The sequence below is a fragment of the Carettochelys insculpta genome, chromosome 4 (genome assembly GCF_033958435.1).
Source record: "Carettochelys insculpta isolate YL-2023 chromosome 4, ASM3395843v1, whole genome shotgun sequence".
Lineage (NCBI taxonomy): Eukaryota > Metazoa > Chordata > Testudines > Carettochelyidae > Carettochelys > Carettochelys insculpta.
Genome location: NC_134140.1, coordinates 80,437,166 through 80,508,552, shown reverse-complemented (window position 1 = coordinate 80,508,552; position 71,387 = coordinate 80,437,166). Strand labels below are relative to the sequence as shown.

The following is a 71,387-nucleotide window of genomic DNA, read 5'->3' as shown; positions in this document are numbered from 1 at the left end:
AAAACTTGCCATGAGTTAATTTAGGATTTTGCACATTTGTAAGTTAGGTTGGTCATTGACATAAAGTCATGTAGATCAAAATAAATGGAGGTAGCAGTGGCTTTTGTTTGCATGGTAAGGATAGGTCTACACAACACAGTTATTTCAAAATAACAGCCATTATTTCGAAATAACTATGCTAGTGTCTACACAATGCAACTGCATTTCGAAATAATTTCAGAGTAGTGTTTGACATTTCAAAATTGGTAAACGTCGTTTCACGAGGAATAGTACCTATTTGGAAATAGCTATTTCAAGATAGGGGCTGTTAAGTCAAGGAACAGAGCCTATTTTGAAATAAACCACAGTGCATCCAATGGCTGTATTTTAAAATAGGCTGTATGGCTGTGGCCACACTTGGCCAAAACTTTGAAATGGCCATGCAAATGGCCATTTTGAAGATTACTGATGAGTCACTGAATTGAATATTCAGTGCCTCATTAGCATTAGGATGCTTCCAGCCGCAGCACTTTGAAAGTGCCACTTTCGAACGCACGTGCTTCAGCTACACTGAGAGGAATAAGGGGATTTTGAAATGTGTGGGGTCCTTTCAGAAAGGACCCCCGTGTAGCCACACCAAGCTGCGCGTGCTCGAAAGTGGCGCTTTTGAAGTGCGTGGCTGGAAGCATCCTAATGCTTATGAGGCGATGCATATTCAATTCAGCACCTCATTAGTAATCTTTGAAATGGCCATTTGCATGGCCATTTCAAAGTTTTGGCCAAATGTGGCCACAGCCTACATGTGTAGACAATGTATTTCGAAATAGCTAAGTGCAATTCTGAAGTGCATTTTTGTGTGTAGCAGCATTATTTTGAAATAAGCTATTTTGGAATAGCTCTTCCAGAATATCTGATTTCGGAATAAGGCTGCTGTGTAGACATACCCTAAATCAACACTTAGGAGTTAATAGCTACAGGATCAAGCACCATTTTGTTTCCCTTTTTCTATCCCACCACCTGATTTAGTCCTAATGGTAGTCCCTCTGCCACATTATATGTAAGATAAGAGGATAGAGGCCAGAAAAAGAGTAGTTGACACTTGGGAAGATTCATAATTCAAGGATTACTTATTTATTTAATAGACAAATTTTAGATTGGGTATGAGGGCTATTCAAAAACTAGCTTGGAGGATGCACTTGTAGGTCATAATCTTGCTTTTGTCAATGAGACGAGGTTCTCTGAATGTAGAGCTTTACTATCTGCAATTGCTGTGATGGAACCCATAAATACAGTGGCCTAAGAGTGCAAACATCGGTTAAGAAGCAGGGCTCATGTGCAGTTATGAAATGCCTTGGAATTAGCCTGAAGGCTGAAGCTTCAGGACTTAAAATCTTTTTTATGGGCAAACCAAAAATATGTTGTAGAAAACTAATTAATTTAATCAGTCAGCTTCTCCATTCAATGTATATATTTATGGGATATTTGTGTTAGAATGCAAGATATCTCCTTGGCAGTCAATGCTTGATCCTGCAACAAAAACACAATTCTGTGTTTGTGACAACATAGTCTGTTGCCATGGGAAGGTTTAAAAAGTCACAACTTCAGCATTATGACTTGACTGAATGATTAAGCAGGAAGAGAAGATGGGCTGTGAAGAAGGTAATTATTTAAACACAAAAAACTTTTGATCGTTGGACAGACTAGCAAAGGGAAGGTATTAAAATGATCCAAAAATGCACTTGATTAGCATGATCGATCTAAAGTGTTCTCCTGAACACTGAGTGATTGGGCAGCAAAATGGCAAATGAAATTTAATGTGGGTAAGTGTAAGGTAATGCATGTTGGAAAAAATAACCCAAATTACACGTACTACATGATGGGGTCAAATTTAGCTACGACAGATCAGGAAAGGGATCTTGGAGTTATAGTGGATAGTTCTCTGAAGACATCCACGCAGTGTGCAGCGGCAGTTAGTAAGGCAAATAGGATGTTAGGAATTATTAAAAAAGGGATCGATAATAAGACAAAAGATATCATACTTCCCCTATATAAAACTATGGTACGCCCACATCTCGAGTACTGCGTGCAGATGTGGTCTCCTCACCTCAAAAAAGATATATTGGCATTAGAAAAGGTTCAGAAAAGGGCGACTAAGATGATTAGGGGCTTGGAAAGGGTCCCATATGGGGAGAGGCTAGAGAGACTGGGACTTTTCAGTTTGGAAAAAAGGCGATTGAGGGGCGATATGATAGAGGTATATAAAATCATAAATGGTGTGGAGAAAGTGAATATAGAAAAATTATTTGCCTTTTCCCATAATACAAGAACTAGGGGACACCAAATGAAATTGATGGGTAGTAGGTTCAAAACTAATAAAAGGAAATTTTTCTTCACACAGCGCACAGTCAACCTGTGGAACTCCTTGCCCGAGGAGGCTGTGAAGGCCAGGACTCTATTAGGGTTTAAAAAAGAGCTTGATAAATTTTTGCAGGTTAGGTCCATAAATGGCTATTAGCCAGGGATAAAGTATGGTGCCCTAGCCTTCATAACAAGGGCAGGAGATGGATGGCAGGAGATAAATCACTTGATCATTGTCTTCTGTTCTCCTTCTCTGGGGCACCTGGCATTGGCCACCGTCGGCAGATGGGATGCTGGGCTTGATGGACCTTTGGTCTGACCCAGTATGGCCATTCTTATGTTCTTATGTTCTTATGTTCCTGTATTAAAGTCTTACATTAATTCAGCAAATCCAGTGTCAGCTGAATGATGTCTCTTCGTTACAGACCACATGCAATAATTAGTATGGACTTTGTTCTTGTTCCCATTAAATTAAATGGTAATTCTGTCATCGACTTCAGTGGGAGTGGGATCAGATATGTATTTTTCCCCGAGCCTCAGATGCAAAAATTCCTACAAAAATCTTGTTGTAAATTACGGCTCAGAATTAAGTTATAATTTAATAGAATTATTTAAAAGCATCCAAATTATGCTGATTTAGCATTACCCAAATTTCACTGTTTGGGATGTGCCAAGTCCTCTGTAAAATCTGAAATGGAGGTTTTCTTTTGGTTCTGATATCCCAATTATGAATAGCTCCAGTTTCTCTGGATATTGCATATGTATGCATGCACACACCTGAAATTACACACCATATCTCTTACAGTTAAGGTGGTTTTCAGTGCTTCTCAACACTGTCATAGAATCATAGAACACAACGACTGGAAGGGACCTTGAGAGGCCGTTGAGTCCAGCCCCCTGCCCCAATGGCAGGACCAAGTACTGTCTAAACCATCCCTGATAGACAGCTATCTAACCTGTTCTTAAATATCTCCAGCGATGGAGATTCCACAACCTCCCTTGGCAATTTATTCCACTGTTTGACCGCCCTGACAGTTAGGAACTTTTTCCTAATGTCCAGCCTAAACCTCCCTTGCTGCAGTTTAAGTCCATTGCCTCTTGTTCTATCCTCAGAGGCCAAGAAGAAGAAGTTTTCTCCCTCCTCCTTATGACACCCTTTTAGATACCTGAAAACCCCCATCATGTCTCCCCTCAATCTTCTCTTTTCCAAACTAAACAAGCCCAGTTATTTCAGCCTTTCTTCATAGGTCACATTCTCTAGACATTTAATCATTCTTATTGCTCTTTTCTGGACCCTCTCTAATTTCTCCACATCTTTGTTGAACTGCAGTGCCCAGAACTGGACACAATACTCCAGCTGAGGCCTAACCAGCGCTGAGTAAAGTGGAAGAATGACTTCTTGTGTCTTGTTCACAACACACCTGTTAATGCATCCCAGAATCATGTTTGCTTTTTTTGCAACAGCATCACACTGTTGACTCATATTTAGCTTGTCGTCCACTATAACCCCAAGATCCCTTTCTGCTGTAGTCATTCCTAGACAGTCTCTCCCCATTCTGTATGTGTCATGTGTCAGTTTGCAGTAACAGAAAAATTAACTGTGTGGCTCTGTGATCAATTAGATTGTCATTCATGTAGTTATGCAGCAGGAGAGACCGTTATACTGTACATGGGATGGAAACACCTGGGGTGCGTCTACACTTGCATTCCTCTTTCAAAAGGAATTCCCTTTATTTAATGGGAAGAAGGATTCTTTCAAAGATGGGCTTACTTTCAAAAGAGCAGAATCTACACTGGCTTTCTTCTTTCAAAAGAAGCTCTTTTGAAATTAGAATATGCGACTGAGGTACCAAATATGCAAATTTATACCTCATTTGCATTTTGATTTACCTCATTTGCATACCTTTTTCGAAAGAGGAATGCAAGTGTAGACGCACCCCGGGCTACGTCTACACTAGCTCAAAACTTCGAAATGGCCATGCAAATGGCCATTTCGAAGTTTACTAATCAAATGCTGAAATACATATTCAGCACCTCATTAGAATGCTGACAGCCGTGGCACTTTGAAATTGACACGGCTCACCACTACGTGGCTCGTCCAGATGGGGCTTCTTTTCGAAAGGACCCTGGCAACTTTGAAATCTCCATATTCCTATCTGCTGGCCCCCAGGTGCTGGCAGATGCCAGAGTTCTGGAAAACACAGGTGTCATGTGTGCGGCCAGCCCAGCCCACGTACATGTCCGGAGATCGGCCCCTGAAGTCCACCAGGGCCTTTACGACCACTGAATGGTAGCCTTTGTGGTTCACTTACTGGCTGGTGCAGTGTGCTGGGGCACGGATGGGGATGTGCATCCCATCCAGGGCACTAAAGCAGTTCAGGAAGGCCAGTGCAGCGAATCCCACAACAGCAGCATCCAGATTCCCCAGGCAGATGACCCTGTGCAGCAGCAGGGCATTAATGGCTCAGACGACCGACATGGGGAGGAGGAGGACATGCACACATGTGAAGGTGTGGTAGCTTGTCCCTGGCCCACGCCCCCCTGCCTGTTCCCTCCTGGCCCCCTGCCTGCTCCCTTCCAGCCTCCTGCAGCAGAGGGTCTCCCTTGCCCCAGCCCAACCCCCTTAGGGGGCGTGTTACCCAGGCCCGACTTACCTCCATGAGTACAGTCATGATGGTGGCCTTGCCCAGCCCAAACTGGTGTCCCAAGGAATGGTAGGAGTCCAGGGTGGCTAGCTTCCAGATGGCTAGGTGACCTGATTCTTGAGGAAGAGAGAGCAAGCTGCATGCAGGTATCCTGGTGCCGGAGCACGGGGGTGAGCCAGTGGCAAATCTCGTGATAGATCTGTCTGCTTATCCCGAAGTTCTGGAGCCATCAGGCATCATCCCACTCCCCCCGCACCAGGGGCTCCCACGGGTTGTAGCTGCTGGGGTGGCTCCAGAGGCACTGGGGCACTTGGGACAGTGGGACTGGTGGGGTCATGGGTGGGAGGGCTCCACAGCCCCAGGAGGGATGCTTAGTCACCTGAGTAGGTGTGGGGGGGGGAGCAGCTGCAGTGAGTGTGGTATCCATAATCAATGTGTCCTCAGCAAAGAGCAGCTGCTGGGACTCTATTCTGGGGCACAGTGAGCTCTGCTTGGCTGGGGGCAGCTGGGCAGCACTCAGCTTGTGGAGGGTGGTGGGAGGGACCCTTTAAGGGAATGGCTGCGTGCAGTCCTGGAAGGGCTTGTCAGTCATGAGACCCCATCTGCAGAGTTTCTGGTCCCCTTCTTTCAAAAGAGTGCCTGGAGCCATCTGGATGGTCCCTGTTAAAAGAATGCAGTTGTCTTTCGAAAGGGCAGATCAACTCATGATCCACTGTTTAAGTATAGTCACTCTGTTTCGAAAGCCGGGCTTTCGAATGCCCTCTTTCGAATTTCACCCTTTCGAAGCGTTGCTTACGTGTAGACACAGCTTTTGTGTCTACCTCTGACAAGCAATGAGGGTAGCTACCAAAGATGCTTCAAAGGATAAAAAGACCTTGTATCCCCTTCTTCAGCTTACAACTGGGCCTGGAGGGATGCATCTGAGGCATGTCATCCAGGAACATCCCTGTTCTCTCTTAAATGCGGAATAGCTAAAAGAGCTGGTTTGTGTGGGAACAGCCTTTACGGACTCTTGCATCATCGTTCTCTCAACTTCAGTGTTCTTTCTTCCCTTTTCCTTTCTTAGCACTAAATTCTTCAGCTGCCCAGTTTCACTGTCCATTACATTTCTTACATTTCTTCTCTTCCTTACTTCCATCTTCCTCTTCTCTTCATAACTCCCTGCCCCGGATGCCTATTTTTATTAATTTCCTTCTCAATCCAATCCCTTCTTTTCCCCCACTTCAGCTTTTGAATGTCAGTCCCCGAAACCTACATTTTTGTAACAAATTAAATACATATCTAAATACACTAACAGAGAACTAACATAGTAGACGTTTGTCATCATGAGCGTAGGTTGTATCTCTTTTCCTTCACACTGTCTGATCTAGTTCTCTAGAATCTGAACTCTCTGGGGACAGGGACTGTGTCTTCCTATGTGGTCTGAGCATCGGCCTACTTCTTTAAATGTTAGTTATAGTTGCCAGTGCTCAGTCTCAGTGTACAGCACCTACCACTGGAAGAGCAGCATTGGTGGTGGTGGTGGTACAACAGTGACTTTCCAAAAAAAGTAGAGAAACAAGATGGGTGAGGTAATATCATTATTGGACCAACTTTTGTCGGTGAGAGAGATGCTACTCTTCTTCAGCTTTGATTTGCTCAAAAGCTTCTTGCTCTCAATAGAAGTTGGTCCAATAAAACATATTACCTTACCTACCTTGTCGCTCATCTTTTGGGCCTAATCAAGCCACCACACCACTGTTCCCAAAAATGTTGAGTGTAGATGTTAGCTGTGGAGACGCAAAATCAAGTGAAACCTTTAGTGCGGACTACATTTTGCATTAAGAATTTGGACAGTTCCCATGTGTGCTAGTAATAGAGAGGTAGCTGTGTTAAACTGTATCCTGACAAAATAAAAAATCTGTCATGTTGTAGCACTTTAGGAATTAACAAAATAGTTCATTAGGTGATGAGCTTTCATGGGGCAGACCTACTTCTTCACTGCCTGCAGTATCACCAGAAGTGGGTCTGCCCCACAAAAGTTCATCACCCAATAAATTATTTTGATGGTCTTTAAAGTGCTACATGACTGCCCATGTGTGCTAGAGAACCATTTACACAAGTCCCTGCCCAAGCTGCCAAGTTTTGTGGAGACCTATGATGATGATGACAACTCTTTTTAATGGTCTAATACCACCACCTAGTGGTTAACAAGGAAGTTACAGTAATGCACAGAAAGTCAGTATTTATAATTGCCACTTACCCTCTTTATCATCTACCACTGCCCACATTGAAAAGAAAAAAGAAAATTTTCTTTTCTGTTCGATCAAGAAGGAATCATTACTTTTGATCCTATTGATTTACATGTAAAGGAAACTAGACATTTGGGGTGTGTCTACACTTGCATTCCTCTTTCAAAGGAGGTATGCAAATCAAAAATGCAAATGGTATAAATTTGCATATTTGACAGGTCATTTGCATATTATAATTTCGAAAGAGTTTCTTTCGCAAGAAGAAAGCCAGTGTAGATGCTGCTCTTTCGAAAGTAAACCCCATCATTGAAAGAATCCTTCTGCCCATTAACTAAAGGGAAGAAGGATTCTTTCGAAGATGGGTTTACTTTTGAAAGAGCAGCATCTACACTGGCTTTTTTTCTTTTGAAAGAAGCTCTTTTTTTGAAATTAGAATATGCAAAATGAGGGGTGGAATATGCAAATTTATACATCATTTGCATTTTTGGTTTGCACACCTCTTTCGAGGAATGCAAGTGTAGACACACTCTTGTTGTTGGACCCGTGCAGTAATGGTTTGAAATACTTCAGGATTTCACGTATGTTGTTTTCAGCAGTGCTGCCTATGACTGCTCTTCCTTAACGTTTTCTTCACCAGCAGTTTTGATTACAGGATTGGGCTCTCTCTGAGCAGCAATAATTAAGCATAAACAAAGTTACTCAATAGTGCTTTGATAGCCATGCTTGATGGGGGTCTACAACATACTAATGATGGAAATCTAATTTATATACATTTAGATATAGTTTACATGCTGAGCAACCAGAATAAGGCGTATGCTACCTGTATGATGTAGGGAATGTGGCAGAAGGAACACAATGCGGCTGAAGGCTGGGAGAAATGTGTCTCCCAGAGGTCATCTGCATGAGAATGCAAAGGGCGGCAGGTGTGATACTGAGGCTGGGAGGAATGTGTCTCCCAGTGATCATTTGCATGGGAATGCAAAAGGTGCGCATGTGTGATACCTTTTCAGGCAAAGCCTAATGGGTAGCAAGTAAGCCATGAGATTTGGTCTATTGTAAACATGTAGTTGTAAAATCACAATTTAAGCTGACACTTAATGCAGGAGTTGTGAGATCTCACCAATGCTCTGGGTTGTTGTGGGGGACAGGGCAGTCGCCTTAGCTGTGTAAGACATTGATTACACAGGGCTCCCTGGTTTAAAGCATTGTGAGAAAGAAGGGGAGGGGCACTGGTTGGGCTGGCTTGCTGAGTGCCATGGCTCTACCTATGCCTTGGCCATATAGCTATAAGCCTGGCTTGAGTAATCCTCCCCACCTGTTGAAAGATAGAGCTGGATACTGGGGTGTTTGTGAAACCCCATGTGAGACATGCCAGGAGCTGAAATCACAGAGCAGCAGCTGAGGCCATGCAGAGCTGAAATCACAGAGTTCTGCCTTAGGGTGCTCCCAAGCAGTGGGCTTAGGAGTGATGACAGTAGGCAGCTGGTAGGAGCAACAGCAACCCGCAGGCTGCTGCTCCTACCAGGTGTTGTTGCTCCTACTGGCTGCTTGCTGTTCATGGTCATCACTCCCAACCCCACTGCTTGGGATCACCCCAAGGCAGAACCCTGTGATTTCAGCTCTGCATGGCCTCAGCTGCCACTTTGATTTTAGCTCCTGGTGTCTCTCATATGGGATTTCACAAACACCCTAGGATCCAGCTTTATCTTTCTACAGGTGGGGAGAGTTAGTTAAGCCAGGCTTATAGCTATGTGGCCAAGGCATAGGCAGGGCCATGGCACTCAGCAAGCTGACTCAACCAGTGCCCTTCCCCTTCTTCCTCACAATGCTTTAAACCAGGGAGCCCTGTGTAATCAATGTCTTACACAGCTAAGGCGACTGCCCTGTCCCCCACAACAACCCAGAACATTGGTGAGATCTCACATCTCCCGCATTAAGTGTCAGCTTAAATTGTGATTTTACAACTACATGTTTACAATAGACCAAATCTCATGGCTTACTTGCTACCCATTAGGCTTTGACTGAAAAGGTATCGCATACGCACCTTTGCATTCCCATGCAAATGATCACTGGGAGACACACTCCTCCCAGCCTCAGTATCACACCTGCCGCCCTTTGCATGCTCATGCAGATGACCTCTGGGAGACACATTCCTCCCAGCCTTCAGCAGCATTGCTTTCCTTCTGCCACATTCCCTACAATAAAAACTCTCTTAGATGAACTTCAGAACTTAACACCATGTCTTCTAAACAACAAGAAAGATATACAGAACTGTAGGTAGGTGTCCGGAGTGGCACAGTTATCATTGTCATCTCCACTCATATGGCTAGTAAACAACCTATAGTAGCTTGCCTATAAATTGGCATAATGTAAATCAGGACAGGTCAATGGGTTTCAACAAGTTAGCTGGAGCTCAGAACACCGAGAGATTAAAGATCACTGCACTTTCTAATAATTTCCAAAAATAAATATTAGTGATAATGTTTGCCATTTACTAAAGCACTATCAAGGCCCTGAGTTTTGGGTTATTTAATATACTTGAAAGTTTAAATTCTATTCTCCACTGTTTCTCTTAAGCTGTGTCTACACTTGCATTCATCTTTTGAAAGAGGAATGCAAATGAAGGACATCAGAAATGCAAATGAGGTGGTTGATTTACATATCCCATGCTTCATTTGCATAATCTCTTTTTGGAAGAGATTCTTTCAAAAGAAAAAAAGCGGTGTGGACAGGGCTCTTTCGAAAATAAACCCCATTTTCGAAGGAACTCTTATTCCTAAAAAAATTAGAAATGGGGTTTATTTTTGAAAAAGCCTCACCTACACTGCCTTTTTTCTTTTGATAGAATCTCTTCCAAACAGTGATTATGCAAATGAAGCATGAATATTCATTCGCATTTCCTATTTCCTTCATTTGCATTCCTTTTCAGAAAGAGGAATGCAAGTGTAGACACAGTGTTAATGTATCTTATGGGTGGGTGACTGAAAACCTCAGAATGTAATGTGATATAAAAATGTGAGCCTCCAGCAAGCTATTAGTTAAAATCCAGGTCAGATCTAATGTGACAGCGTGCAGGCATGTTGGGGGCTGACCCGGTAGCATGGGGGCTGGCCCCGAAGTGGAATGCCTGTAGAGGTCACCAGTAGTAGTGAGTTTTGGTGGAATCTGGGCCAGGAATATTTCTGGTACAAGGACACCATAGGCCTGTATAACTCCCTGCCTCTACCTAGCTCCATTATTTATTTGAGTATTTTTTTCGCTGTAATATACTTGTAAAAGTCTTTCTTCTGCTCTGTGCCATTTTTGCAATGGTGGGGGTGATTATCGGCTTCTAAGGAGGCAGTATAAAAACAGATTTTTCTTTGTTGTTGGTGAATGTTTCTGCTATTTTGAAGTCACTTTACACCTTCTCTATGAGCTCGCTTTATGTGGGGCTGTTTAAGGCCGGGTTTGTAAGTCAAAACAGGTGCAAACACATCTCTGCGTGACAGCAACCGGCCATTTTTCCCGCAACAACGCTCGGACTTTCAGAACAGCGTAAAGTTGCTGGGCCAGCCGCGCCTTCCTGCGAGGTATTAGCAAAAGTGAAGTCACGTGCTCAGGCTGCGACACGCGGCCGAGCTCCGGAGGTGACCCCTCTCGGGGGCAGAGTTTGCAGGAGCAGAGGGGACAGTGATCTGCGGCCCTCAAGATGAACTGACGCCACCCAGGGAATCACGTGGCACACTGGGGCTCCAGCCGCCTCCAACACGGCTTGGGCTTTGGGCAGCACCAGGCTCCTCGGTGCTGCTTTCACGTGGCAGCCCCTCGCCCGTTGGCTCCGTCACGCCCGCCAGCTAATGGGCCGAGCGCAGCCGCAGGCTTTAAAAGCTTTTCTCGCCCGCCCGCCCCCCACATTCTGATTGGCCGTCCGCGCCCGCCAGTGTGGTCAGGTGCCTACGCGAGCGCCTGCTGATTGGCCGTGGCCGGGCGACAAACGGCGCCTCGTGGCGAAGGGTGGGAAAGTCGGTTACAGCCGCGGTGTGGCGGGCGTGTGAGGCGCTGCCGTTTGTCCTTCCCCGGTCCCGGGAGTCGCCGTTGGCGGTGAGACTCGCGGGGGGACGGGAACTGTTCAACGTTCCCTGTAACGGCCCCCCGCGGCGGGTGGGGCCTGCTCACCAGCCGGAAGCCTCTGCTGCGCTGCAGGGATGGGCGGTGGCTGAGGGGCGGCCCGGCGCGGGTGCGGCTCCAGCGGCCCCCGGGTAGAAGCCGGGGGGCGGCTCTGAGGGACTCCCCCCGCTGTGCTTGGTTTTCTGGCAGCTTTAGGGTAATTCTGAGAGCCTCTTCCCCGCCACGCTTCTCCACTTACCAGCTACTTGCCACCCTTGGGCCCCTCCCGCGCATTTCTCCGCCTCCTCACATCTTATTGCAGCGCCGCGCACTGCTGCCCTAGTCCCGCCCCTCCCCCGTGTCAAAACACCGTGTCACCTGCCCACCACATAGGTCTTGACGTGTTTGGTTATTTCCACAGATATCTCCATGCCCTTTCCTGCCAGCCTGGTGGGATTGGGTGAAGCAGAGGTAAATATAATTGTCTCCTGTGGTGCCCCATCCACAGCGAGAGGTGGGTGCGCCAAAGCAGGCCGGGTCTTCTGAGCTGTTGATCTTGCTGGTGGCTGCGTCTGGCTGGCACATTGCCAACCACGGTAAAAGCAACCTACGGTGGGTCTACATTTAAAAAGCTGCAACACATCAGCACAGCCCCTTGCTGCTGCTGGACTTCTTCTCTTATTATAAATGGTCTGCCTCTCCAAAAGTTCTGTAGACCTGGCATCGTCCACGTTGAGAGGCTGGTTTAATTAGGCCCTGGTTAGGATGGGGGCAAAGGAGACAATTGCCCTGGATGGTGGCGATTCAAAGGTTGCTGCCCTGGTGATGGCTGGAGCCTCAGGCTCTTTAAATCATAGCTAGATTGCTGTGCACTCTGCATGGCTGCCTCTACACTAGTAACGTCTTTTGAAAAATCAAGCCATTTTTTGAAATGCGCTCTTTTGATCAAAAATTGGAAGAACGTGGCTCTTTTTCTAGAAGCCCTCTTCTGCTCCCAGATCAGGAAGAGAGCCCCTTCTTGAAAGCGTCTTTACAAGAAAAGCATGTGTAGATGCTCTGAGTCTTTTTCTAAAGAAGCAGTCCTCATGGTGCTGGATTTTTCGATCTCTCGCCCGTTCTTTCAAAAGTATGTGGGCTGTGTGGATGCTGTCTATTGGAAGAGCAGATTGATCTTTCAATATGCTTTTTTAATGTGTGGACACATTTTTTTGAAAGAAGATCTTCTGGAAGATCATCTTTCAAAAGATCGCTGTAGTGTGGATGCGGCCCATGGGTCTGAGGGCTGGGGGCAGTACTGTGCTCTGTTCATTGTTGAGGCATAGATGCTCTTGTCTTTGCCCCTTCTGCCCAAGGCTCTGCCTCTTCCAGGGGTGTGAAGCTGGCCCCCTACACCTTGGCTGGGAGCGTGCAGTCGGTGTCAGACCCTCTGCAGAAGTGTGGATTCCTAGACGGAGCTATGCCAATGCAAATTTTCAGCATAGGCCATCCTTAACTCCGCCTGTGTGGCCAGTTGCCCTTGTGCAAAATAACAGACTATGTAGTTGTTAGCCTAATATTTGCCCATGTAGTGTTTTGCAACTTGAAAAGTATAGACATGGAAGTTTGTGCATACACATTCAGCTGGTGGCTGCATTTGGAAATGGGGCACTTTGTTAGTGGGTTTTAAAGTAATTCTCATCCCCATTATTTTTTATTTTGATTTAAAAATACTGTTCCTGGAGAATTCTTCATACAGAATGCATTTCCTTAAATTCTGAGGTATAATAAATATTAATCAAATTGACTTCATCTAATAGTTTTTCTTGAAGTGTTTTTACTTGTTTAAAATGGTTTTGACTTTCTTTTATGTTAGAATTTTAAAATTGTACATTAAGCATGTCCACATATTGCTTTCTATGTTTAACTTGTGCAAGCACAGTTTATTCCTCTGCTTCAGAACTGGTTTGCTCATTTTAAACATTGCTGACGTTAAAATTATAGTACAAGTTGGCTCTCCATGGCCTTGCGCCCTTAGGACCTGATCAGTCCTGAAGGAGGAATTTGCTGGATCTGGGGAAGTCAGGCCATTTTGGGCCAGCCTTGCTCCAGCCAGCAGCCTTCTCTCCCCGGTTGTGTTGTCAGCAGGGGCTGCCTGTTGCCAGACCAGCTGACCTCCCAGCCACTGACAATTTCTGGCTTGGGTTCTCTGGTCCAGCAGTATCTGCAATCCTGCCAGACGAGAGAGTCCTGAATTAAAGACGTCCCATCTGCAGTTAAATTTTCAAATTTGGCTTGTTAATGTGAGTTGAAAGATAATTATATTGTGTTTTTGATTGTTAAATTCAGTGTATTTTTTTGTAAAAAGAGGAATTGGTATGGCTCCTTGCCTCCCCAGCTGGGTTCCCTCATCTGGTGCTGCCAGAGGGTCTCATGGGGGGTTCTAGCTCCCAGGCCTGCTCAGCTGTGGGGGCACACAGGGTCTCTGGCTCCCAGCCCCCAGGGCAGCCTCCCTACCCTGTGCTGGTGTGGGGCTCTAGCTCCTGGCCCCATGGCTGGGAGCCAGCTGGGGCCTTGAGCCCTGCTGGCAACCCCAGGAGTGGGAACCTTGGCAAGGAGGTTCCAATAGTACTGGCACATACTGCCAGAATAAAAGCCCTGGTTAAATTCAAATTAAACTTTTTTTTTAAATATCCACTGGAACCAAGCATATTTTAAAACACTTGAGAAGCTGAAGTTCTCGAGGTCAGTGGCTCTCAACCAGGTGTCCAGAGGTTCCTGGGGAGACTGTAGGCAAGTTTCAGAGGGGCTGCCAAGCAGGGTCAGTGTTAGGATCTTTGGGATCTAGGGCAGAAAACTGAAGTCCCACAACATGGGGCTGAAGTCCAGAGCCTTGAGCCAAATTCTGATCAGTTGCCCCCCACCCCAACACCATACCAATTTATTATGGCTGTGGAGTATTTACAGCATGTTACAGGGGTGGAGGGCTAAGAAAGAAAAAGGTTGAAAACCCCTGCTCTAGTTTAAATATGTCTAAAATGAGTAATGGTATGCCATAACATGCTGACTTGAAATACTTATGATAATAGTTACTAATTCCACTTTTCAAAACTTTTATGTTCATTTTTGTCTTGTTGAGAACTACAAAATAGGCTGCATTTGAAAAAACATTAGTGGTAATTAATGTTGAGTCATCAAAATGCATCTTCAGCAGAGTGTTCTAATCCAGTCTTACCTTGCCACACCTTTTACACTGCATCCTCTATTCCCCATGCAAGTTTCCAGAACTACACCTAGTTGCGAGTTGTCACTTTTAACATTTTTTAATGAAGGATATAAGTAAGGCTGTTTTGAAATCCAGAATGGTATTACCAAAAAGATAAAGATCCTTATTTTATGTGTGTAAAGGGGATTTGTAAATAGAGCTTCATTATGCTTCCGTACATAAACTTGTCAGACATCAGTGTCCTCGTGTAACCTCTGACAGGCTTGAGAAAGGTATCCATCTCAGTACTGCCTGGAAATAATTAAATCCCAAAATGTTGGGTTGTCAGCTAATTAATCATTGATCATACTCATTAACTACCAACACAGAGCTGAAGTGGCCCTAGAAACAGGGATTTTCTGAGTTCAGGAGTGTCCAGAAGAGTAGAGCAGAAGAGCTCACCAAAGCAGGGACCTGGATGCTTCCCTCTGTTGGAGGGCCAGCCTGTGCTATAATTTTAATATCATCAGTGTTTAAAGTGAAGAAACCAGTTTTGAAGTGGGAAACTCATCCTGGTACGAACTGCATGCTGCCCTAGAGAAGAGCTGCAGTTGATAGATCTTTGAGGCCCCATGGCTCTTACTAGTGGCAGGAGTCCTGACTCTGTGAATGGTCCTGAGCTGAGAACCATTCTGGAGGGGGATTAGTAGATCCATGTGGGAATGCGTAGGCTGCTTTTTGACTCTTAAGACTCTGGGATGAAGACTTGTATTTAACTGAAGTTTAGCTTAATAAGCCAGATAGTTCAGAATGAGTATTTTCTTTCATAAAGCCTTGATGAATTTATTAATGACCTTGGGGTGACTGGCAGAAAGCGCCACAGTTGGCCATCCAGTGACACTCCACTACCCTGCAAAACAGAAATTTCAGACTAAGAAATTTCTACTAAGAACGTAAGAATGGCCCTGCTAGGTCAGATCAAAGGTCCATCTAATCCAGTATCCTTTGTCTTCTGACAGTAACCAGTGCTAGATGCCTCAGAGAGTGAACAGAACAGGGAATCATCAGCGTGATCCCTCTCCTGTCATTCTTTTCCAGCATTTGACAAACAGGCTAGGGACACCATTCCTACCCATCCTAATTAATAGCCAGTGATGGAGCTAACCAAGATCAATAATCCTACAGATTGTAATTGCTATATATGTAATTTTATTGTAATAAATTGGACTATATTTAGTAGCAAATATATGGATAACTTGCTAGTTTAGAACAGAAAAGCTTACTTCTAAGGGAATAATTTAATGAAAAGTTAAAATAACTTATTCTGTTACTTTTCTGGTTTCTGGTAACTTTTATGTATAATTTTAGAATTCTCTTTTGTGAAATTTTATCTTAATGTTTTGTTGAAGACATTGCAAATATGCATGATGAAAATACAGATGTAACAAATGGCTGTGGCAAAGTCCGAACTGGTACTCAGAATGAGGCTGCCTTACTGGCTTTGATGGAAAAGACTGGCTACAGCATGGTTCAAGAAAATGGACAAAGAAAATTTGGTGGTCCTCCACCAGGTGAGCATTTGTTTGAAATTATAAAAATATTAGGCCAAGTTCTGCCTTTACTTAAATCCAGTTACACCATTGAAATTGACAATATGCCATAATGTTAAAGGGAAATTTGCTCCTCCCCTCCATTGGTTCTTGTAATGCAGACAAGAAAGCAGATGGCCAGAAATCTGAAGAGCAGGCAATGGGATGTTTATTGGGGTTAAGCATATCTATCACTCTGTGCCACAGAGCCTTCCTAGTTCTCTTTCTTTTTCTGCACCTCTTGCTCTTAACGGGCTTAATTATACTGTTGTGAACACCCTTGTCCCACCTTACAGTTTATGATTCTGTTCTGTTTTGGAGGGTTATGAGTGGGGGGGGTTTCAGTACCTTCCTCCTTTATATGCAGTGGGGGGTGGGGTAAGGAGTGACCTTGTGTTGGCCAGAGTCACCTTTTCTGTTGCCCCTTCTGAATTGTTGCTTAGCCTTGTCTAGATGTAGCAGTAAAGGCAGTTTTCAAAAGTGTGCTGGTATATCAAACTCTCTTCTCATTGTGCTTATGTACCCAATCTGCTGAGGAAGAAGCATCAAACGGTGTCTTTGTTTGCATGTTAATAAAGATACAAAATATCAAAAATCACACCCAGAATGCTATTCCAAGCTAAGAGACCAGCCTATATTCTAATAATACATGCAATGTGACTAAGATAATATGGAAGAAGACATCTTGCGTATTTCTTCACTTAAGACTAGTCTTAAAATTCTGGTGAACATACACAACATGGTCAGTTTTACATAGATAGGATTTTAATTTTGAATCAGTTTCTCAAATTTCAGTTGTATTTTTAAGTCACCATGAGACTTACAGCCATATTTTGAAGTGATGTTTCACAACTTTAAAGTAACATGAATACAGACTATCTGATTGCAACAAATAGGGAAACTGCAATTTTTGTACTTGGGTAATTCATAATAAAATCTATGAACTTCACTCAGACTTAAAGAAAATTGCTTTTGTGCTGAATAGAGTAGTTAAATATTAAGCACAGATGATTTTATTCATAAAATTACAGGCAAAATTGGAAACTGCATTTATGTTCTATAGCAGTTGCAAGTCATTTTTGCATGGCTTTGGGCTTGATTACATTGCAAAAATTCACCCATTGACTTCCCTTACTCTACTGGTGTTGATGTGGGGGTGGTGCCCTCAGCATTCGATTTAGCAAGTCCGTATTATGCCTGCTAAATCAAACATGGGAAGTTCAACCTCCATCACGCTGACCCAGCTGTAAGTGTAGACAAGCCCATAGTCTCCAGATAGGGAAACAACCACAAAATCGACATACCTACAATTTTTTTTCTCATATGCTCGTGGCTCTCCCATGAACTCTTTTATGTTCCTCCAAAGTCGCCAAGGATCACTGTTTTTTAGGCACTGGGAGTAGCAAATCCAAATTTGCCAATATCTGAAAAAATATGGAATCTGACCATGCTGGCAATGTACTGGTCTTCAAAACAGCATTAGTAATGTGCCCTATGACAAAAACTGTGAAGGGCAACATAGTCTACTCATGTTTGGCAAAATGATGTGCTGTTTGTCTCTGAATTTGGTATATATTTTGCATTATTTCTTTCATATATAAGATTTAAGCTGATTAGTGAAGATGCTGACAGATACTGTTGGCAATATAGTTTGGCTTTGTTTACCTTTCTAAAATGTAACTAACCCCTTAGCAGTAACAGGTCTGAAGTTGCAACTATTAAGTGAGTAATTTACTTTGCATAAACTCCGAGTATTTTTAAGCTAATTTTTAATTGGGGTGCAAGAAAGATTCAATATATATATATATAACTAGAACCTTGCAAATCTGTGGATATCTGCTTTGTATCTGGGGATAGCAGCACGGATGCAGATACAAATTTAATATCTGTGCAGTACTCATAACAATAAGAGGTGGGGAGTTAGCTGTGAGGAACCATGACACAGACCTTCACCTGTTCTGAACAGGAGGCGTAGAGGTCAGAGGCTGCTGATACCCCATGCCCAGGATAGGTGAGATTCTGCTGTGACACCTCACAAGCCGCGTGGCTGGACTGTGGCTTTGAGCTGTGCCCTCCTCCTTTCCCTGTGTCCAGAGCCAGAACAGGGAGAGCTGCACTGGCATCTATGGGGAGCCTGGGTTCCTCCAGCTGCCCTGGGTTGGGAGATTGGGGCGGGGAGCATAGTTATTTGGTGGAGGTCTGGTGGGCAGGGACCCTGGGTGGGGGCTGCTCAGGTGGAGGGTGTACCATGTGTCTGCAGCTGCTGACCAACTCTTACCATGGCCTGCCTGCAGCTCTGAGCCACCCCCGTGGCTGGAGCTGGGACAGGAAGAGCTTCTCTGGCAGCTGTGGAGGGGCCTGAGTTCCTCCACTTGTCCTGGGTGGGGAGGGTCTAGGGTTCAGGGACACTGGGTGGAGGGTGTTCCACCTTCCCCCTGCCTCCAGAGTAGGTGGAAGATCTGCTGTGACTCCCCACAGCTGGCAGAGTGGCTCTTCCCAACCCAGCTCCTGCCAGGGAGGGGAATTAGCTTGGAGCCTCAGCCCTGCCGTGGTGAGAGTTGCCCAGAGGCAGCTGCAGGGAGTTGTATTGGATCCTCTGCCTGTCCTGGGCTGTGGGGATGAGAAGTCTCTGGGCAGCTTCACAGGTCCTCACCCAACCTGTGCCAGGTCAGGAACCATGGAGAGCTGAGAAATATCTTTCACCTTCCCATGGTCTAGGCTCTGTGCCTGGTCAAGGTCCAGTAGAAGGTCTGCAGCTTCATGCAGATTCCCTACAGCTGTCCCCAGCTGGGCTCTGCAGAGCCTCAGTTTGGCTCCAGGTGTAGAGCCCTGCAAATCCACAGGTAACTTTTGCAGATCGGTTGTATATTTTTGCAGGGCCCCATATGTAACTCGCTTTTTGGGGGAGGGGTGCAATATTGGGTGTATTGAAAAATGCAGTTGGATCAGATGTAAGAGATGCTAAAACTGGGAAATATGAATTTTATGTTTAGATGTGTATTTATTACTTAATTGGTTAGTTAATCACTGGCAGGGCCCCATCCCCTGCACCAGGGCCTGGGGCTATTCCAGCCTCCCAGGTAAGCAAGGGATCTGCTGTTGTAACATGTATTTCCTGATAAAACAAAGCATGGGCTGTCTAGTCTTAATAATGACTATGTGAATATTGACTCCTGTGTTGTCTAACGAAGCACCTGCACATAGGAAAGGGTCGTCTCACTACAAGTGGTAGTACTGTAGATTGAGCACAGGATAAGGCAGCTAATGTAGCAAGCAGTCTTCCCTACTGCTGCACATCTGGGACTCTGCATATGAGGATTATATGGTCCATTACAATTTTGTTTGTATACATTTAATCTCTGTAACATTAGGGTCTTAATCCGCGGTGTCCAATACGCTTACTGTTTGCCCCATGTGGTGAACTGGACACCAAGGTGTGACGAAGCAGCTCGTTAGAGCCACACATGACATGCCCTCCACCCACTCTGCGCATGCACCCCACCACTTGGTTGGACAGGTGTGTGACAGCACTGACAGAAGCAGCTCCTCCTGTAGCTTGTGAAGTGGCTTCAAATGTGGCCTTAGTGGCGGGGTGCCACACGCCTCCAGCGGCAGCAAGGCACCTTGTGCGGTGGCTCCAGTGAGTCACAGGCAGTTTGCATGGGGGTGGAGGGAGCGCCTGACTCTGGGACATGTTATGTCAATCATTACGTTTCTTTTGGACACCACTGGTGTTACTATTAAGTTTTCACTTAAAATGTAGGCAAATTGTTACCATCTGATGGCTAGCTTGCCTGCCTCTTTATTTTCCACTCTTTTATTTCTTTCCCCTTTCTCCATGCTATTTTCTTTTTTAATCCTTAAAACTGCTCTGCTTTCAGCTATGTCTACACTATGATGTAAATTTGATCTTTATTAAAATCAATTTTATAATGCTGAGTTTTATAAATTCAAATTGGTTTGTCCTTATCTCTCCACATAGTTGACTTATTGCTGCCACAATAAATCACCAAGCATTGACTTGCAGCAGTACATTGTGGGAACCCATCCCACAGTTCCCTCAGCTCTGTAGTGTTCTGGGTTTTTTGCTGGTGAAGTATGGGAAAAATAGGCCCTGCAAGTGGTTGTGGGTATGTGATGTCATCTTCCCAGATTGAATTGCCCTTATTCCCCTCCTGTGGAAAGCAAATGGCCATTTTTTCAGAAAGAAAAAAAGAAAAGTAGGCAATCCCAGGCAAAGGAAAACCAAATATCCTGGCTCCAGAAGGTGTAGTGTGCCAGGCAGCGGACCACTTTACGTCCTGGGATCACTCAGCTGACTGTACCATCTCAGCTGGCACTCCAGCTACTCTTTCCTCTCCTCCTTCCTCGAAACCCGAAATGTCCTCCCTGAAAATATACAGGAACAGATTATTGCTTGAGAAAAGAATAGGATAGTAAAGTTGAGGAAAGTGCAAACCGTAACAACTAAAGCCAACTCCATCAGATGGGAGAAGAAGACAATTTGTGGTGCAGGATTGTCGGCTTCTCACTTCACTACACAGGTGTGTCCTACGTGGGGCGTGGAGCTTGCCACATTTTCACATGCCAGAATGACTGTGTCCTGGGATCAACTGTGTGTGTGTATCATGTCCACTGCCCCTCCAGCCACTTTCACTCCCACCCTTGAAGGCACCCATCTTGGGCCAAATGAGCTGCGTCTACACGTGCACGCTACTTCGAAGTAGCGGCACCAACTTCGACGTTAGGCGGCAAGACGTCGAAGTCGCTAACCTCATGAGGAGATAGGAATAGCGCCCTACTTCGACGTTCAACGTCGAAGTAGGGACCGTGTAGACGATCCGCGTCCCGCAACGTCGAAATTGCTGGGTCCTCCATGGTGGCCATCAGCTGGGGGGTTGAGAGATGCTCTCTCTCCAGCCCCTGCAGGGCTCTATGGTCACCGTGGGCACCAGCTCTTAGCCCAGGGCTTCTGGCTGCTTCTGCGGCAGCTGGGGATCTATGCTGCAGGCACAGGGTCTGCAACCAGTTGTCAGCTCTGTGGATCTTGTGTTGTTTAGTGCAACTGTGTCTGGGAGGGGCCCTTTAAGGGAGCGGCTTGCTGTTGAGTCCGCCCTGTGACCCTGTCTGCAGCTGTGCCTGGCATCCCTATTTCGATGTGTGCTACTTTGACGTGTAGACGTTCCCTCGCTGCGCCTATTTCGATGTTGGGCTGAGCAACGTCGAAGTTGAACATCGACGTTGCCGGCCCTGGAGGATGTGTAGACGTTATTCATCGAAATAGACTATTTCGATGTCGGCTGCACGTGTAGACGTAGCCATGGTGTGATAAGCCAACTAGCGCTCCAGATATGGGATTGCCCTGGGAGATCACCCAGATGACTGTGTCATCTCACTTGGTACTCCAGCCACTCCCCCTCCTTCCTGAAAGCACCCTAGTTCCTGAAAATATTACAGGAACAGAGTACAGCTTGTGGTACTGCTCCCACCTTCTATAAAGGGTATTGTGGGGTGAGTGCGGGAATTGGTTGGAGGGCCAGTTGACACTCCCTTCGGTGTGCTGCTTTGGCGGGGGGAGGGAGTCAGTCCTCATTGCCTGTAACTATTACAGTCAGTATTACAGCCAGTCCTGATTGCCTGTAACAAAAGTAACTGTGGGGGCTGCCCCTCCACTCTATGAGAGGTGTCATGGGGCTGCAGGGTATCAACACCCATCCCCCCAGAAATCTTTGCTGCAGGAGGAGACTCCCTCCCCCCTGCTGACAGCAAGCCTGTGAACGTCTTGGAGCCCTTACTGGCTACGTCTACACGTGAAGCCTACATCGAAGTAGCCTATTTCGATGAATAGCGTCTACACGTCCTCCAGGGCCGGCAACGTCGATGTTCAACTTCGACGTTGCGCAGCCCAACATCGAAATAGGCGCAGCGAGGGAACGTCTACACGGCCAAGTAGCACACATCGAAATAGGGATGCCAGGCACAGCTGCAGACAGGGTCACCGGGCGGACTAGCGCTTCCGGGGCAACAGCTAGCCGCTCCCTTAAAGGGCCCCTCCCAGACACACTCAGCCTGCACAGCACGTGGTCTGAGGAGCCATAGGCACACAGACCCCGGGCGCCGCAGTCATGGACCCCCAGCAGCAGCAGCAGCTAGAGGTCCACTCAGCCCTCCCGGCAGGAGCAGGGCTTGCCCTGCTCCGTGCCATGCGGGAGGCAGCTGAGCACCTCCTTGCCCCAGAGGAGGAGATGCCCCCAGGGCAGCAGGGCTCAACCCCTACCCCTGCAGCACCCCGCCCCCCCCGCCCGCCTCACTCGCCGGTGGCTGTGGAGCTACCCCACCAGCACCGACTGGTGGGAGCGGCTGGTGCTTGGGGAGTGGGACGACGACCGCTGGCTCAGGAAATTCAGGATGAGCCGGCAGACATTCCTGGAGCTGTGCCAGTGGCTCACCCCCGCACTCAGGCACCAGGACACCGCCATGCGGCGTGCCCTCACAGTGCAGAAACGGGTCGGCGTTGCTGTCTGGAAGCTGGCCGCTCCAGACAGCTACCGATCCGTGGGGCAGCAGTTTGGTGTCGGCAAGGCCACCGTCGGGGCTGTCTTCATGGAGGTAAGCGAACCCCTGGGGGGAGGGCAGGGGAGGGGAGGCCAGGGCAGGGCAGGGCAGGGCAGGGCAGGGGGGCCAAAGCAGGGCAGGGCAGGGCAGGGAGGGGGGGCCAGGGCAGGGCAGGGCAGGGCATGGGAGCCAGGGCAGGTGGGCCAGAGCAGGGCAGGGCAGGGCCACGCACACCCTGCTCACCCCTCATTGGTGCTGTCCCATGTGCTTTCTCTGCAGGTTGTGCGTGCCATCAACGCCATGCTCCTGCACAGGCTCGTGAGGCTGGGGGACCCAGATGCCACCATCGCGGGCTTTGCCACCGTGGGCTTCCCCAATTGCTTCGGGGGTCTGGATGGGACTCACATCCCCATCCGCGCCCCGCATCACAGTGGAGGACGATATCGCACTCGAAAGGGCTACCATTCTGTCGTCCAGGCCTTGGTGGACAGCCGGGGACGTTTCCAGGACATTTACGTGGGCTGGCCTGGCAGCACCCACGACGCCCGGGTTTTCCGGAACTCGGGCCTGTGCCGCCGGCTGGAGGCGGGGACCTACATCCCCCAGCGGGAGAGCCCTCTGGGGGACACCACCATGCCCTTCTGCGTCATCACAGATGCGGCCTACCCCATCTGGCCGTGGCTCATGCACCCCTACACGGGCCATCTCTCCGCTAGCCAGGAGCGCTTCAACGAGCGCCTGAACCACGCGCGCCAGGTGGTGGAGCGCTCATTTGGCTGCCTGAAGGGATGCTGGAGATGTCTCCTGACCCGCCTGGATGCGGGCCCCAACAACATCCCCCAGATTGTGGGTGCCTGCTGTGCCCTGCACAGTTTGGTCGAGAGCAAGGGGGAGACCTTTTTCCAGGGCTGGGCTGCGGAGGCCGGCAGGGCACACGTCCAGCCACCTGCTGCCCCCAGTCGGCAGGTGGACCCCGAGGGGACCCGGGTCCCGGAGGCCCTGCGGGCCCACTTCGATGAACAGGCCACGGGGTGAACTCTACCCAGGCCCCCTACTGCCCGCCCCTTCCTCCCCCCCACTCCTGCCGCAACGCCCACACCATGGAGCACCCCACCGCCCCCCCGTCACTTGTCCTGGACAAATGACAGCATGCACTTGTGGCTGAACATAAACTTTTTTTTTTCTTTCCGAAGCTTTTTTTTTATGACTGTAAATAAATATATGAACCACAAACCAAAAACTATGTACAAACGTTGAACAAAAGCAATATGTACAAAAATAAAACAATACAAAGAAACAACTGTCCGCAATAATAAAAAGAAAACCAGGGAGGATAAAGGGGAGAACTATTTACATGGGGGGGACGGGGCAAACTGGGGGCCGAAAAAAACAGGGTCCAACTATATACAAGGGGGGGGAGCCACATCCCGGGCCCCTCGCCCCTATAGCCCGGCACCGGGCGTTGGCGGCCGGGAGCCCCGCCGCGGTTGCAGCCTGGTCCGTGGCTGGGTGGGAGCGGGCTGGACCGGAAGGTACGGTGGCCGGCGAGTGTCAGGTGGCTCCAGGGGTTCCTCGGCGCTCCGGCCCTCGCCGGTGGGTGGCGGGGCGACGGCGGATGGGACGGCGACGGGCGGAGCAGCTGGTGTTGGGGCTGCAGTAGCAGGCAGGGCGGGCGATGTTGCGGCCGGCGTGGCATGGGGGGCCAGGTAGTCCACTAGGTGGTTAAATGTGTCCATGTAGGCCCCCCATGCCTCCTGGTGCCAGGCCAGCGCCCGCTCCTGCAGCTGAAGGTGCTGCTCTGCGACCTCCAGCTGCTGACGGTGGATGGCCAGCAGCTGGGGGTCCGTCGCCGTCGGTGGTTGGTGGCGCGGGGTCTGCCGTCTAGCCCGCCGTGGGGCCGGTCGGTCCTCGGCCAAGGGGCTGGCCTGGAGCGATGGTCCCGGAGGGCTCTCCTGGACGACTGACGCCTCGCTGGCGCTCTCTTCCGGTCCTTCTGATGGTGCAGGTGCAGGACACAGGAGAGATGGGGGGAAAGAAGAATGGAGACAGGTGTTAGTGTGGGCCCCGAGCCGTGGCCTTTGTCCCCCCAGCCCTGTGCTGCAGGTTCCCCATCCCCGTCCCCGGGAGATGCTGCTGTGATGGATGGGGTTCAGGGGTCCCCCTGCCCTGCACCCCATCCCCTGGTGGGAGCGACTCTCACTTCACCCTGCAGGGTCTGAGAGCAGGAGAGGTTTCTTAGGCCACAGATGCCTAGTTTCTGCCAGGAGTGACAGCACCAGCTGTCGGAAGAGACAGTCCTTCCAACCCGTCGTGGGGAGAAGACCCCAAGGGGTGCCCCTCGGGGATGCAGCTTTCCCCCTCCTCAGGCTGGCTGCCTTCCAGCTCTCCCTTCCCCTAGCCTCTACCTGTGGGCCCCGCCCTCGCCCCCCAAGTCCAAGCCAGCTTGGCTCCTCCCTCCTGTTTGTTCAGGGCAGAGGTGTCACCTGCCAGCTGTAGCCCCAGGATCCTCCTTTGCCCCTGGGAGCTATTCGGCTCTTGTTGCTCATATGTAGCCTGAGTCTCCCTTTGGCACTCCCCCCACTCCATCACATGCTGCTGCTGCGGGGTGTCCCACCCCCTCCTCCCGGGGGCCCATCGAGGTTCCGCTCCCCCCTGGCCCGGGGATGGGGCATGGCACTGTCATGCGGGGTGGGGGGGTGGGCAGGGGCTGATGGATGCAGTGCTGTGAGGGCCATGGCCCTGGTGTCCTTGGGGCCATGGCCATGTGAGCATGTGGGGGGCCCTGGACACATATCTCTTACCCCCGCCCCTCAAGCCCAGGGGTGTCCACCAGAGGGGGGTACCTACCTGTCGGTCCGCTCCCACGGTCCGGAGATCCCTGGGGGGCGGAGGCCCTGCTGCTGCTCCGGAATGGCAGGAGCAGGATCTGCAGGCTGGATTCTGCGGAGGAGGAGCCCCCCTCCTCCTCCTCCTTCTCCTCCTCCTGCCGCGATGTCCCAAGGGTGGCCTCCGGGGCGGACTCCGGCTGCAGGGCCTGCTGGGGCTCGTCAGCCGAGGTGTCAAGGGTGGCCGGAGGGGAGGAGGTGTGCCGGGAGCCCAGGATGTCCCTGAGCTCCCTGTAAAAGGGGCAAGTGACGGGGGCAGTCCCAGATCGGCTGGCCGCATCCCGGGCCCGGGAGTAACCCTGCCGCAGCTCCTTGACCTTACTCCTGACGTTCAGGAGTGCGGGCAGGGTGACCCCGGGCAGCCAGGCCGTCGGCCAGCCGAGCGAACGTATCCGCGTTCTGCCTCTTGCCCCCCATTACCTGGAGCACCTTCTCCTCGCTCCAGAGCCCCAGCAGGTCCCGCAGCTCAGCCTCCGTCTGGGAGGGGCCCCGCTGCCGCTTGCCAGCCTGGCTGCCCTGGCTCCCCTTGGGGAGGGTCCGCTGGGGGGGCTGCCGGCCAGCCATCGCAGCTGTGTGGGGCTGAGGGTGGTGCAGGCTGGCCGCGTGTGCAGGCTGGAGCCTGCACGTTCCCTCAGCTTCCTGCAGAGTCAGGGAGGGGGAGGGGACCTTTAAGGGGCCGCTCCACGCGGCCACCAGTGAGCTGAGGGGCTGGAGAGAGCGTCTCTCAACCCCCCAGCTGATGGCCGCCATGGAGGACCCAGCAATTTCGACGTTGCGGGACGCGGATCGTCTACACGTTGAACGTCGAAGTAGGGCGTTATTCCGATCCCCTCATGAGGTTAGTGACTTCGACGTCTCGCCGCCTAACGTCGAAGTTAACTTCGAAATAGTGCCCGACGCGTGTAGCCGCGACGGGTGCTATTTCGAAGTTAGTGCCGCTACTTCGAAGTAGCGTGCACGTGTAGACACAGCTACTGTGTGCACGCCAGGACATGGTACTGTCTGGCAGCATGGTCTGCACTGCACCACAGACGCTTGCTTTTATTGGGTTGGGGGCTAGCCACATGATGGGGTTGGGCACAGGATATACCCCGACTGCATGGTGCCTGTGGAGTGGGTGGGGGGCTTCCCCTGTACAAATGTGAACTGCAGAAAAGAAGTTTCTTGGCCTCACATACAAGTACGACCCCCACAGCCTAGCTGCGGTGTGATGTGGTGGAGTAGGTGTTGGCACCAGTGCTGGAAGAAAATCTTTCCGCTTCTGCTATATCCTGTGCACGCAAGAAGTCACCGCTCTGTTGTGGGGCTATTTTTTCATGGGTAGATGTGGTCACCATGTTGATAATTAAGAAGTTTTTCTGCGTCATACAAGTCTGACGACCACAGCATAGCTGCCATGGGCTTCCTAGTGCAGAATTCAGATTCACAGCTTTGTGTTACCTAATTCTTGTGCACCTGGAGAGCAGCGGAGACTGAAGCAGCCAGAGCGGACAACTGTGGGGCATTGTAGGATACATATGGGACACCTCTGGAGGCTAATAAAGTCAATTTAAAAACATGTCATTTCCACACTAGCCTTAATTCGAACTTTTAAATTCAAACTTAATGCTACGTTGACTTGCTTTCTGGTTGTAATAATATCAACCTTAGTGCTCCCTAAAATTGACCTAATGATATTTAGAGTGAAGATAGTGGCGCAAAATTGAGCTAACTGCTGTAAAATCAACTTTGTTTAGTGTAGACGTAGCCTTAGATGTGCTTTAGGTTTCTAAGCTTTTTTTATTTCTCATGCATTCCAAGTTGTGCAAGTGGAAGCATAAGGGGGTATAGGTTACTATTAAGATTGGTCTGCAAAATTCAAACTATAATTTTTAAAGCATCCAATATTTCATATGTAGTCGTGACTGATAACATATCAGACCTGTGGTGACAACAGAGAATCTGTACACATGAAGACTTATCTTGGCAAAAGGATAGATAAATGGAATTGGTGGGTACTTCTGCACACCAACTATAGATTTGTCTGATTTCTCACTTCTTCAGTTAGGAAATGCTGTTCTTTAGTCTAGTGCACCACTGATTCATATATTTTTGTTCTGAGAGTGATTGAAATGAGGGACAGTTAAATGAGAGTGGTTATTCCAGTCTTAATTTGAAATAACTGATATATGGAAACTAGGATGGATACTTTAAGCTACTAGTGTAAAGATCATAATACACACAGTAGTTCATGGTATGCTTTGTATTTAAGTCACTGTATGATTTCAGGTGCATATTCAGAATTTGACATGGGATGGAATACAATTCTTTAATATTTTTCAAAGGAAAATTCACCTGTTTTGTTTGAAGATTCTTAAATTCCTAAATGTAAGATTTTTTCTTTGGATAAACAAACTTAAATCTGAAGTGTATATAAAACAAAATTTGGCATCTGCTTGTGAAACTGCAGAAAAATGGCAGAAGCAAAATGGGTACAGTTTTCTTACAGTTTGCATTAGGAGAGAAAACAGTAGAATACAAGTTATTTATAAGACATGTAAAGAATGCAGGATTTTCTTATGCCTACAAAGTAAAAAATATGCCATGTTTGTTTTTGCAAGTGTAAGCATTTTGTTCTGTATCTTACCATAAGCAAAATATGGAATATCATAGAATCCTAGGGATGAAAGGGAGCTCAGCAGGTCATCGAGTCCAGCCCCCTGCCTAAAGCAGGAGCAATCCCAAGCAGGACTTTGTCAAGCTGGGACTTAAAAACATCTAGGGATGGAGATTCTACCATCTCTCTTGGTAACACATTCAAGTGCTTCATCACCCTGCAAGTGAAATAATTTTTCCTAATATCCAACCTGGATCTCTTCACTGCAACATGAGACATTGTTCTGCCATGTGTCACTACTGAGAACAGTCTCTCTCCATATTCTTTAGAGCCCCCTTTTAGGAAGTTGAAGGCTGCTATCAAATCTCCCTTCAGTCTTCTCTTCTGTAAATTTGGTAAGCCTAGATCTCTCAGCTTGTCCTCATAGGTCATGTGTTGCACTCCCTAATCATTTTTGTTGCCCTCTGTTGGACCTGCTTCAGTGCATCCCCATGCTTTCTATACTAGGGGCTCCAGAACTGAATGCAATACTCCAGATGTGGCCTCACAAGTGCTGAATAGAGGGGAATAATAACTGTTTTAGATCTGCTGGAAATGCTCTTCTTGTGCACCCCAATATCCCATTAGCCTTCTTGGCTACAAGGGCACACTGTTGACTCATTGAGCCTCTCCTCCACTGTAATCCCCAGGTCCTTTTCTGCTGTACTGCTACTTAACCATTCGGTCACCAGCCTGTAACAATGTTTGCGATTTTTCCATCCCAAGTGCAGGACTCTGTACTTGTGCTTGTTGAAATTCATCATAATACTTTTGGCCAAATTCTCCAATTTATCTAGGTCACTCTGGAACTTATCCCTGCCCTCCAATATATATACTTCTCACCCTGTCTTAGTGTCATCAGCAAATTTGCTGAGGGTGCAATCCATCCCCTCATCCAGGTCACTAATAAAGATATTGAACAATGCTGGCCCTAGAACTGATCCCTGGGGACACTTCACTTGAAACTCACTTCCAGCCAGACAGTGAGCTATTGAACGCTACCTGTTGGGTCCAACCGTGCGGCCAGTTTTTGATCCATCTTACAGTCCTTGTAGCCAATCCATATTTCGTTAATTTATGGGCAAGAATGTAGTGGGAAACTGTATCAAAAGCATTGCTAAAGTCAAGGTATATCGCATCCATTGACTTCTTCATGTCCACAGATCCAGTTACTTCATTATAGAAGTTAATCAGATTGGTCAGGCATGATTTGCCCTTGGTGAATCCCTGTTGATTACTCTTGATCTCTTTCCCATCTTCCAAGTGCTTCAAAATGGATTCCTTGAGGATTCCCTCCATGTTTTTTCTGGGAACCATTACCCCTGGGGCTTTGGATAACAAGGGGTATATAACACCTGTCAAAAGAACAGATTTGACCCCTCGGTATCTATCACCCATGAGTATAGGCCCGAAAAGGAAAAAACAGACTGAGGTTAGGGTGTAAACAAGGTAAATTGTAGTAAGGGATTTGTTATAATAAAAAGGAAAAATGGGGAAAAACCCTTTGAAAACTAATAACTCTTAACTAAATCATGGAAATGAACAGTAAAACCTCCTAAAATCCCAGCTGGATTACCTGTGAAAATAAACTGGCAAGTTATACCCCAAATTATGGTTATTTCACCACTTTGTTGGATTGGAGCTGGCAGGGTCGAAGGGTTGTTGTTCAGGACCTTCTCACTTGGGGCTGATTTAGAGCCCGTAGGGAGGAACATCGGTAATAGTGCTGGAATCCTGAAGAGGATCACAGGCAGATGACAGGCAGGATGGCAAGCAGTGGATGGAATGTCCTCTTCCAAGCTGGTAACCTACATGCACACTGCTGCTCAGATGAACAGCAGCCCTCTCAGGCAGCATCTGGATTTACAAAGCCTCAGAGGCTGGGAAGTTCTGAGATGACTTTCAGGGGCCAGCAGAAAAAGTGGGAGATTCTGGTCATAGCCAGTTCTTGTTTATCACTTTGAGGAGGCCCCCCTCCTTGCTGGTCTAAGGTCACATGACTTGTACCATCTCCATTTTATTTTTGCATAAATCACCATATTGAATAATATATTAACCTATTTACATAGCTGGTATCTTCTGCTGTGAGGTCAGCCTACAGAAATGAGGTAAGGCTGACTGCTATATAGTTTTCTGTATTGTCCTTGTCTTTCCATTTTTAAAGATGGGTGCTGCATTTGCCTTTTTGCAGTTTTTAAAGATAATGGCCAAAGGTTCTGCAATGACACTTGCCAGTTCCCTCAATACCCTTGGATTTGTGTATGTCTAGCTTTTCTAAATAGTGCTTAACCTGTTCTTTCCCCACTGAGGGCTCCCCACCGCCTTCCCATACTGCGTTGCCTAGTGTCGTAGTCTGGGAGCGGACCTTGTCTGTGAAGACAGGCAAAAAAAGCACTGAGTACTTCAGCTTTTCCCACATCATCTGTCACCAGGTTACCTCCCTCATCCAGTAATGGCCCCACACCCCACTCCTTAATCACTATCTTGTTAACATGTCTGTAAAAACCTTTCTTGTTACCCTTCACGTCCCTTGCTAGCTGCAGTGGTTTCATCTTTCTGATTCCTCCCCTGCCTTCTCCAACAATATATTTATGCTCCTCATTAGTCATCTGTCCAAGTTTCCACTTCTTGTATGCATCCCTTTTGAGTTTAAGGTCACCAAGGATTTCCTTGGTAAGCCAAGCTGGTTGCCTACCATATCGCTTTTTCTTACTGCTCTTTGGAGTGGTTTGTTCCTGTGCTTTCAATAAGGCTTCTTTAAAATACTGCCAGTTCTCCTGAACTCCTTTGCCCTTTATATTTGCTTCCCAGGGGATCCTGCCCATCAGTTCTCTGAGTGAGTCAAAGTCTGCTCTTTTGAAATCAAAGGTGGTCTGTATTTTTACTGCTCACTTTTCTTCCTTTTGTCAGGATCCTGAAATCCATCGTCTCACGATCGCTGCAGCCCAGGTTGCCACCCACTTCTATTTCTCCTACTAGCTCTTCTTTGTTTGTGAGTAGCAGGTCAAGCTGCACACAGCCTGTGATTGGTTCCTTCAGCATTTATACCAAGAATTAATCCCAACATTCTCCAAAAACTTTGTGGGTTAGCTGTGTGCTGCTGTATTGGTCTCCCAACAAATGTCAGTTTCAGGGCCACAGCTTAAGGGCCCCAAACATATGTTTATTACCCAACAATACATTCAGGTCAAGCATAATGTTTACAGGGTTGAGCAACGGGACTCATGTTAGAAGATTACGAAGCATATTATTGCAAATGTTGAACCTAACCTGTATTTGGAACTGTAATTGAGTAAGTGGAAAACATACCATAGGGATCTGCATTAATTTTGCAGCATGAATTGGAAAGGAGAACATGGCAGTTGTTTTGGAACTTTACATGTTTGATAGTAAAATGTAATAATTTTTCAGCACAAAAGAGATTCAGTATTTGATCTTTTTGTGATAAAGAGCATTTTTTAATATATAGTCTGGGATACTTTATTTTTGTAATAATAAGCATCCAGAGTGTTAAATCAACTGCATAATCACAGAGGGTGGAAGTCTAAATAGTCTTTGAAGCCACTTGAAGTGCTTTAATGGGCTTGAAGGCTGTGCTGTGCTCTGCTCAAATGATAGCTTGAAGAACCTGAGCATGTGAGCAGTTTCATGGTGCTGCTTAGCTGTATCCAAGGAGAGGGAATAGACCTCTCCTGGATTGCATGTGGATAGACTGACCTCAGACACAGCATTCTTCCACTATATTTAAGAGATGGATGAGAATTCTCCCCATGGCTTCTGGGGGTGGGATGAGGTCACAGTCTACTTCCAGCAGAGACAATCTTTTATGGCAGCTCATGTTAAGGTTATATGCAGTCTCTAACATTGGGTAGAAAAGGAAAGGGGAACCAAAACGTATGTGTGTGATGTATTTTGTTTTTTTCGGAGGACTAGAGTGAGGAAAAAAGAAGGAACACTGAGAAACAGAAACCTGAAAAACAGGAGAGGAGGGAGAACGGTGGAGATGAAAATAGAAGCAACTTCTACAGTTAAGGATGTGAAATGACATTTTTTTCTGTCAATGCAGTTAATCACTATTATGTTACTTGTATAGCTGAAACATGGAAGATATATTGAAGAGAGATGTGTTCATCATCGGAGGAGATTGGAATGTGAAGGTTAGAACAAATAATGAAGGTTGGGAGAGAGTCATGGGAAGGTTTGGATACGGAAAGAAAAACGAATGAGGTGAGAAAATACTAGACTTTGCTATAGAGCACAAGATGGTGATCTGCAACACGAGAATCCAACAAAAGGACTGTAGGAAGTGGACATGGCGATAGAATGATATGAAATCCAAGAACATGATAGGTATGATCTTGATAAGAAGAGAGGTAACATCAGTACAGCAATACCAAACTTTCCAAGGAGTGGATATAGACTTGGACCACAGTCTAGTGATCTCAAACATCAAGATGAAACTCAGGAGAAGGAATAAGACGCAGCTTAAGAAAAGAAGAGACACGGCGAGGCTAGGTAAGGAAGTAATAGGGAATGCATGCAGAGCAGCACTTGAAGAGAAGATTAGGAATGCAGCCACAGAGAAAGAGCTAGGTAAGAGAGTCAAAGGGATAGCCACAGCAATGAAAGAGGCAGTAGGGCAGACTGTTCCAGAAAAAGAGAACATCAGTAAGAAGTGGGTTATACAGGAGGTGCTGTAGTTGGTCCAAGGGAAGAGAGTGTTAAAGATTAGAAGGGCTGTTTCCAAGAGGGTGGGACAGCAATATAGAGTGAAATGCAATGCGGTAAGGAAGAGGCCAAAAAGAATAAGGTGAAATGATTAGAGGTATGGTGTGAAGATATAAAGAGGTATTATGGCGAGTATAAGAACAGGGAGGTGTATAAGATGATCAGGAATATTAATAGGAAGGGGTAGCTGAAGCAGATGGCAATCAAAGATGAGTAAGGGGCTAATGAACAAGGGGAAGGTTGTGCAGCGATGGAGGAACATTACATCAATCTGTACAAAGCGCAGTTGGACCCAAGTGTCTCAGAGAGACTGATCACAGAATTGAAAGAGAGATCTCCACTGAGCATTGAGAGTGAGACCAATATTTTGAAGGAGGAAGTAGCAAGAGCGGTGAAATGACTAAACAACAACAAGAGCCCTGGAAATAAGATTATGAGAGAGATGATTAAGTATGGTGGGGAAAGTATGGTTCAGGAAATACACCGACTATATAGTATAGCATGGAAAGAAGGGAAGGCACCTAAGGAATGGACAGGATTTGTGCTAGTGACAATACGCAAGAAAGGAAGTTGCATTGGAGTGCAAAAACTACAGAACAATTGCCCTAACAAGTCATCTAGGCAAGGTGCTGATGATGATACTGACAGACTGAGATTGTAGGTAGAAGAACATCTAGCAGATGAGCAAGTGGGATTCAAGAAAGATAGAAGTACGATACGGCAGATACTGGCACTAAGATTGATAGTGGAGAAATCTTGATGAGAGAACAAGAGCATGTACAATTGCTTTTCAGATGTTTGACAGCATAGATTAGAAAGTGACTTGAGTGGTGTTGTATGGAATGGACAGCAGACTGATACAGGTGTTGAAGAATATCGAAAATGTGGAGGCAGCAGTGAGAACATGTGGAGAGTTAGGGAAGTTGGTTTAGAATGAGTAGAAGTGCGAGACAAGGAGAGCTAATATCACTGAGTATCTTCATCAGTTGCTGAGAGCGCGATGGACAAGACTAAGAGAGGAGGTATCTGTGCACGGGATGAGAATCAACAACTTGACGTTTGTGGATGATATAGTCATTGAAGAAAACGAAAAGCTATAGAGAATGGTATAGGTGCTAAATGAGAAAGGGAAGTGGTATGGATTGACTGTGAACATTGATAAAACAAAAGCAATGGTATTTCGAGATAAGAAGGAAGGTCAGTGTAGGTGGGATCGAACTAGAGAACATAGAGGAATTCATGTATCTGGGGAGCAACATAATGTATGGTGTAGACTGTAAGAATAATAGTGACTAGAATAACAAAAGCAAGAGCAAGTTTGAAGGCGATGGATAAGATCTGGAAAAGCGATTAGCATAGGAATGAAGCTGAGTGTCTTGAAAACGTGTGTATTGAGCTGCGTGTTGTATGGATGTGACACGTGGGTGATAATGACAGATTCGAAGAGAAAGGTGTTGCCATTCAGGGGGAGTTGTTATAAAAAGATGCTGTGAATAGTATGAATGCAGGTCACCAGCGAGGAATTATATAGGAAGATACAGCCGAAAGAGAACCTACTACAGAAAGTTATGTAATGGAAATTACAGCTGTTCAGGTATATCTGCAGAGTGATTGATAAACGAAAAATCAAGAGCCTGATATTCAGCATAATGGATGGTTTGAATAGGAGAGTGTTAGCTGACACTAAAGGGGTGGCTGATTGGCATAGTACTTAGTGCCAGAAGGAGTCTCTTTTACATCCGAGTCTTTAACTGGTAGGACAGACTGTCCCTTCGCAGCAGGCAGCCAGGGTGGCTGACAGATGCCCCAGGAGTTTGCCCCTTGGCAGGCAGTCAAACTCAATGCCCAGTTTCCAGCACAGTAGCACCACCTAAGGGATTAATTGGCCAGAAGCCATCTAGAGTTCTTTGGTTGTGTATGTCTCGATGCAGTCACTGGAGGAGTTAGGCTTAGCGTAGTGGTTACTATGATTTATTACAGTGAAAAGTTTAGCATATAAGAGATGTAAACTTATAGGTGATTTAGATTGTTAAACTTAACTTTTAGTTACAACAACGACACTTAACCTATTAAATGCATGCAAAATAATACATAGCAGGTATAATTCTCACCCCTGCATCATCCGACTCCAGTGTTGCCAGCATCTGTCACTCAATCCCTTGGGAAGAAGAGTACAAGGACGGCGTCCCCTTACCTCGGGAGGCAAAGGCCCTTTCTGACCAGCAGGTCAGGCAATTGCAGCTCAGCTCGTGTGCTGCTAGGCCCTACTTTATACCCCTTGGGTCACGTACACATTTTTCTTAACACCAGTTGTGCTGGTACGTCTCAGTGATGCCAGTCTCAAAAGATGGTTACTAGATTAATTTGCATTTGTTAGGTGAAGATAGCTAGATGTTAGCCAAATCATTAAGACAGAACATTCTTTTCACACGGGCATAGGATTCCTCTCCTGGAACGTTACGCGGGCATATCGCTACCAGTACTGTTCAAGGGTGGCCTGAGACACCCGGCTCCAGGAACAGCCTGTTACTTCCTTTGTTTATTCTTCTGTGCTTCCCATGGTTTCAGTGACTCAGCACATCTGTGCCTTGAAGTAGTTACAGTGGGAGGAGGGGGTGGTGGTTTGGGGGGGACGGTTTGTCTGGCTACAGAGAGGCAGACTCCACAGAGAATGGGTAGATGATGTAGTAGATTGGTGCAGAGCAAGTCTACAGAAACTAGCCACTCTGCATTGGACAGGGAAAGATGGAAGGAAATTATGAGGGAGAAATCGGATGCCAATGAGTGCTGAACGTATGGTTGTTGATGATATACTACACTGTTTTGTTGACAGAACAGAGGAGCTGTACACATGACAATGCTTTCCCTACCGATTTAGTTCCCCAGCTATGCCACTATAATAAAGCTTACATCAGTGAGCTACATAGCACTTTTTGTGACATAAGAAAATGCAAAGTGACCTTGAGGAATTGTTGCTCAATGGTTGTCACAACAGCTCTTGTATGCAGTTTCTACTGAGCTACACTGTAGCCAGGTACACAGCTATGTGCTCCTCCCCTTTAAAGTTGCAACAATTTCTGATACTTGACTTACTGTTCACTTGGCATGGACAGCTTATTGCACCTTCCCACCGGAAGCTTTCTGGAGCAGACCTAAGTTGCTGGATGTATTGGGTTTGTGGGGAGAGGAATCTGTGCAGTCACAGCTCTTGTACAGCCAAAGGAGTTTTGACACCTACAAGCAGATTGTTCGAGGCATTAATGAAGAAGGGGACAAAAGGAACATGCAGCAGTGCCATACTAAAATAAAGGAGCTGAGGTAGGTGTACCAGGAGACTTGCCTCGCAGCTCACAAAGATCCACATTCCTTTCCTCACCCTGCACATTTCTCTCATCTTCTGGGACAGTTGCAGTACCTCTAGCACTCCATCCTGGGGACATTTTATGTAAAGACAAGTGGATTTACATGTAGCTTGTGATCTTCACTTCAGTGAATGTTGCTGACAGTCCTTTGAAAGAAATGTTAATCTGCATATTTGCTGTTTCATAAAAATGAAATCTTACAGTGATTTTTTTCTTCTATTTGTGACTTGCACAGTGTGATTTCAGCAGAAATTCAAGAATTGGCAAATACCACATTTGCAGATTATAATTAATGCTCAGCTGGGAGTCATTACATAAGTCATTCAAGGTGCAAGTCAATAATGCAAGACTGAGGGCATTAGTGAAAAACACATTATTGTCAAAATAATCTTGGTGTCATGCTGCTCAGTATCACTTAGCAGGCAATTCACTGCATTACTTCAGCCTGCAGAAATTTTTCCTCAACTTGTCCAATGTTATGCAGAGCACAACAAGCTGATATGAGGATAGCAACGTTTTCCTCACTCAGGTCTAACCTGCCCAGTGCCAATAAACCTTCAATCTGTCTAATGCACATGCAGCAGGATTTCAGCAGCTGGGGTGAGCCTCTTGTTGAAGTGCTTCTTGCTGCTGCCAAGTTTTCCAGTGTAGGGTTTATGAGCCACAGGAGTAAGCAATAGACTCGGTCTCCCAGGATCACTATGGGCATATCCATATCCCCTATTAGAATCTTCTGGTCTGGAAAGAAACTTCCTGCATTCAGCTTTCTGCTCCTGTGTGCATCCTGCACTTTCCTTAACCACCCTTCACTGATGTGGGTGAAAAGCTCCTCATGATTCATCAGTGCCTTTGGTAGCGTAGAAAAGTATCTTTTTCTGTTGATGTACCCTATTGCAAGATGGTTTTAAGCCAAAATGGGAATATGTGTGCCATCTACCATGCAGCTGCACTTAGGGAATCCCATTTCGTAAAGCCATTCTCTGTTTTCTGCAAATTGCCCAAAGTCACAATCCTTCATAGCAGGAGGTGATGCATGGTCCTGCACACTTGCAACATTGCATTTCCCATGGTGGACTTCCCAATTGCAAAACGACTCATGATTTACTAGTAGTAGTCAGGAGTTGCTTGCTTCCCCGCGGTGATTTCCACTCTTCCACTGTTAGGGCGACTGTCCTTTTGGTGTCCTTGTACTGCAAGGCATAGGCAAGCTCTGCATGTGGTTCAAGGAAAGTGACTTTGCACATATGAAAGTGTTTTGTTTCTCAGGCCGAGTGTTATGGAATTGCTCATCGGCCACCACAACAGGGCTAGGTCCGACTTTAGGATTCTGCAAATACTACATTAAGGGCCCGATCCAAAACACAGGTTTATTGATATACAGAAGTACAGCTCGAGCTGGGTGCCTCCAGGGAGGGACCCCGCCTTGCAGAAACCATTAACAATTATACCCCCACAGTTTATAACACCGCCCATGCCCCTGCCCAGAGTCCAATCCCCTAATTTAGTAGGGGTCTTCACTCTTCCTAATTGGATGGATCCAGGTGCTGGGAAGATGATCTTGCTGTAGATGCCCGATCATCTTCAAGCAATTGTTATCCAAACTCCTTGCATTCCTTTCTCATTGCTGTCTTTTCAAACTCCTTTTCTGCTCATCAAGAACCAGTTTCTACTGGTTTTGCAGCCGCCTCCCTATTATTGTGCTCACGTCAGCCTGACCTGGGCCTAAGGCTTCAACAAATTTAGTGACTAGTGCTAAGCTAGGAGAACAAAATTTCTTATAACACTTCTTAAAGCATGTATACCAGTGATTCCCCATAACAATCCCTAATTTGAACTTTTCAGTAAAAAGAGCATTTATTTTGAGAACAAGCTGGTACATCTTAAAATATGCTTTTATATGGTATGCAACAGTTGAAAAATGAGACATAAATTTCCTTTAAAATAGTAGTTTTTAAAGCTTTGCAATAAAGCTTTGCTTTCCATAACAATTGAGTTACATACTGGAAATAATGTTAATTGGTAAATGTGAGATATATTTCAATCTTAACTTCAATGGGGGCGAGAGGCAGATTTTACCCTGTGTGCTCACACACAGTTATATATGAACAAATGATAGAACTTATGCATCACCCCATTTGTGTGTGCCATTGAGGCCGTGGGAGTCCGGCAGGCTTGTTTTCAGCTATCCTGAGCTGCCACCAGTGCGGCAAGGTCTGTGCTATTAAGTGTAGCGTGCTAGCTGAGTTAGCCTATGTCTGTCTGCCCATGCAAGCATGCCTCCCAGCAGCAATGCACACTGCTTTCTAATAACTGTGTTTTGGTGTGTTGGTACTTACGTACATATTTTGTCTCTCCACTTTAGCTTGTTGCCATGTTCCTCCAGGCAAAGTGTTCAAATATGAAAGAACACTGCTTTTCAGGTCCTTACGAGCAGAGATCTTTTTATGCTTCCACACACTGCTCTATGAACAAAAGGCATGAATATGGTAATGGGCAGTAGTGTTATGCCACAAGACGAACAGATCCTTCTCGATGGAAATCAATAGCCAGACTTCCATTGCATTGTGTATGATCAATACCACTAAGGTAACAATTAAGCAGTGCATTTTAAACATGGGATTAGCACTGTTTAAAGCAGTGGAACTTAAGTATTTGGCTTTGCTGAACTGGGAACTGGGAAGCAGAGTGGAAAAGTGGAGATACAAAATAACCCATCTGTTATTGGGAGTCAAACGAATGTGGCCTGTCATCTGGTCAATGCCTCAGGGGTGTCAGGACAGTGGTGGATTTGTAGTGGCCCCTATGGGGAGTGTAACTTGAATGGAACTATCAGAACTTCCTCTACACGCAGCCAACCGGGAGGATGGGAAGCCCCTTTGGGAGCATACAATTTATTCGGAAAGACTGCATTAAATATAGAGGGCATCCCCCTAAGGAATAGTCCTTATTGGGCCCTACAAGGCCATTACTTTGTGTGTGGTCAGAAAGCCTATAAGGTGTTACCAACCAATTGGACTGGTAGTTGTTACATGGCTCACGGAGTTCCCCACCTTTATGTGACCTCTTCCCTACCTATAGGGAAAATCAGAAACACACGGGACGCTCCCACTGAAAGTCGAGAAGAAACTGTCCAAAGGCTCAATAAAGCGCTAGATGGTAATGCAAAAAATCCCCTCTCAGAAGGGAAACTTGTAGGATGTTCTACCCTGGGGGTGATCCCACTCCTAACAGGGCCAGCTATGGCATGTATAGGCCGATATACCATCAGGCTACAGATGGTGTTAGAAAAAGTGGCTTTGGAATTGGAGGACTCTGTTAGGGATTTAGGAACAGCTATAGAGGCACTAAACAAGGAAGTGCAACAACTGAGAACTTACTCCCTGCAAAATAGGTTGGCTCTAGACTATCTTTTGGCTTCCCAGGGAGGAGTGTGTGCTCTAATTGGGTCCCAATGTTGTGTATATATCAATGATAGTAGTAATGAGATCTATAAGGAGGTGGTACAGGCTGAGGCCCATGCCTGGGCTGGAGCACAGACAGCCTACACCGCCCCTAATGGTGACTGGTTTCAGGACTTATTTTTGGGTTGGGGTCTGTCACCTTGGTTAAGTAGTTTATTCAGCCTGATAGTTAAAACTCTTCTCCTTGTGCTTATTGTTTTAATGATATTATGTTGTATGGCTTCATGTATCAGAGAGCTTATACAAAATATGTTAACATGCTCCATGCAAAGTTATCGCAAAATGCTTATGCAAAGTAGAGTATAGGTAGGCAGGGATGCCTACAAAATAAAAAGGCGGGGACTGTTATGGGGAATCACTGGTATACATGCTTTAAGACGTATACATGCTTTAAGAAGTGTTATAAGAAATTTTGTTCTCCTAGCTTAGCACTAGTCACTAAATTTGTTGAAGCCTTAGGCCCAGGTCAGGCTGACGTGAGCACAATAATAGGGAGGCGGCTGCAAAACCAGTAGAAACTGGTTCTTGATGAGCAGAAAAGGAGTTTGAAAAGACAGCAATGAGAAAGGAATGCAAGGAGTTTGGATAACAATTGCTTGAAGATGATCGGGCATCTACAGCAAGATCATCTTCCCAGCACCTGGATCCATCCAATTAGGAAGAGTGAAGACCCCTACTAAATTAGGGGATTGGACTCTGGGCAGGGGCATGGGCGGTGTTATAAACTGTGGGGGTATAATTGTTAATGGTTTCTGCAAGGCGGGGTCCCTCCCTGGAGGCACCCAGCTCGAGCTGTACTTCTGTACATCAATAAACCTGTGTTTTGGATCGGGCCCTTAATGTAGTATTTGCAGAATCCTAAAGTCGGACCTAGCCCTGTTGTGGTGGCCGGTGAGCAATTCCATAACACCAAGTAGCCATAGTCCACTTTGTGTAGCTACTCTGTAAATGTCAACATCGATCTTGAATTGTTTCTTCCCGTGGCATACAGAAAGGCAGGCAGCATGGATTCCTCTTCAGATTTGTAGGTAATGAAATACCACAGGATCAGCCATGTTCTGTTCATAAGACTTTTATAACTGGAGTGGCTTTGGAAACTGATAGTGAACAAAAAGTCTTCGGGGAGGTTGAAAAACAGCACACAATGCAGTCAGAAGCCCCTAAAATTATGGGATGGAGAAAAGTAGAGCCTGGGGCAATGATCTTTCTTTCTTTCTGATGCACTGCAGTCCATTCCCAAAAACCCTGGCGGGAGAAGGTGTGATAACTACCCAGGGTGCAATACTGTCATTGGTACTAGGATAGTATTTGTGGACAAATACTACTAATACATGGCATGTTGTGTGCACATGCACAAGCAATGTATTTATGATCTTTTGTGTAATATAAAGTCAGCTTAACCCTGTAATGTAGACATGGTCGTAGTCTGCTCCAACAATCATAAAAGCACTCTAGGTAATGTTAATATCAATTGGATGGTACGTATTAATTGAGGTAAAAGAAGCTGAAGTTGTCATTTCATTAACTCTTGTGATTCATAAATTTGGCACGAGGAATAGCAGTGGTAGCTTTTGGATGAACACATTTTGAGTGTTTTAAGCGGTATGTAAATCTCTGCCAGAACTATATATCAATTGAAGTCTTGAAAGTATTTGGATTGATTTCCACCCTTTCTTTTGTGCAGATATGTGCACTTTGGAAATGTAGACTGTAAATGGCTGTTTTTTTGGAATGGAGCATTAGGGATTTACTTCTGAAAATTACCTGTGTAGAATGTTTTTCCTCTAATTGCTTTATTATAACTTAGTAAAAGTCTTAAAAAAAAAGTCAAAATGCTGGATAGGGTTGTTTTATTTTCAGAGCTGTAGTAAGTCAAGAAAAGGTAATAAATATAACACAATACAATAGTTTTCTAACATACTGTACAGCATTACCAATAAAGCAAACATGCTCACAAATCTGAAAAAAAAATACTGTTTGAGAAAATTTGTGGTTATGGCATTCATACTTACTAGTTGCTGGGAAATTTTTTTAAGGTTGGGAAGGTCCTCCCCCACCTCGTGGCTGTGAAGTTTTTGTGGGAAAGATTCCTCGTGATATGTATGAAGATGAATTGGTTCCCGTTTTTGAGAGAGCTGGGAAGATTTATGAATTCAGACTGATGATGGAATTTAGCGGTGAGAATCGAGGCTATGCTTTTGTAATGTACACAACTAAAGAAGAAGCCCAGCTGGCCATCAGGATCCTTAATAATTATGAAATTCGTCCAGGAAAATTCATTGGTGTCTGTGTAAGCTTAGACAACTGCAGGTTATTTATCGGAGCTATTCCAAAAGAGAAAAAGAAAGAAGAAATCTTGGATGAAATGAAGAAAGTTACAGAAGGAGTGGTTGATGTTATTGTTTATCCAAGTGCTACTGACAAGACTAAAAATCGTGGCTTTGCCTTTGTAGAATATGAGTCTCATAGGGCTGCTGCTATGGCTAGAAGAAAACTAATTCCAGGTAAGTCTTTTTAATTTTGTTGTTGTTTTTGAAATTTAAAAATTAAAACATTTATAATGGATCTCCACTTTTCATTGTGTGCTTTATACCGCCTTTGTCTCATTCAGTTGATTTCACAGGGACATTTAGTTGTATCTTGAATGGAGTTTTCTTCTTTAATTGAGGGTGGGTAGCGGGGAAGGTGAATATTCTGGAATTAGGTAAGGCAGAGAGACCAAAAGGTTCAGTAGGAAGGTGGGAGTAGGAAGGAAAAGGAGCAAAGAGATCAGAGGAAGCAGAATTGGAGAATCAAGAAACAAAGGCAAAGAAAACAAATACTGCCAAAGACTGGGCATGAAATCCTGGCCCCATTGAAATGGCTGACAGAACTGCCATTGACTTTACACAAAATCTAACATTGGTTATGGACAACAAACACTGACTTTATACAAACCTTGAAAAGTAAAGTCAGAAATAATAAGGCCAACTCACCAATGTAAGAAAAAATATTGTATGACACTCAAATTTAAACTTTTTAAAAACATAACATGTTCCATCATCTTCAGTGAATTTGTATAAATGTATAGTGGGGAAATTAATTAACAGGAACGCACAAATTTTGTGTTTTGTCCATCCCCCCACCACAAAGTGTATTTTGAAAGTACATGCATCACCAACTAGCAAAATTTTTAACTACTTGAATACACAGATTTTGTAAAAGCAGACATCTTTAGCAAAACTGGCACTGGTTTTGATTTATGTAGAAGCAATCTGAGTACTTACTTAACAGAGAGATCTTTCACAAAGCCTAAATTTTATTACTGATCTTTATATTTTCAAACAATGTCTTTGTTTAGGGAAGTGAATGCAAATAAAACATTTAATAGTTTTTTTTCTTTAATTTCAGATTTAGTATTATAAGTAGTATAGGCTTGTTTCAATGTTTTGGTTCCTGGAATTGTTAATTAATATTATTTACCTTTAGCTTTCTTTTTTCAGTATTACGCATTTTACTTAAATATATTTCTTTGTCTTAGGAACATTCCAGCTATGGGGACATACTATTCAAGTAGACTGGGCAGACCCAGAGAAAGAAGTTGATGAAGAAACCATGCAGAGGGTTAAAGTGTTGTATGTAAGAAACTTAATGATCTCTACTACAGAGGATGCAATTAAGGCTGAATTTAACAAATTCAAGCCAGGAGCAGTTGAGCGTGTAAAGAAACTGAGAGACTATGCTTTTGTTCATTTTTTCAACCGAGAGGATGCAGTTGCAGCCATGTCAGTTATGAATGGAAAATGTATTGATGGTGCTAGTATAGAAGTAACACTAGCAAAACCTGTAAACAAAGAAAACACTTGGAGACAGCATCTTAATGGTCAAATTAGTCCTAATTCTGAAAATTTTTTACTTTTTGCTAATAAGGAAGATATTCATCAAAAATCGGTAGGAAAACAAGCAAATCTTTCAATTCGTCTTAATGGTCAGCAGAGTCCAAGCCCCCCTGAAATTGAAAGGTGTACTTACCCTTTTTTCCCAGGGACAAAGCTTACTCCAATTAGCATGTATTCTTTAAAATCCAATCATTTCAGTTCAGCAGTTATGCATTTAGATTATTACTGTAACAAAAATAACTGGGCACCACCAGAATATTATCTATATTCCACAACAAGTCAGGATGGGAAAGTTCTCTTGGTATATAAAATAGTTATTCCTACTATTGCAAATGGATCCCAGAGTTATTTTATGCCAGACAAACTCTGCACAACATTAGAAGATGCAAAGGAATTGGCAGCCCAGTTTACACTTCTGCATTTAGGTAAGTTTTTAATAATTCTTTTAAAGTAGTTCTTAAGAATTGAAACCAGAGAAGGTTGCTATAAATTTGTTCTGTGTTTGTAACCTACGTACCTTCTGACTGTGGGCAAAAGCTAAGTTCTAAATTCACCAGTTTAGAACTCCAGGTAGGTGCCATTGTTGCTTGTGATAAATAAGTAGTAGAGGACGAAGGAGATCTTGAACCTCACACTTCTAGGGTCATTTTTCTACTTTAGTTCCTTCATACATGTGTAGGTTCTAACAATACATCTCATTTTTTAATCTTTTTTTTCTATTTTTTTAAATACTTTATCCCATTTCATCTTATTTGAACTGAGTTAAAAATGGGTTTCAATAAAAATTTCATTGTAGAGTATACATTTTGCTCATAGGACCATAGGTTACAGGAGAATAACCAGGAAGAAGTACTAGTTACATGTCAGAACTATAGGTGCTTTCAGGAGGTATTGTCTTACTTGTCTCTTGAACCAAGGACTGTGGCAGTAGAATGATGGCTTTACAATTGCCTACTGTGGGCCTTGTGCAACAGGCAACTTGGCTAGACCAAAAAAATAGGCTTCTGTATGAAGGTGAGCCTAGATTTAAATATCTAGCTTTATTTTTTGAGTAAACTGTTTGGATATGTCTCCATAAGAAGCCGTTGTCAACAGAAGTCACTTTTGGAAGGGATTTCCTGGCAAAATTTCTGTTGACAGATCACATCTACACATAAAAGCAGATCAAAAGAGCAATCTGCTCTGTTGACAGAGAGCAGCCAGACTGCTCAGCCCTCTCTTGACAGAACGGCAAACTGGAAGCCCTGTTGACAAAAAGGCCTTGAAGCGTCTACACGGCTGTTTTGTCAACAAAACACTGTTGAGAAAGACATTATGCACGAATGGGGAGAGGTATAACGCTGCTGGCGGATGTGCCCAGTTTTGTCGACAAAGTGCATTTGCTGTGTAGACACTTCATGTTTTTTTTATTGGCAAAAGCTCAGTCTTGCCATGAAAAGCTGCTCATATAGACATGGCCTTTAGATAGAGAGGAAAGGAAAATGAATGCCGATTGCACCTCCCTGGTCTGGCGCCCTCGGGACATGACCAGTCCCAAACAAGGGGATTTGATAGACCGGGGAGGTTCCCTGCCTCCTGGCCCCACCTCCAACCCCCAGTTGCCCCCTCACCTCCGGCCCTGGCCAGGCTGCCAGGTGTGGCCCCGGCTCCAGCCTCGGCTGAGCTCCCTTGCATAGGGCTACTGGTCCTCCTGTCACCAGGCTGTCTTCTGGCAGGGCTCCCAGCCACTAGCCCTCCTCCCACTGGTCTTTGGTGTAGTAACAGGAAGGATGTTGCCAGAGCAGAGAACCCTGTTTTTTAGAGGTGCTATCTGTAATCCATATTCAGTTAACTAGATGTGGAAAGCAATTACCTGATTGCTCTGTAATGACGTTCCCAAAGTTCTAGAAGAATGACTTGAAAGTCCCAGCTGATGAGAGAGTGCTGTAGTTTAGTGACTTCAGGACTTTTTTTTTAAATCTGCTAAACTGAAAAAATAAGATAATTACATTCCTAGTCTAGGATCTTTATCTGTGTGTACATACCACTTTAGGATTGAACTACCTGTGACAGTAGGAGAGAGAAATTTTGATAGAATTTACCATGTTTCTTCTAGTTCTGGTATCTTCCAGTGATCCCTACTCAGTTAATTGGAATTCTAAAATTACATTTTTATTTCTGCTTCTTTGGAAATGTAAGTAAATATTTATACACTTATATAAATCAGCACCTAGCGTGTGTCCTGTGTTTATGTATTCTGCAGAGCACTTTTCTTTTCTGTAATGGAGATTTGTGGCAGCTTTCAGACACCCCAAAGAGGATCACATGCCATCCCTGATAGAATGAGTAAAGTGGAGTATTTCTATAGGTACAATAATTTGTACAGAATATGTGTTAAATGGTTAGTAATCTAGAATTATTCTCAAATGGCCATATTGTTACAGCTGTAGAAATTGTCTTCTTTTGTCATTCCTTTTCTGTGTATCCTTATGACAATAAAGAACACTAGACTATGTGGACACAAGAAATAGAAATAGAAATTAGATTAACTCAGAATATCTTTTTATTCCAGAAAACTACTGAAAATGTTGGTTTGGGTTGCCCTCTTAATTACCCAGTGGCACACAATTTTTGTCTTCTATTGCTGGACGTACACTTTGTGTGTTCAGTTGTGTCTTCGTCATAGAAACAGTATGAAAAAGTTTCAAATTTGTTCTTTTGTTTGGTTTTTATCCTTTATGTCCAAAATGTCTTCTAGGAAGGAAATGTCCAGTATGTACAGCCTATTCATTCCTACAAATTTAGTAGTGATTTATTTTATTTACATGTGTTGGTCAGTTCTGAAGGGAAAATATTAAGGTGTGGTTGGTTCATAATGTACACAATAGGCTGCAAATTCATTATCTTTGTGTTCTTTAAATGCTATACACTCAGTCAGCTTCATATCTGATAACAGCCTTTGGAAGATGCATCCTGGGAGCCCAGTATTTTTTCCTACTGTCATTAGAACAGCCAGATTTTGATACCTTTATTCTACACTAGCAAGTCCTTTCGAAATAGATTTTGAAAGGAGGGCCACTTCCAAAAAATTCCATGGTGCATCTACACACACAGAGTGCTCTTTCAGAAATTATTTCGAAAGTCTGCGGCATGCCTTTTGAAATCGCTCTTCCCTTCCCATTTCAGGAAGAGCCCCTTATTTCAAAAGAAGGCAAGTGTAGACACTTGGCAGGCTTCTCTTCCGAAAGAGCAGTCCCCCATGGCGCAGGCCAGCTGGTGTGCGGAGACACCCTGCCAGCACTAGCAGGGCTCTGGTCAGTGCATCTGGCCACGTTTAAAGATGCAGTGACTCTTAAATCCTGTGACAGGAGGTGAGCGCGTGCTGGCTGCAGGAACTGCATGAGCCTGCAGCTGCACACCCTCCTGGTGATGACAGAGGCATGTGAGGTACCCCACTGGCTCCATGGCCAACCCTCAAGACCCCTGTGTCCGTCAGGGGCCCTGCTCCAACTCACCAGAGGGATTCACAGAGGGCAGCCAAGGGCCAAAAAGAGGACCCCCTCCTGAAGCGAAGGAGAGATTAAAGACTTGCTGGTGCTGTGGGGTAAGGAGGAGGTGTACTGCCACACCAGTGTCTGGTGTCTGGCTGTTGTAGGATTCAAGATCCAGCCCTGCCCCCCGCCGAGCCCCATTCAGCTTACCAGGTATGGTTGAAAGTAAAGGAACTGCGACATGTGTAACCCAGGCCTGGGATGTGGCTGGCCACTTGGGAGCAGCACCCACCTGCTGCCCCCTCACAGGGCGTTCAAGCAGCTGCTGGGGCTGAAGGATGCTGGTGAGCCAGAGGCTGCGTTGGACACGGTGGCGCCCAAGGCGGAGGCCCAGCTGGTGCTGGGTGACCAGGCAGGACTCACGGTCAGGCCCTGTGACCAGGACCTGGAGACATCGAGATCGAGGTCCCCTCCAGCTCCTCAAGCCAAGACCTCTCTACCTGAACCAATCCTGAAGTCCCCGAGAGACCCACAGGTAGGTGACCAGCAACTTGGACACCCTGTTCCGAGGGTGGGGCCACCCAGCACTGCTGGCAGTGGGCTGGCCACTTGGCAGCAAGTTGTGTCCCAACATAATCTGGCTCGCCATGGCCCCGGAGCCACAGAGTGGCCTGCGCACTGCACTGAGCTCCCCCTGCTGTGGACAGCACAACCCACAAGCCTGGGGAAGAGAATTGGGAGTGGGGTGGATCCCCCCGTGGCATGCAGCCCACCCGTGTGGGGACCCCTGAGTGCTCAGGATCCCCCAGGGCCCACTGGCTGTCTGAGAGAGGGCTGGCCACAGGGGGTGGAGGGTAAGGCCCCTGGGGCCAGATCACGGGGCTGACAGGTTGCCCCCTCTCCCCTTTTTTTTTCACAGCACCACTTCCCGAGGGCAAGGTGAGCCCTGTCGAGGCTGAGGGGGCTGTCCCAAGTGCCGAGGGAGCCAGGCCATTGGGACACCCACCGCCTGTGTGGGTCTGTGCCTGGAGGCCATGCCACCATCACTGCCCTGGGGAGGACGAGGTCAGTGCACAGACAGCAACCATCCGGGAGTAGGCTGCCGTGTGCTGGTGGTGGCTGGAGCTCGAAGAGGGAGATGGGTGGCAGCGTGAGGCCTGGGGCGAGGTTTCTGGGGCCCTATAGGCCCTTACCAAGGCTGCTGCCCAGCACGTTCCCCTTCTGCCTCCCAGGTCACCTTTCCTGCTGCTTTCAGTGCCACCTACCCTGCTGCCCCCCCCGCCATCACCCTTGCAGCCCTCAACTTCACCACCCTGTGCCCACCTGATGTCTCTCCAGCTGCCCTGCTGGAGCTGGCACAGCTGCTCCTGGCCAGGTGGGTCATGCCACGCTACCCCCCACCCCCCATTCCTGCTGATGAGGCTGTGGCTGCAGCACCCATGCCACACCCCTACCTCCCCATGGTCCCAGCCCTGCCTGGATTCTGAGTCGTAGGGCCTCCTGCAGCTGTCATGAGTCATGGCCCCCCACCTCCTGTAGAAGACTAAGGTCCCCACCTTTCCCACACACTGTACATAGTTCCCACATAGTTCCCACTGTACATAGTTCCTGTATTTTGCCTCCCACTCCCTGTTCTTATTATTGCACCCAGAAAATTTGTTTTGAGAGTTAACAACTTTATTTACAAACACTTTCATATGGTAGGTGGGGGATGGGTGATGAGTGCACGTGGGGGGCAGTGGTGAGGGGCGCACTTATAGGAGTCAATGATGGGGCATGTGTGGGGATGTCGTGGAGGGTGCTTAGGGGAGCCTTGTTGGGGCACCTTGGCAAAGGCCACCCTGAGGGCCTCACTCACCTGCATCCCATTCCAGTTTGTGTGACGGCATGGGGTGGCTGCTTGTGTGCTGTGGCCACTGCTTCGGTAGTCCACTCTTGCACAAAGCACTCATGCTTGTTCACAATATTGTGGAGAGTGCAGCATGCATTCTCCACCATGGGCACATTCCGCAGGCTGACCTCTAGCCTTGTGAGGAGGCAGTGGATGGCCCCTTCATCCGGCCAAAAGCTCTCTCCTCTGTGCCCTGGGCCCAGTTCAGGCACTTGTTAAACCACTCCTGGGTGGGTTGGTTTGTCCTGTGTAAGACACACCAGCCACAGGTGGAGGGGGTAAGTAGCATAGGCCACAATGTATGGGGACATGGTGGTATCCCCAATGAGATCCTGCAGGGGGACGTGAGTCCCTTCCTGCAGTTGGTGGCCCAGCTAGGAGTTGCGGAATATCCGGGTATCATGGGCCCACCCAGACCTTCCCATGCAAATGTCCAGGAAGTGATCCTGGGCATTCATGAGGGGGCTTGCAGGACCATGGAGTGGTACCCCTTTCTATTAACATATTGCCCCGTGCTGTGGTCTGGGGCCCGGATGGGGATATGGGTCCCATCAGGGCCCCGAAACAGTTGGAAAAGCCAAGGCCAGCAAATCCCTCCCTGGCATTGTCGAGGTCCCCCATGACCCGCCACAGGACGATGGCATTGATCGCTCAGATGAACTGCATGGGTTGGAGGGCGTGTGCACTGTGAGTACAGGTTGGGAAGCTAGGGCACTCTTTATCCCCAGCCCATGGCCCCTCCCTGTCCACTCCTATGCCCCTCTCGGACCCCTCTCTCCACTAGGGGTGTGTATGTAACCCAAGCGTCACTTACCTACAGTAGGACAGCCCTGACCGTGGACCTTCCCATCCCAAGCGGGTGGCCAACTGAACTGTGGCTGTCCGAGATAGTCGGCTTCCATATGGCGGTCGTCACTCTTCTTCAGAGGGAGCCTGGGCCTCATCTGCATGCCCTGGTGGTGAAGGGCAGGGACCAGCCAGTGGCATAGCTCCAGGAAGGTCTCCTTTCTCATCTGCAGGTTCTGGAGCTTATTACAATTCTGAAAGACAATTTTCTTGTTTCTAATTCCAGTTCATCTTTTTTTCATCATGTTTTGCAGCTAGCTGGATATACGCTGAAGTATGGCAAACAGAAACAGAGGGGCTGTCTAAAATATGAGTTCAGTTATTGTGTTCAAGATGGTCTTTTTCTAAATCAAGAACAAAAATCACCTGAGAAACTTTCTGCTCTTGGTCTGCCTTTCAAAGCAGTGATTTTTAACATAAATATTTAATCCTGTTGTTTCCTCAAAGATACCATTAGGATCCATTTTTCTACAAATTGAGTAAAGAAACATTTGCTTTCATGGTGCCATGATTTAAACATTAGGCTTTTCATTTTTTCTTTTAAATGATTTATCCTTTTTTTTTTAAATGTCCTCAGTTTGCTTTTTCAAAATTCAGGATATATTTGTTGGAGTAATTAAAGTGAAGTAGGAAGGCTTTTTCATTGCTGATAATTTCAGGCTAACTTTTTAAGATACTGACTTTATCCTAGTACTTCAATTTCTAATGCTTCCTTGCAATACAGTAAAGTCTCAACAGTTCACAAATTTAGGTATTTGTGAGCAACCACTTCCCCAGGGCTCCAGGCAGGGAATGCTGGCAGCTGCAGCTTCCCCACAGCCCTGGGGAGGAGTGCTGGCAGCCATGGCTTCTATGGTGCGGCGGGGAGGAGTGCCAGCAGCTGCGGCTTCCCCAGGCAGGGAGCCCTGGCAGCTGTGGCTTCCCCAGAGTTACGGGGAGGGAGTGATGTCAGCCGCCATTTCCTATGGGGGGTCCCAGGCAGGAGTGCTGGCAACCGCCACTTCCTCCAGGGCCCTGGGCAGGAGCCAGCTGCCCCAGTCCCTGTATTTTGGGGGGACTCATGGCAGCCACCTTAGCTATCCTGTGGAGGGGTTCCAGGATGATTCTGGGGATTAACTGGGGCGGGGGGGGGACATGGCACAGGGCAGCAGCAAGGCTTGAGCCCCTTCCACTCACTGAGTTGGTGGGAACTGGAGTGTCGTAGCAGCCTGTTTTGCTCCACCTCCCTATGCTTGGCTTTACCACGGTGGCTCTGCTTCCAACTGCAGCAGAGAAACTTAGTGCAGCAGGCTGAAAGACCATGGTGGAGTGACTGGTCCATTCTGGCTCCTGACCCCACAGTGAATATGGGGGGCTCAATCCTTGCTGCTCCCTTGTGCCTGGTCCCCCCTTCTAATTCTCTGGTTTGTGTTCCTCGGGGGAGGAGGTTTGGGCAACGGGGAGGAATGGGAGAAGTGATGGATCACTTTAGGGGGGTGATGGAAGGTTGACCCAGGTCTTGCACTCTCCTAGGAATGGCCCTTCCAACAAATTCCTCTCTCTGCAATAAAGAGAGCCCCACACAAAGAGCCCCATTGCTCACCTGCGCAACTGTCTTAGCTAAGCTGCAGTCTGCTTTTGAAAGTTGTAGGTGCTGTACTGTTGTGGTTTATGGGTATGATTTTTTTCTTAAAAAGGCCCACAACCTGATCTCTAATTCTGATTGCATCTTCCAACCACAAACAATTTTGTTTGAACTTGGAGCTTCTCACTTTAAAATCAGCCTTATACATAACACAAAGAAGTATTTTTCATCTCTGAGGCTTTCATTGTAAGGCAATCTCTGCCTTCCTTTTTCAACACAGAGTACTAAAGTTTAATAGGCAAAAAAAAAAAAGGATAGTGCTAATACTTTGTGGTGTGTCTTTATGATGTATAAAGAAGGCATAATTGTTTAAAAAGGTTAAATCCTGTCTCTTACATTAGAAATGAAAGTCCGATCTTTTGTAGATGACTGACTGGATTATTAGTAATTATTTCAGTTTGAGTTGTGGGTGTTCAGCATTTCTGAGAACCGTATCTTCAACTTCTTTGCCTTAGTTTCCCCTTCTGTTTAAAAGGGGATTCTTGTACTTCAAAAACTCAGCTGTTTAAGAGTTGAATAGTTAAATGTTTATAAAACATTTTGAAAATAAGAAGTTATTTATTCATTCCTGAGTATCAGTTATACTGTCAGGAAATTTTTATAACTGAGTCCCTTAGGCTATGTCTACACTAGCCTCCTGCTTCAATGGGGGCACAGTGATCAGAGTGATGGGAGATTACTAATGAAGTGCTGCAATGTATATGCAGCACTTCATTAGGCTAATTCTCCCCTGCGGCAACTTTGAAGTACTGGCATGCCGTGTAGTTGCAGGCACATTGAAGTGCCTGCACTACTTCATAGTGCCTTTACTCCACAAAATTTTGCAGCATTTCATTAGTAATCTCCAGTTACTTTGATTACCATGCCCTCTTTGAGATTGGGGGCAAGTGTAGACATAGCCCTAGTGTTCTGTATACTTCAAACACTGATCATAGCATTGTCTTGAAGATTCAGTTATTCTCTGTCTCAGCTGGTTACAGACAAGGAACATAACCTCATCAGTCTGGATCTATGCAGGAGAATTTGGAGAAAATAAATGTTAGATAAGAAATATAGACTTGGCAAATTGGGTAAAGTCCTTGGCGTAACTTGATACACTTCATTAGAAAGTACGTTGGCTCATTTTACTCTGCTGCTGAATGTCCAGGTTATATCACTGTTATGTTGAGAACTGATGAGCAGGACCCCTTGGGAAACGAAGATGAAGGGGAAAGTAGTTCAAGAGAAGTGGCTGCATTTTAAAGAAGTCTTACTGAAGGCACAGGAACAAACCATCCTGCTGCATAGTAAGAAATGCAAATATGGTAGGCAAACAGCTTGGCTTAACAGGGAAGTCCTTGGCCAGCTTAAACTCAAAAAGGGTGCGTATGAGAAATGGAAACATGGACAGTTGACGAAGGAGGAGTATAAACATATGGCTAGAGAATGCTGGGCAGTAATCAGGAAAGCAAAAGCACAATTGGAACTGCAGCTGGCAAGGGATGTGAAGGGTAACAAGATGGGTTTGTACAGGCATGTTAACAGTAAGTGGATTGTCAGAGAAGTTGTGGGGCTGTTACTGGATGAGGTAACGTAGTGATAGATGATGTAAGAAAAGCCGAAGTACTCAGTGCTTCTTTTGCTTCCATCTTCATGGACAAAGACAGCTCCCACACTACGGTGCTAGACAATGCAGTATGGGAAGGTGTAGTGCAGCCATATGTGGGGAAGGAGAGAGTTGTGAGCTACCTAGAAAAACTAGATGTACACAGATCCATGGGCCTGGATTTAATGCACCCAAGGGTACTGAGGGAATTGGCAGATGTCATTGCTGAACCTTTGGCCATTATCTTTGAAGACTCGTGGAGATTGTGAGAGATCCCAGATGACAGGAAAAAGGCAAATGTAGTGCCCATCTTTAAAAACGGAAAGAAGTACAATCGAGGGAACTATAGACCAGTCAGTACCTCAATCACTGGGAGAATAATGGAGAGGATCCTCAAGGAATCGATTTTGGAGCACTTGAAAGAGGGGAAAGTGATCAAAAGTAGCCAACATGGATTCATCAAGGGCAAGTCCTGCCTGACCAAACTGATTAGCCTCTATGACAAGGTAAGAGGCTGTGTGAACACGGGGAAGTCAGTGGATGTGATATACCTTGACTTCAGCAAAGAAACAGTCTCCCACAACATTCTTGCCCATAAATTAAGGAAGTATGGATTGGATCCTTGGCCTGTAGGATGGACAGAAACCTGGTTTGATGGTTGGGTCCAATGGTTAGTGGTCAGTGGCTCAATGTCTGGATGATGGTCTGTTTCAAGCGGAGTGTTTTGGGGCCGGTGTTGTTCATTATCTTTATTAATGACCTAGATGAGGGACTGGATTGCACCCTCAGCAAGTTTGCAGACGATACAAAGCTAGGGGGAGAGGTAGGTATGTTGGAGGGTAGAGATGGGATCCAGAGTGACCTACTTAAATTGGAGGATTGGGCCAAAAGAAATCTGATGTGGTTCAACAAGGAGAAGTGTAGAGTCCTGCATTTGGTATGGAAGATTCCCAAGCATCGTTACAGGCTGGGGATGACTGGCTAAGCAGCAATACAGCAGAAAGGGACTGAGGGGTTATGGTGGATGAAAGTCTGGATAATCAGTAGCCAAGAAGGCTAACTGTCTATTAGGATGCATTAGGAGGAGCATTTCGAGCAGATCTAGAGAAGTGGTTGTTCCCCTCTATTTGGCACTGGTGAGGCCACATCTAGAACATTGTGTCCAGTTTTGGGACCCCCAGTATAAAAAGGATGTGGATGTGCTGGAGCAGGTTCAGCGGAGGGCAACAAAAATGATTAAAGGGCTGGAGCACATGACCTATGAAGAGAGGCTGAGGGATTTGGGCTTGTTTAGTTTACAGAAGAGAAGACTGAGTGAGGGGTGGTTTTAATAGCAGCTGGCAACTTCAGGAAGGGGAGCTCTAAAGAGGATGGTGAGAAACTCCTCTCAGTTTCAGATGGCAGAACAAGGAGCAATGGTCTGAAGTTACAGAAGGAGAGGAGTGGGTTGGATACTAGGAAGGACTACTTCACCAGGAGGGTGGTGAAGCAGTGGAATGCACTGGCTAGAGAGGTGGTGGATTCTCCATCCCTAAAGGTTTTTAAGTCCTGGCTCAACAAGGTTCTGGCTGTGATGACTTAGTTGGGGTTGATCCTGCTTGAAGCAGGGGGCCGTACTAGATAACCTCCTGAGGTCCCTTCCAGCCCTATGATTCTACGATCTTATTTTGAGTAGTCCCAGTGAAATCAGCAGAATAGTTTATGAATTGCTCAGTGTAGCAGAATGTGGTACCCTCAAAATATGTTATTTTAAGGGTATTTATCTAATGTGTTTAAAAGAAAACAAGTAAAATGAAAAAGCTGATAATATAAAATTTGATATATCATATGAATAACTGGAACTATGCAATATAAAGCATTTATTCTCCATATCTTTAGCAGAAGATATAACAGGGCAGGTGTTAATTTACATGTAGGTCCCATTTCAAGCAAGTATATGTGAAGAGCTTTGCTGTAATTTTGCAATGAGGGTTTGTGTGAGTGTGTGTATAAATAAATGCAAATAAAACATTAAAACTCTTCTCTCCAGTGTTTCTGGATAACTTAATAACTGGCAGTTGGATGTCAAAGTCACTTTTAAAAATTACTCAATGAAAAGTATCTTAACTTTTGTTACTCATCTTGTACTGAGAACTCTAGTGCATTGTTGTCTACACATTTGTCAGTGAAAGATCAGAGTCTTTGCTTGCACATTCATCGCTTACTGATGTATATGTTTTTGCTAATTTCTACCTTGAATGCTCTTTATTGGAAAATTAAATTTTGAAAAATATTACCTATTTTTAATCTCAACATTTAAAAAGTTTCCATTTTTTTAATTTCTCCCATTTTCTTTAACTAGGTCCTTTCTGATGATGCTGATGATGAACTTGCACTGCTGCTGGTGGTTTAATTCCTGTTCACTAAACATTTATTCTGCTTGATTTCATTAAGTTACTACTTGCCAAAATTTGAGGTATAGCATTTAGAGAATTATAAGGATACTGTAGTCACCTTAAACTGACTTTACTTGCAGTTCCCTCTGGAGAGCATACAATACTTGCTGGAAGCCAGAAGGGCTCTCTTTTTTTATTTTCTTTCTAGAATCAACTGTGCACTTTGTTTAGTTTGAAATACTATGAAAAGCATAGTTGAGTGTTTGAAAAATTCTGAATTCATTTTTGAGAAAACGATAACACTGTATGGTGTAAGAGAATTACTGGAAAATAAAATGTTTACTGGGAAACAGCAGTTCTACAAACAGCATCTCTGTACTTTAAAATGTTTATTTTAAAAATTAGTGAAATTATTTACACTTTGTTTTTTGCTAATATTTGATTGATGGAGTGTTTATTTTAGAGTTGATTTATTTAAAATTGTTTTACCAGTAATACTTTAAAACAGAAGTAAACTAGATTTTTATAAAACTTTTTCATTAGTATATAAATCAAATATTAGCAAAGTAATCTAGTTAGAATGCCCAATCTTCCACATTTCTGTAGTTTTAGAGAAGATTTTGCCAGTTTGCTGTATTGTAAGAAATAAATCTTAGGGGGAAAAAAAAAGGCAAAAATGAACTAGCTATATTGCTCTTCTTTCAGACATGGAAGCCCTGTATTTCCATACTAGATCTGATTTGAAAGAAAATTCTATATCTTGTAGTAGCAAGATACTGCAGAGGTTTGGTTCTGCAAATTAGAAATATGCAAAACAAAACTGTTAGTGTGGTCTCTAGTGTAGAAGTAGAGTAATTAAGTTACAGGTAATTTTGTGTCACATATTGCATATTGTGTCACATATTGCACAATGCAGCAGAATAGTATAGTGTCCACCAGCTGAGGTTTGAAACATTAGAAAATGATTTTTTGTGTAGTAGTCCATTTTGTCTCTTTGAATTAAATTTGTATCTATAGATTTATGTGTGAAGTAACTTCATACATTTATTTACAGACTACAAATAGCATTTCCCCTTTTAGTGCCACATTGTCTTATGGAACAGCCAGTGTGCTTGCTTACACATCAAGGCCTTATTCTTATCCAAAGTATCCTTATCATAAGCAATTTTGCTTCCTAAGGGCAGCCATGTTAGACAGTGAATATATCTCTCTAAAGAGTTCTCATTCTTCTGAGGGAAAAGTATCTCATTAATATGAAAGTTTTCATTTTTAGTTTTTAATTGGGTCTGTATGATTAATTTTGCTGAGTAAAATAAATTTACATATAGGGAACTTTTCATATTTCAGTAAATAGAAGCATTTTACTAAGCATTTGTCAAAAGATAAAGTTCAGAAATTATTTTTCCTGGCCTGAGTTCTGTAGATTGAAACTCTTATCTGTTTGTGGTTCCTGGTTAAATTGTGGGCAGTAGAACCCAGTGTTTTATGTTAAGAATTTTTCAAATAATTACTTTGCTGAATAATTTTAATTTAATCTGTGCAAATATTGGTTGTAATCTTATTGCCAAGGATCACTCTTATGTTGAAGCTTAATGGTTATTTAGCCAGAAGGCAGCTATTATGTGGCCAGAAAATGATGCAACAGGAAGATTTTAAGAAATGTGTTATTTTAACTTAAAAGAAATAATTTATTGTGGTCCTCTGCATCTTTTTAGTTAAGTAAGTACCTTTAGTAATAGAGTAAATTATTTTAATTTTGTGCTGTTAATTTATTCACGTTAATATTGTTAAGATTGATCTTTGTTTGGTATTAACTATATAGTAGTTCTGTTAATTGAAAAAAAGAGTTGTGCTGTTTTTTTAATGTTGAAATCATGTGTTAATTTCTGTACTTGAAGTCAAATATTTTGACATTAAATTTATACTGTTCTTTAAAAAAATTTGTGGGTTTTATATGTCTTAAATGCTCAACATTGTTTACAATAATTTGTGACAAATGGATAAAGTGGGCAAATTATTTGAAACTTTAGTGAACAGAATTGTCAGACACATTGATGGATGTAATTTGTTGAAGAAAAGTCAATATGATTTTTGTAAAGGGAAATCATGCCTCACTAGTCTACTAGAATTTTTTGAGGGAGTCAGCATTCATGTGGACAGGGGGATCCAGTGGATATAGTGTACTTAGACTTCGAGAGGGCCATTGACATGGTCTCTCACCAAAGACTCTTACGCGAAGTAAATAGTCATGGGATAAGAGGGAAGGGCTTCACATGGATTGATAACTGGTTAAAAGAAGGGTAACAAAGGGTAGAAATAGTCAGTTTTGAGAATGGAGGGGGTAACTACTGTTGTCCTGCAGGGATCCATGCTGGCATCTTGCCTATTTAACATATTCATAATCTGGAGAAAGGAGTAAAGAGTGAGATGGCAAAATGTGCAGATGATACTAAATGGCTCAAGATAGTCCAACACAGACTGTTGAGAGCTTCAAAAGAATCTCAAAAAACTAGGTGACTGGGCAACAAAATGGCAGATGAATTTTAATGTTGATAAATGTAAAGTAATGCATATTGGAAAACATAACCCCAAATATATATATACAAAACAATGGGGACTAAATTAGCTTTTACTACTCAAGAGAGAAATCTTGGAGTCATGGACAGTTTTCAGAAAACATCCATTCAGTGTTCAGCAGCAGTCAAAAAAGCAAATAGAATGTTAAGAATAATTAAAAAGGGGATAGCGAGTAAAATATACAATATCTTATTTTCTCTATATAAATTCCTGAGATGCCCCCACCTTGAATATTGCATGCAGATGTGGTCACCTCATCTCAAAAAAAGATAGTTTAGGATTTGAAAAAGTTCAGAAGAAGGGCAACAAAATTATTAGGGACAGCTGCCTTATGAGGAGAGACTAAGTCTATTTCTACCCTATGGTATAAATTTGATTTTATTAAATTTGATTCTATAATGCTGGGTTTTATAAATTTGAATTTCCATATCCTCACCTCTCCACTAAGTCGAGTTAGTGCTGCCACACTGAATTGCCAAACATTGACTGTTGCAGCAGCTCATTGTGGGAACCTGTCCCATAGTTCCCTCGGTCTCATAGCATTCTGGGTTTTTTCACTGGTGCGGTATGGGAAAAAATGCCCTGCAAGTGGTTGTGGGTATGTGATGTCATCTTAACATGTTATATTGCCCTCATTCCCCTCCCATGGAAAGCAAACGGCCATTTTTTCATAAGGAAATAAATAAAAGTAGGGAGTCCCAGGCGAAAGAGAACCAAGTAGGCAGGCTGCACAAGGTGACTGAACCATGTAAACTGAGTGCTCAGCTGCTTCCCCCCTCCCCAATTGAAAGAACACCTTTGCATTATTATTATTCCCTTTAGGTACTACTTTTGCCTGATCAACCAGCTAGCATGCCAGACAGGTGACTGTCAGACCCACATGCCAGAATGAATCTGTGCCCTGGGATCACCAGGTGACTGCCATGTCAACTGGTCCCTCAGCTACTTTTCCTCCCTCGAAAGCATGGTATGTATGGTATGGCACATCTTGCAAATAATAATGGAAATAATTCAGTTCACTGAAAACAAAGTGTTCTCTTGGAGACAAATTTTGGTATGATGGTTGACACTACAGGATGAGGGTGGAAGCTGAGGGACCTGTTGACATGGTCACTTCAGGGGACAGGTCCCTTTGGGGGCTTTCTGTGGAGTGGGGGAACTGCCCCCATATCATTTAGTGTGGGGGCCGGCCCTCCACTTATGATCGGGGTGGAAGTGTAGTTGAGGAACCAGTTGAAGAGGTCCTTTCAGGGGCTTTCTCTGACAGTGGGGTGTAGTTGAGGGACCTGTAGTTGAGGGACCTCTGGCTTTCTGCCAGCCCCCTGGAACATGCTGCCTTACTGAAAATGTAGCAAAGAGAGCCAGCGTCTGAAATCTTTGCTGTGAGTAGCGGGGGAGGTTTCTCCCTGGCAACAGCCAGCCTCTGGAAATCTCTTCTGCCTTTAGAGCTTTCACTGTGCACAAGCCAGGACATGGTGCTGTCTGACAGCATGGGCTGCACTGCACTGCAGACACATGCTTTTATTGGGCCGGGGGCTAGCCACATGATGTGGTTGGGTTGGGGATAGAGCCCTATTGTATGGTGCCTGTGGCGGGGGGCTGCCCCTGTACAAATGCGAACTGCAGAAAAGGAGTTCTTCAAGTGGTCCCCGTGGGTGCTCCACAGTAGGTGTCGGGCTCGCCCCGGCGCCGCAGCTCGGAAAATCTTCAGCAGTCTCCGTCGGGTCGCGCATGCGCCGATGCACGTCGGCTCTTCGCGCGCTTACGGTCACGTGCGCGATCCGGTCCCCGCCAGTTCCTTCTCAACCGCCAACGGTTGCAGACGGAATCCTCTCCAGCTCAAACGCCCGAGACAGATAAATCCTTATTTTTTTCTAGTGTTAATAGTTTTAACAGTTATAGTTAGCAGTTCTATAGTTATTATAGCTAGTCTCTCTGTTAAAGTTGTTTAAAACCTAAAGACTATCTTAGAACAGCAGCGGCCGCCTCTGGGTGGGCCCACCACGTTTGTTGTCAGCCTTCAAAGGCCAACGGTTGTTTAACATCAACTAATAGACTGTTAAGTGCACTATTAGCACATAAAGGACTCAGAGTTAAGTTTTAACAATGCCATCCCCCGGCTTTAAGAAGTGTGAATCTTGCCGGGAGGCCATGCCTGCCTCGGATGGCCATAGCAAATGCATACGGTGCCTCGGGGAGACACACGTTCCTCAGAAGTGCTCCCATTGCTCTAAGTTGACTAATAGAGCTAGAAAAGACAGAGAAATGAGGCTGAAGATGCTGTTAGTTGACAAAGCACTTCAGCCTGCTGCATCGGAGACAGTACATGCGGAGGGCTCTTCAGGAGCGCACAAGAGGAAGGCTGCCTCTTTGACCTCCTCTGCGCAGAAGAAAAGAAGAGCCTCACCTACTCGATCCCTGCCCCTGACTGTTGGGAGGGGGATGAGTGTAACAAAGGGCCCGTGCATGCTTGCTTCCTCTACTGGTAAAGCCGCGGCACGTGCAACAACTGAAGGCCCTGCAGCGAGTGCGGAGTCGGCACCGAGAGCTGTGCGGGCACTAATCAGTTCGGCACTGGCTACTGCGGCACCGATCGGGAGTTCCCCAGAGGTACCGGAGATGGCGGCACTGAAGACATCGGCACCGAGGACATCAGCACCAGGATCGATGGCACCGAGGACGACGGCACCCGGATCGGCGGCACCGAGGACGACAGCACCGGGATTGGCGGCACCGAGGACGGCGACACCGACAGTAGCGGCACCGACAACAGTGGCACCGGGAGCAGTGGAAATCAGCATGACACCTGCTCCGTTACCAAGTTCACCAATAGGGCCACCTGAGAGGGTAAAGGCTAAAACGAAGACCAGGCACCACAGCCCCTCTCCTGAGAGAATTGCACTGTCTCTATCACCGCGATCACCACCAGAGATTCGACAGGCAGCAACACCTTCAGCCTGCCACAGACGTCCTTCTCCTTTTCTTCAGAGCCCATCACAGGGATCTGCACGCTTTTCTCCAGCATCTAGCAGAGATCCCTACGAGTCTTCTCATACAGGCTCTCCTCGCACATCGGTATCATCTCAGAGGTCTCGTCATTCCAGGCACCACCCTTACATCCTTGGGTCATGGTCCAGGTCTCCATTGCCGGGCTCCTGTCCCTGTTGCTACAACCGCCATCATTATGCGGGGCGTCATCATAGGAGTTCGACGTCTCACTATGGATCCCTGTCGACCACTCCTCAAGGCCAAAATTGCTTCCACCTGGGGGAACACCACGGCTGCCCCAATCAGAGGCTGGGTCTAAGGACACTGAACCCCACCTCGAAATTCCACAAAGACAATCACAGCAATACAGCCAGGATCCAGAGGAATTGGAGGAGAGATACCACAGTGACACCTCCTCATCCTCGCCAGACAAGGTCGTGGTCCCTGGAGATATTTCTCCCCCAGATGACCTGAAACAGTTCCAGGAGCTGTTCAAATGGGTAGCTCAATCCCAAGATATTCAAGTGGCGGAGGTGCAGGAGAAACACCACAGACTCCTTAAAAACCTCAGGCCTCCATCTTCTTCTAAAATTGTTATTCCCTTGGACGATGCAATCATGGAGGCAGCCACTAATATATGGCAGACCCCAGCATCCGCTCCGCCTAGCAACAAAAGGGCGGACGAAAAGTACTTCGTCCCTGCGAAAGGGATGGAATTTCCATTTAGTCATCCACAGCCAAACTCGTGGTGGTTGAATCGTCCCAACACAGGTCCAAATTGGCCCAGTACAAATCTGGGGGATTGGACAAGGACATAAAAAAGTTGGATCTTCTGTGTAGGAAAGCCTACTCCTCCTCTACCCTATTGCTACGTATGGCCAACTATGCCGCTCATTTGTCGAATCACAATTTGACAATTATTCCAAGCTTACTGCCCTCATGGGCTTCCTTCCAGAGGAAAAAAGGCCAATTCTTAAGGCAATTGTGCAAGAGGGTTATGCGGCTTCTCGAGCGGGCGTGCAGATTGCACTCGATGTTGCGGATGCAGCAGCCCGTGCCGTGGCCACTGCAGTGGTAATGCGGAGAGAGTCATGGCTTCATACATCCGGCATTCCAAAGGAGTTGCAGGTCAAAATTGCAGACCTCCCCTTCGACAAAGTAAAATTGTTTGCTGAATCGACTGACTCAGTTCTACACTTGAGCAAAGATTCCAGAACGACACTTCGGACCTTGGGGATATTTTCCCCACCGTTCAGAAGGAAGAAATTTTATCCTCAGTAACGCCGTTATGGTTACCAACAACAACGTGCCCAATTTCAACGGGGGGTATGATCAAGGGCGTCATCAACAAACACATTATAAAGGCCCTAGGCGCCAGCCTCAGCAGGGCAGTGCCCCCGCGGGGCAAAGTGCGAGACAGCAAGTTTGACGGGTATGTCGAGGGCAGCGAAGCCAAGACCGTACCTCAGTACCAATCTCAGTACATGTTCCATCACCGACTCAAGCCATTCTACCCACAATGGGAAAGCATCACATCGGACAAGTGGGTACTGGAGATTGTAAACACGGGATACACGATCCCCTTCCAGTCTTTACCTCCACCAAATCCTCCCACCGCACCCGTCCTCAGAGACCCCTCTCACCTACCGGAATTAAGGCGGGAGGTGGACCACCTCCTATTCATAGGGGGTGTGGAGAGGGTACCGGAACAGTTTCAAGGCAAAGGCTTCTACTCCAGGTATTTCCTGACAGAGAAGAAGACGGGGGTGGAGACCCATTTTGGATCTACGCGCACTGAACCAGTACCTACGCAAACCACGCTTCAAAATGACTACGATGGCTTCAATAATCACGGCACTAGACCAGGGCGATTGGTTTGCAGCCCTCGACTTGCAGGATGCATATTTTCATATTGCGATTCATCCAGCCCACAGGCGCTTCCTCCGGTTCCTTGTGGGTACAGATCATTTCCAGTACAGAGTCCTCCCATTCGGACTCTCTTCAGCACCCAGAGTCTTCACCAAGACCTTAGCGGTGGTGTCGGCACACCTACACAGGCAGGGAGTTTTCATTTTCTCGTACCTGGACAATTGCCTGTTAAAGGGGACCTCCTGGGAGGAGGTACTACGGATGATACACATCACCACAAACACATTTACCTCACTGGGCCTCATCATCAATTTCTCAAAATCAAAGATCAACCCCACACAAAATATAGAGTTTATAGGGGCTCGGATAGATTCAGTCACGTCAAGGGTGTATTTACCCGAGGCACGTTTCCGTGCCATCGAATCTCTCGTACAACTACTAACGTACAGCCCCACTGTTCCAGTTCTCACGTGCTTACAACTGTTGGGGCATATGGCAACCACCACGTTTGTGGTGCAAAACGCCAGGCTGCATATGCGAGGATTGCAGCATTGGTTGGCAACAGTATACAAACCCTCAATCCACAACGTCCACAAGAGAGTGTCACTTACAACAGAGGCACGAAGCTCGCTAACATGGTGGGGAAACCCCAGGAATCTCCTGACAGGGGTACCCTTCCGCCAACCGCAAATCACGGCGTTCATTACAACAGATGCCTGCCACATGGGATGGGGGGCTCACATGGACGACAAAACCACTCAAGGATTATGGTCCCCCCGCGGAGAGGACACTGCACATAAACATATTAGAGCTCAGGGCAGTGTTCAATGCGTGCAGGCATTTTCTCAATTATCTGTGCGGAAAAGTAGTCGGCGTGAATACCAACAACACCACCACATTTTATATAAACCGACGGGGGGAGCCAGGTCTCGTACGCTTTGTGTGGAGGTGGTCCGGCTCTGGAACTGGTGCATCACCAACAATATAACCCTAAAGGCTTCATACCTACCGGGGATCCACAACGTCAAGGCGGACCAACCCAGCAGACACTTTGCGCCCACTCACGAGTGGCAGATCCGTCCAAATCTACTCCACCAAGTGTTCCGCAGATGGGGTTTTCCCAAAATCGACTTGTTCGCCACCCGAGAAAACAAGAGATGTCCCCATACTGCTCCAGAGCGGGCATGGGACAGGGGTCTTTGAGGGACGCCTTCATGATCCCATGGAAAGGCCCTCTACTTTATGTGTTCCCTCCCACGACACTTATACACAAGGTCTTGGAGAAGGCCAAAAGGGAGAGAGCACACATGATACTCATAGTCCCAACATGGGACAGACAACAGTGGTTCCCGTTGCTCTTGCGCATGGCTCAACATCAGCCATTTCTCCTACCAACAGTACCGGACATTCTCTCTCAGGCTCGGGGGTCAATACTGCACCCGCACCCGAAGAGACTTTGGCTATAAGCATGGCTAATCCATGGCTAAGCGCCCTAGACACTACATGCTCAGAGGGAGTACAACAAGTCCTTGAAGGTAGTCGAAGAACTTCCACCAGAAAGACTTATCAGCACAAATGGTTGCGTTTTTCCGAATGGTATTCCTCCAGGCAACTAATACCCCAGGACGCCACCATACCTACGATTCTGGATTATTTGCTACAACTCAAACAAAATGGACTTTCGCTATCCTCTATAAAGGTGCATCTGGCGGCTATATCAGCGTTTTGGCATGAAAAGGATGGATCAACCACATTTGCCCATCCTGTTGTCTCACGTTTCCTAAAGGGGTTGGTGAACCTGTACCCCCCTCGGAAACCAATACCGCCGTCATGGAGTTTAGACCTAGTTCTGCACACCCTCTCGGGACCGCCCTTTGAACCATTGGCTACGGTCCCCCTTCAACTACTTTCTATTAAGATGACTTTCCTCCTGGCAATCACGTCAGCTCGCAGAGTGAGCGAGCTCGCGGCCATAATGTCCACACCACCCTGCACGATTTTCTCAAAAGAAGCGGTGGTCTTAAGATTACACCCAGCCTTCGTTCCGAAGGTCTCTTCAGACTTTCACATCAACGAACCAATAGTGCTGCCCTCGTTCTATCCTAAGCCCCACAACTCAAATGAAGAGGCACGGTTGCACTTACTTGACGTAAGAAGGGCACTGGCATTGTACATCGATAGAACTAAACATTTCCGGAAAACAGACAGACTCCTGGTGTCCATTGCATCCAGATCAAAAGGAGAAGCACTATCTTCACAGAGGATTTCAAATCACATTGTATCTTGCATAAGACTGTGTTACGAGATTCGCAAGACTCCTCTGCCAGTTCCGCCAAGAGCCCATTCTACTAGGGCAATGGCGGCGTCAACAGCCTTCTTCAAAGGCATCGTGCTGAGAGATATCTGCAGAGCGGCGACATGGTCTTCCTATGACACCTTCGCCAAGCACTACGCCATGCACAGGATGCTTGATGAGGATACACGCCTGTCGACCGCAGTCCTTTCACAGGCAAGCTGCGCATAAATCGGGTACCCACCTCCTTTTTCGGGGGGGGTTACTGCTGGGTAGTCACCTACTGTGGAGCACCCACGGGGACCACTCGAAGAAGAAAGAGAAGTTACTCACCTGTAGTAATGATGGTTCTTCGAGATGTGTCCCCGTGGGTGCTCCACTACCCACCCATTCCTCCCCACTTCGGAGCTCTGCTTGTGTGTTTTTTCAGGGGCATCCGGAGCAGTTGATCAGGAACTGGCGGGGACCGGATCGCGCACGTGACCATAAGCGCGCGAAGAGCCGACGCGCATCGGCACATGCACGACCCAACGGAGACTGCTGAAGATTTTCCGAGCTGCGGCGCCGGGGCGAGCCCGACACCTACTGTGGAGCACCCACGGGGATACATCTTGAAGAAACATCGTTACTACAGGTGAGTAACTTCTCTTTTCTTGGCCTTTCATACAGACATGACTCCCAGCCCTGAAAAAAAATATCGTGGCTTCACCTGGCTACATCCTGTGCAGAGAAGAAGCCACCACCTCATGTTGGGGCTATTTTTTCATGGGTAGATGTGTTCAACATGCTGATAATAAAGAAAAGAATTCAAAATGAGCCAGGTGCCCATTCAATTTCCTGGGCTTCCTGGTGCAGAATTCAAATTTGCAGCCTTTCTGTTACTCACTTCCTGCGCACCTGGAGAGCAGCAGAGATGAAAGCAGCCAGAGCGGAGAACTGAGGGGCATTGTAAAATACATACAGGGCACCTCTGGAGGCCAATGAAGTCAATGTAAATAATTGCTGTTTCCACACTTGCATTAATCTGACTTTTTAAATCGAATTTGGTGACACACCATCTTGCTTTGTGTGTGTTACAATATCGACCTTCGTGCTTCCTAAAATTGATGCAATGACATTCACAGTGAGGACATTGACACTGTAAAATTGAGATAAGTGACTTGAAATTGACTTTATGATGTACTATAGACATAGCTTAAAAGACTGGGAGTCTTCAGTTTAGAAAAGAGGAGGCTAAGGGCGGATAAGATACAGATGTATAAAATAATGGCTGGTATTGAGAAAGTAAATAAAAGTCACAAAAATAAAATATAATATAAATATATAATTTTATGTAATATAAAATATAAAAGTTAACACAAGAACTTGGGGTCACCAAATGAATTTAATAGCATCTATAAAACAAAAGAAAGTATATCCTCATGCAACACACAGTCAACTTGTGGAAGTCCTTGCCAGAGGATATTGTGGAGGCCAGGAACTTAACAGGGTTCAAAAAAGAGCTAGATAAATTCATGGTGCATATGTCCATTAAAAGCTATGAGCCAGGATGGGTAGAAAGTATCTCTAACCTCTGTTTGTCAGAAACTGGGAAAGGGTGAAAAGGGGAATTACTTGATAATTACCTGTTCTGTTCTGTTCTGTTCTGTTCTGTTCTGTTCATTCCTCTAAGACACCTGGCATTGACCACTGTTGAAAGACAGGATACTGGGGTAGACGGAACTTTGGTCTGCCCCAGTATTACTGTTTTTTTGTTCTTATGTAGCTTTCAGGCCTCGTTCCTTCCTCAAAAGAGTTCAGTGGCAAAGCTACCTTTGACTTTGCTGGAATCACTTACATATGAGCTTAACCTTAAGCCATGCTTAATACTTTAGGTAAATTGGTGGTTTTGAGGGTAAACTCACTATTTCAGAGATGGTGTCTGAATCAGGTGTGGGTTGATGAACTAGCTCATTAGTTTACCATGTTTCAAAATTATATTAAATGTGGACCAACCTTACGATTTTTGTTCCTTGGTCAGTGAACCTTAAACATGAACCAGATGTAATCAGAAGTCTGATAACTTTATCTGTCAGTTCATGAATAACATGGAATACTGGTATAGGAGGGGAAGTCAGAACTTCAGTCTACCACACTTTTGTTTTTGATACAAGAAAAGGTACTTCAGTATTTATTAAATTTTTACAGCGGTCAATAAAATTGATTCCTTGTAGAGGGGATCTCAACATGAGAATGAGTCACAGATTGCCTGGTATAATCTGCAATTTTGCATTTGAGGTATCAAAAATCCTTAGTTTTCTCTCAGATGTGATAGGAAAGGGGCTGTTCTCTGACTCAGCATGTCAGTTGGGTGTGTCCTCAGTTGGGACACACTAGGCCAGCCAGGCTCATTATGCAGCCATTGCCTCCAGCTGTCCTTAGGGAGCTGTTGAGTCCAGTATGTAGACTCTCCAGGGCCTGAGGACATGGGGGCTGAAGATGTAGACCTCTTTTCTATGCTGGATACTTTTGAGATGGCTAGGAACCTTACAGAACTAACAACCAACTGGCATGCTGAGTCAGAGAACAGCCCCTTTTCTCTCTTCTCATCTGAGACAAGACAAAGGATTTCTGATACCCCAAAAGTGTGGTGTGAGCCCCAGCGCTGAGTGTGGCTCCCCTCTTTCCTTAGTGTGTTTTGTGTGTGACTGGAGTGGGGCTCCTTCCTTCCCTTGGGTGTAGGTGGGTAGCTGGACTCTTCCCTCTTGGGTATGTGTGCGTGGGTGTTTGGGGCTGGGCTCCTCCCTTCTGTCAGGGTGTGTGCGCGCGTACCTGCTTTAAAAACTCCTCTGTTGGTAACTGATGGGTGTGGTGTCATGGTCGCACACATCTGAACAAGCACACATGACCTCAGTATTGGTGCACAAGGAAAATTCACTCCACTGGCAGATTAAAAGTCTTAGAGGGAAAAGTGCCCTAACCTGCTGCTTCCTGACCTACCCCTCCACTACTCGTCCCTCTTTCTTACAGGCATTGTTTTATCACAGCACCCCCTGCAAGAGGGGGTGAGAGGCTATGTTGTGATAGTACACTACCTGTAAGAAACTGATTACTTTCATCTCTGGTTATGAATAAACACAAATGATTGGAATGAGGTTCCAATCCTAGTGTTTCTCTGAGGATTTCAGAGTATAAACATTACCTCCATGACATTCACTGAAGGTGCTCAAATTTGAGAGACTCTGCTACCCTCAAATATTAAGAAGGAAACAGGAGCTAAGATTACTTACCAGATGGAAGAGAAGGAAAGTAAAGGAGACACACAGCTATAAACTGGCTGACAGTTTAGAATAAGGATTTGTTGTTTCTGCACAGTAACCAGGAGCAAAGTTACTTGGGGGTGGGGGGGAGGAAGTCCTTGGAATTCAAAGTGTGTTTGCTATCCTGCTGAGGAATCAAATACTTGTGGGTAACAGTCTGGGCCTTACCTGGCAATCTGACCCAGCCCATCATAAAGGAGAGTCTCCCAGACAACTGAGAAGTGGAACTAAATGGAAGAGGAAGTAACTCACCTTGTGCAGTAATGATGGTTCTTTGAGATACCTATCCCCATCATATCTGGGTGTTGGTGTGTCCTCACACCTGCCCTCGGAAATTATTCTATAGCTGTGGTTTCCCCCTGCTGCACATGTGCAGCAGTGTTGACTTGTGCTGTCTGGCATGTGTGTAGTGGGGACCCCTCCATTCCTCCTCTACTTAGCAAATAGATCAGGATGCAGCAAAGCAGGGGAAGGAGGGAGGGAAGTGGAACACCCATGGGCACACACATCTCAAAGAACCATCGTTCTTCCTCGAGTGTCCCCGTGGGGGCTACACGATAGGTGTCGGGCTCGCCCCGGTGCCACAGGTCGGATCTTTTCAGCAGTTTCTGCTGGACCGCACATGCGCCGGCGCGTGCCGCTCCCTTGCACGCTCCCGGCCATGTGCGCGATCTGGTCCCCACCAGTTCCTCTTTAACCGCCATCGGCTGCAGACAGAATCCGCTCAGGCTACGGCCAGAGTTAGCGTATTCAATGTTTTTAAAATGTTTAGAGCTTCTTTTTCAGTCTTTAGCTTAAGTTAGCTTGTTATTGTTTTCAAAAAAAAAGAAAAAGAAAAGAGAGTAAAAAGTAAAGTTTTACAGCCTTAGTAGCAAGCGGAGCAGCGGAGGCCCGGGGACGTAAGGCCATTAGGCCTCCTGCCGCGGCAGGCTGAGTCCAAGAGGGGAACAGGCACAGAGAAGGTGCTAAGTACCCTATTAACAACTCAAAGACTCACCACAATGTCCTCTTCAGGATTCAAAAAGTGTGAGTCATGCCGCAAAGCGATGCTGGCCTCCGATGGGCACAGAAATGCTCCTTCTGCGCAAAGCTCACAGCCAGAGCAAGGAAGGACAGGGAGATGCGGCTGAAAATGCTGCTCTTTGACAAGGCCCTCCAGCCAGACGCGCCGGAGCAGCCTCGGCAGGAGGGACCCGCAGGGGCCCATAAAAGGAAAGCTGCTTCTTCTTCGAGTGTCCCCGTGGGTGCTCCACAATAGGTGTCGGGCTTGCCCGGCGCCGCAGATCGGATCTTCCAAGCAGTTTCTGCCGGACCGCGCATGCGCCGGCGCGCGCCGCTCCCTTGCGCGCTCCTGGCCATGTGCGCGATCCGGTCCCCGCCAGTTCCTCTTAACCGCCGTCGGCTGCAGACGGAATCCGAACTAGGCTAAGGCCAAGTAGCGTATTCAATGACTTTAACTGTTTTTCTTTAAAGTTTTTTTCAAGTACTTAGGCTACTGCAAGTTAGCCGGTTGTTATTTTTCAAAAAAAAAAACAAACAAATTACGAGCGGGACAGCTTCAATCCAGTCCCAGTAACAAGTGCCGGAGGCCAGGAGCATAGGGCCATCAGCCCTCCTGCTGCGGCAGGCCATCAGAAGAGGAAAACAGCACAGAGAAGGTGCTAAGTACCCGTTTTAACAACTGAAAGACTCACCAACAATGTCCTCTTCAGGATTTAAAAAATGTGAATCCTGCCGAGAGGCGATGCCAGCGTCTGATGGGCACAGTCTATGCATAAGGTGCCTTGGGGAGTCCCATGTTGCACAGAAATGCTCCTTCTGTGCTAAATTAACAGCCAGAGCAAGGAGAGACAGGGAGATGCGGCTTAAAATGCTGCTTTTCGACAAGGCCCTCCAGCCAGACGTGCCGGAGTGGCCACAGCAGGAGGGACCCTCCGGGGCCCATAAAAGGAAAGCTGCCTCCCTCACCCCATCAGCGCAAAAACGGAGGAAAGTCTCCCCAGCCCGATCCCTGCCGGCAGCAACAGCGAGCGAGACGGGAGGAGCGAGCAGTCCCCAGCCGCAGCAACAGCTGATCGGCGGTGGCACGGAGAGCCACGTGGAAGCGGCTCAGCCTCCGATAATCAGCCAGCCGCCCCGCACTGCAGGCAGGGCGGCGGCTAAACAAGCGCCGGTACCGGCGGCACCGCAGGCAGTGGCACCGACCCCTGGGGAACCGGCGGTGCAGAGGGCGCAGGCACGCAGCCTGCAGGCACTGGAGGACACTGCACGTGTGGCACCGCCCTCGAGCGTGCCGAGCACGGTGCGGACGGGGCCGGGATCCCCTGTACGTCAGGGGGCGGAGTTACCTCCTCAAGGGAGGGGGAAGGCTGCACACAAGAGGAGGCATTGCAGCCCCTCTCCACACAGGGCTGTGGAGTTGCTTTCTCACAGCCCTCCGCTTATGTTGCAGACTCCAGCCAGAAGGCAGGGGTCCCCCCTAGCCTACCCGCAGCCCCCTTCTCCATTTTTGCAACCAGCCTCACCTTGGCTGGGACCACCTTCACCCTTCCTGGGGTTTGAACCGCTGGACTATTATGCAAAATCGCTCTCTCCAGTGTCTCGACGATCTCCCTCCCCCAGACGCACAGGGTATGCACCAAGGGAGTGGTCTAGGTCACCTTCCCAAGAACAGTGCCTATACTGCCATGGTCGCCCCTACCACGCGGGGCATAGACACCATCGGCAATCTACTAGGGAAAGATCCCCACAGACGATCTCGTACCCCCGAGGGCAATCGCGACCGGGGACAGAGACTCAAGCATCTCAGGGGGGACTGGTTATGGAACCCCAAGATTTTCCCTCGCAAACCTCTTGTGAGAGGGTGTACCATCACCAGCAGGAACCGGAAGGGTCCAGAGAGATGTACCCCAGCGGTTCCTCGCTCTCCTCCCCGGACGAGGCTACGGCCCCGGGGGACGTCCATCCTCCGGACGATCTCAAACAGTTTCAAGA

At 46.3% G+C, this 71,387-nt stretch overlaps 1 protein-coding gene across 1 annotated transcript; it reads left to right on the top strand.

Annotated features, from left to right (window-relative positions):
• Positions 1 to 15,903: 15,903 nt before the first annotated feature.
• On the top strand, positions 15,904 to 52,443 carry RBM46 (RNA binding motif protein 46). The gene is made up of 4 exons (XM_074993149.1): positions 15,904 to 16,054; positions 41,735 to 42,202; positions 43,219 to 44,001; positions 52,388 to 52,443. The coding sequence occupies exons 1-4, from the start codon at positions 15,904 to 15,906 to the stop codon at positions 52,441 to 52,443; spliced, it is 1,458 nt and encodes a 485-aa protein (XP_074849250.1).
• The last annotated feature ends 18,944 nt before the right edge of the window (positions 52,444 to 71,387 follow it).

Excerpts from the sequence above, each read along its gene's own strand:
- RBM46 (XM_074993149.1), top strand. The coding sequence starts at position 15,904 with ATGCATGATGAAAATACAGATGTAACAAATGGCTGTGGCAAAGTCCGA. Across the intron at positions 16,055-41,734 it reads ATTTGGTGGTCCTCCACCAG|GTTGGGAAGGTCCTCCCCCA; the intron begins GTGAGCATTTGT and ends AATTTTTTTAAG. Across the intron at positions 42,203-43,218 it reads TAGAAGAAAACTAATTCCAG|GAACATTCCAGCTATGGGGA; the intron begins GTAAGTCTTTTT and ends TCTTTGTCTTAG.